Raw genomic sequence first — 60,948 nt, forward strand, 5'->3', positions numbered from 1 at the left:
GCTTGACCGCCATGGCGTTTTGCACAAGAACGTTGTTGTCCTTTTTTCGAGCGTCGCTCTCTTCAATTATTTTAATTCGTAGTGCTTCCGGTGCAGGTAATTCATCGCGCGACTCGATGGCACATCGGAAGTTTTCATATTGCGATGGTAGGCTGTATAATAACAAAATCGCGAGCAGATCGGGATTTATGATCACTTCCATTTCGGTCAGTTTATCCACTGCGTCGAAGAATGTACGAATGTGTTCGCGCACGTCTTCCCCGTCCGCCATTTTTTGTAATGCGAGGCGCTTCAGCAGCGTTGCCTTTCGGGCGGGACCTTTGGATTGATATATCCCTTCCAATCTCAACCAAATTTCTCGAGATGATGTGCAGCCTTTGATCTGCTTCAATTCGCTCGGGTGAATTGAAAGGATGAGATCCGACGTCGCCTTGCTATCGTGGTCGTCCCATTCCGCACGAGCTTGGGCAGATATCCCGTCGTCGTCGGCAACTAGTTCCGTTTTCGTTCCATTCACATATTTCCATGCGTTGTTTTTCACCAATATTGCTTGCATCTGCATTTTCCAGGTGTCGTAGTTGTTTTTATTGAGCGTTTCAATGCGGCTCATAGCGGACACGTTCATCGTGTCGTTTTCTTTTATGCACTCGATCACCGAGAACCTCTCTCGCTTTGTCACTTTAACACGAACACTTATCGCGAATCTTTGTCTGGGCCCATAACCTGTTGAGGAGGGATCGCGACGCAGGGAATGCTTGAACTGTTCCTTGTTGAATCAAGCACGCGGAAGATGAACGTGCTGTTGGTAGAAGCGCCATCTGTGATCGGCGATAGCGTATCGTTAAAGCAATTTCCCAATAATACTTTTCAAAAACTATCAATGACAGTTTCAAAATTAAACATTATAAATTAACATTATATCACAATTATTCTTATATTTATTAATTATAATAAATATTTTAATTAATTATACTTTAATATTTTATTATATATATTAATTGTTTAATTATTAGTTATAACAATATAATTGGTATATATTTTAATATTATACGTAATTATATTAAAATATTTTGTAGTGATTTTTTATTTATTTTAATTTTTCTTTTATCCGAATGATTTTATTTGTTTTATTAATTTATATATTTAATGAATTGTTAATTTTAATTTTTTAAATTAATTTTTTATTTATTTATATTAATTAATAATATTTTTATTAATTTTATCTTTTTTTATATATTATTTTTTTATTAAAATAATTATTTTAATAATTTTATTTTATTTTGTTATGTTATAATAATATAATAAATACAATTAATTTAAGTTTTACTTATTAATATATTTATAAATAGTTACTATTTATTACTAATTTAAATTTTTTATTTATTTTATTTTATTATAATTTCTTTTCATCGTAAAAGAATTATTTTTTTTAAACTAAAATTTTAATCATTAAATTAATTAAATTAAACTTATAAAAATAAAAATATAAAATTTTAATTTTTTTTATAATATAATAAGATAATATAAATAATATAAAGTAATATAAAGTAATATAAAATAATATAAAATAATATAAGATGATATAATAAAAATAATATGAAAATAATATAAAAATAATATAAGAATAATATAGAAATAAATAATAAAATTTAATAAAAAAGTAAGCTAAAATTAAACTTTTAGACACTTAATCTAAATATAAAAAATTAACATTTTTCTCATTCATATTAAGTTTTAAATATTATTATAAATTTATTTAGTAAATAAGATTAATGAAATGATATGCCTGATAAAAGGATTATTTTGATGAAATAAGTTATGTATATATTTTTTATTATACTTTTATTATTTATTTTATTTAATTAAATTATTTTTTTTTAAATTTTTTATCTAATGGAATTAAACAATTTCTAAAAATTTCAATAATGTTTATGCTTCTTTTTTTACATTAAAATATAATAAATATTTTTATAATATTATTATTTATTTTATATTATTCATTAAATACAAATTTAATTGTTAATTATTTCTTTTATAAAAATTTTTATTGACTTTGGCGATGAAAACGACATAAATTTCCTAGATGTTAAATTAATGAGACAAGAAGGAAATATCATCTTTGATATTTATAAAAAACTTACCAATTCTGAGAGATATTCAAACATATTTTTCGAATCATCCGTTAGCACATAAAAGGGGAGTAATTATTGGGCAATTTGATAGAATTCTATTTTTATCCCATCCTAAATTTCATGAAAAAAACATCTCTGAATTAATTCACACGCTTTTAAGTAATGGTTATCCTTTAAAGTTCATATTTTCAACAATAAAAAATAGAATAAAAACATTGGAAAATAGAACTAATTTAGATCAAAATCGCGAAGAAATCAATAATGAATGTGACTCTAATGTTACTTCAAAAAAATTTTTCACGATACCATATTTGGGTAAAGTTTCTGAAAAATTTAAAAAACTTTCACATGTGTACGGTTTTAATATAACTTATAAACCTATGAATAAAATGAATACATTTATTAAGATAGGAAAGGATTCTTTGCCTAAGGATGACTAATGCGGAGTAGTTTATAAAATTAATTGCTTAAACTGTGAATTGTCTTATGTTGGCCAAACTAAAAGGAAATTAAAAACTCGGATTAAAGAACATAAGGCCGATTTAAAAAAACCTTCTTCCGAAATTTCTGTAGTTTCACGTCACCGTATGAATGAGATGCATGAATTAGATTGGGATAATATAAGAATTTTAGATATAGAACAATCTTTAGTGAAAAGAAGAATTTCGGAAATGATACATATAAAAAGACAAACAAGTGGTATCAATAAGCAAAGTGACACGGAAGGTTTGCCTGATGTTTATCTTCCTCTTCTTAAGAAGGAGCCTCTCTTTCTTTTAATAAATAATTCTAGAACTTTCTAAACTGTTGACTCAGATATATAAATAATGATAAAATACATGATATGACAAATAACAACACATAATGTCACAAAATTCTAATTGTGCAAAAGAGGTACTTGAGATTCATCGTTTAATTTTTTTGCTGTAAAACAGGTAACGATTCTATTTCTTTATATTCCGACTAGAAGATATTAATGATATACAATTTTATTTAAATTAGAATCTGGAAATTCTTGTTCTACACTTTTCTTGATATGACAACTGGCGTTGTAACATTATTGTATGAAGCATCTTCACATAGAAAAGAACATGTTTATTTAATTACAACACCCGACTGTTGAATTTAATGTCAACTAGATGTAACTCTGCGTTTTAAGAATATTATCGAATTACTGAAGATGGCCAGATTGTGGCCGAAACGATTAATGTTTTAATTAATGTAATAATAATTAAATATCACAAACTTGTGCTGTGGTTTTTTATGCTCTTCTTTTTATATGTTTTAAAATTATAACCACGTTAGTTTTCAAGATATATTTTTATTTATATTTCTCTATTTATTCAAGGTTTAATGATTATTTGATTTTTCTTTTAAATTTCTAATTTTTTATTTAACTTTATACTTAATACATTTATAAATAATAAAAAAATTATTTTTTTTTCATTTTATTATTCAAATTATTTCATTATGTGTACTAATTTTTCCTATTATTGTTAACAATATTATCATATTTAATAATCATATTTATTACATTTTATTTCTGTCTTTAATAATTAAACTCAATGTTCCTCCTTTATTTTCGACTTCCCTTAATAACAAAATTTTTTCCATTAAACATATTAGTAACAGTAATATTAATTACTGTTTATAAAATTATTCCTGTTTACATAACATATTTAATTAAATTCAATAATTTTTTTATTCTTCATAATTTTAATTTTATGTTCTAACCTCCCTCCTTTTATATACTTATTAATTTTAAAATAATTATAGCTTATTCTTCAATCAAGATGAATAATTTATACAAAAACCTTTTCTTGATTAATACATTTTATTTTTTATTCAATTACTCTTTTATCATTAATTTTTATTTTATTATTATTTAAAATATTTAAAAATTCTTCTATTACATCCAATAATATTAATTTTAATCTAATATTTTTATTAATATAGCTGGTTTATCACCTCTTCTATAATATATTTTTTATAAAATGATTTATGATGATGATTCAATTATTTTATCTATAAAATTAAATAATTTATTAATTAATAAATAATTTAGTAATAGTTATTAATTATTTAATTAGTTAAGATAATTTATTAATTATCTTAATTTTAATAATACTTATATCTTTATTTATATTATTTATTTATAATAATATATTATTTTATTCATTACTTTTATCTAAACTAGAATCAAAACTAATTAAAATAATTCATGAAAGATTTATTATTACCTCTATTTTTATCATCTCTTACTGTTTTAATTTATTATATTATTAATTTAAAGATTTTATGGATAAATTATACATTTTAAACCTTGAAAGTTGTAACAAAAATTAATCCTGTATAAATCTTATTCTCTTGTACTTTTTTACCAATAATTATTAGGTGTTGGAAGTATTAGTAGCGTTTTACAAGTGATGGGAAGTACTTTCAAATGTATTTTTACTGCTCATGTGAATAAATAACATCTTTCATTAAAACGCTACGAATAATTCCAAAAACCTAATATATGATTAATATTTATTATTTAATAATACTATAGAGTTTATATTATTTAAATTATCTTTAAAATTTTCAAATCTGCAATTTTAATATTTTCTTTTAAATTATAATATATTTATACAATATATTATTTTATTTATTATTTACTTACTAAATTTGAGTATAATTTTTTTTTATTTTTAATGTTATAAATTTTAAAAATAAATTTCTTTAATAAATTAGCAATTTATTACTTAAATCAGACATAACATTTTTATCTACTTCAATTTACTTCATTTATTTACTATTTATTTCATTTTTTTTATCTGTAAAGATTATACTTTTTATTTTATTTTTATCTTAATTTCTCTCTGTTTAATATTAAATACATTTATATATATATATATATATATATATATATATATATTGTATATATATATATATATATACACATATGAATAAATGATTATTTTCTACAAATCATAAAGATATTGGAATTCTTTATTTTATATTAGCTATTTGATCTGGTAAAATTGGATCAGCATTAAATGTTTTCATCCGATCAGAATTACGATCTTGTAGATGTTTAATTAATAATTATCAAATTTACAATTCTTTAATTACAAATCATGCATTTATTATAATTTTTTTTTTATTTGTACCTTTTATAATTGGAGGATTTGTTTAATATTTTTTAGTTCCTTTTATATTCGGTTCTTCTGATATAGCTTATCCTCGAATAAATAATATAAGATTTTGACTTTTATTGCCGTATCTAACCCTTCTTATTCTAAGAAATGTTTTTGTACTTACTAACTGTTGCAGTATTATCCCCCCCCCCTTACATCTAATATGTTTCACAGTGGCCCATGAATTGATTTAACTATTTTCTCTCTTCATATTGCGGAAATATCTCCAATCTTATTCTCTCATTAGATAAAATCTTCCTTCTAGTTTGATCAATTCTTATTATTATTTCTTTCCCTTCCCGTTCTTGTCGGAGCCATTACTATATTCTTAACAGATCAAAATTTAAACATCTCTTTATTCGACCCATCCAGCGGCGGTGACCCTATCTTATTTTAATCCTCCCAATATTGATTTCTCATATTATTCTAAACGAAAAAGGCAAAAAAAACTTTTGTCTCATTAGATATAATTTATGCTATAATTACTATTGTATTCCTAGGATTTATTGTTTGAGCTGATCACATATTTATTATTGGACTCGACGTAGCGTACGATTTCACTTCCGCTACCATAATTATTGCAATTCCAATAGGCATTAAAATTTTTAGATGAATCTCTACTCTCTGGCATAAAAATCAACTATAATCCCACTTTATAATGATCTATACGATTTTTCTTCCTATTTTCTATAGAAGGATTTACTGGAATTATACTCTCAAATTCTTCTATCGACGATTATTCTCCACGATATTTATTACGTAGAATAGCTCATTTTCATTATCTTCTATCCATATTCTCCCTAATCTCTGGATCCATGATTCCTCCTAATCTCTGGATTTAGACTAAATAATTTTTATTTAAATATTCAATTTATCTCTATATTTATTGGAGCTAACTTAACCTTCTTCCCTCAATTTCTTGGACTTAGAAGGTATGCCACGTCGTTATTCAGATTACCCCGACTTATTTTTATCTTGCAATATTATTTCATTTTTCGGATCTTTAATTTCTATCCTATGACTATCAATTCTCTTATTTATTATTTGAGAAGCCTTAAAAAACTATTTATTATTAATACATTCTTTCTTAACTCTTCTTTAGAATGATTAAATAAATTCTTCTCATTAAATCACAGTTCCTTAGAAATCCTCTCAAAAATTATTTATAATTTTACTTCTAACATTTTATATTAATTAAAAAAAATAATTATATACCTATAAATTTTTTATTTAATATGACAGATCTAAATGCACTAGATTTAAACTCCAGCTATAAAGATTTTCAATATCTTTTATTAAAAATTAATACTTGATCTATTTCCCTTCAAAATTCTAATTCTCCTACCTATGACATAATAATTTTATTTCGATTTTATTATAATTATCTTAACTTTTATCACAACAATTGATTTTATTCATCATACTTAAATCACTATTCAATAAATTTATTAATCGTTTTTTTTAGAACATCAAATAATTAAAATTATTTAAACTAATACTTCCATATTTAATTTTTATTTTTATTGCTGTTCCTTTAATTAAAATTCTCTTACTGACGAAATTTTTAATAATAATTTATCTATTAAAGCTGTAGATCATCAATGATATTGAAGATTCAAATACTCAGATTTCTTTTTAAATATTGACTTTGACTCATTTATAATTCCCACTAATCAATTTATAATAAATGAATTCCGTCTTCTTGATGTTAACAATCGATGTATCCTACCATTCAAATACCCAATTCAAATTTTAACCACTTCCATAGATTCGTGCGTAAACAGTCTCATCATTAGAAATTAAAATAGATTCAACCCCAGGTCATCTTTCATCAAATCTTTCATCAAACTTTATTATTAATTAGACGACCTGAAATATTTGTTGGCCAATGTTCAGAAATTTAATCATAGCTTCAATAACATTATATACTTATTGTTATTGAAGCCACAAATTTAATTAATTTTAAAATTGACTTTCTCAATTCTGCCTCTAAATAACCTTTTTTATCTTATATATAATATTTTGAGAATCCTAAGCGTAAAAGATCATGGGTAACTCCAGACGAACCATCGACATTGACTGCAAGGCTAAATCGCTATGGACGGAAGACAATGCTGTGTGTTTGGTGGAATCAGAAAGGTGATCTGTTATGAGCTGCTAAAACCTGGCGAAACCGTTAATACTGAACAACAAATGATCAATTTGAATCAAGCTTTGTGTGAAAAACGATCGGAATATCAAAAAAGGCAACACAAAGTGATTTTGCTTCATGATAATGCACCATCACACACAGCAAAACTGGTCAAGGAAACGATTGAGGCGTTTGGTTGGGAAATACTTTCGCATGGCTTACTCACCAGACTTGGCTCCGTCCGATTACTATATTTGCATCGATGGGACACGCACTTACTCAACAGCGCTTCTTACGAAGATGTACGAAAATGGCTAGATGACTGGTTTGGCTCAAAAGAGCAACAATTTTTTTGACATGGCATCCACCAATTGTCAGACAGGTGGGAAAAATGTATAGCTAGCGATGGACAATACTTTGAATAAAATATTTTTTATCATTTTCATGCACGTGTATTTTCTATTAAAAAATTCCGGTTTCATATTTACATATCTGGTATAACTATACTTTTTCTTTCTTTTATTCTAAATATTAAAACTTTTTATTATTTAATTAAATTTTAATCAATTTTTTAATCATTTTTATTATTTTTTTATTTTATTATATAAACAAATAAATTTACAAAATATTATATATAAATAACATCAATTTTGTAAATACAAAATTTTATATTTATTTTTAAATTTTTATATATATATTTTTTATTTTATTTTATACTTATATTCACTATTTAACTTACTTATTATTTAAATCCATTAAATGACTGAAAAAAGTATTGATCTTTTAAATCAAATTATAATAGAATATCTAAATAAATCTATTTTTGACGAAAAGAATTAGTTGTAAATAAAACATTAAATTGTTATTTTAAAAATATTAATTAAATAATATTCTTTTATTCCATAAATAATACTTATAATATGAAAATATAAGAGGGCAAATCAATAAGTACCCGTGTTAGTAATGAAGATGCAAGCTTTTCACAAAAATTTTTTTTATTTTTCAACATAATCCCCTTTTAGGAGGATACACTTTTCTCAACGTTTCTGCCATTTTTTCTTCTCAGAAAAATACAATTTGTCGAACTCTGCAAAATAGGCCTCTGTTTCGGCGATGATCTCCTCATTCGACGTGAATTTCTTTCCACCGAGCCATTTTTTCAAGTTTGGAAACAAGAAGAAGTCACAGGAGGCTAAATCCGGAGAGTATGGTGGATGCGGCAACAATTCGCAATTCGATCAATTTGGCTGTACCGACTGCGGAAGAGTGAACTGGTGCATTGTGAGCAATCGCACACGCCTACAGCCTTTGCTACTTCATGCACTTTCATTCGGCGATCAACGAAAATCATGTCATGGACTTTTTCAACGATTTCCTCAGTAACCACGTCTGCTCCTCATCATCCAAAATAGACGAACAACCACGTTTGAATTCGTTGAACCAAAATCTGACGGTTGTCATAGATGGTTGTCATAGAAGAGTTTCCATAGACGGCATCCAACTTCGTTTTTATTTCTTCATGTTTTTCCACCCAAAAATAAGAAATGAATCACGGATCGATATTGCTCTTTTTCCATTGTATCGGAAAACATCAAACACGCTCACTATGACTTGCTGTCAAATCAAGATTATTACATGAATCATTCTGAAATTTTGTATGGCGTCGTTTGAAAGATAGTAGTGCACGATGGTAATTCCAACTTGTATCAGCAACGTCGCCTGTCTTGAAACACGGGTACTTATTGATTTGCCCTCGTATATTAATTTTTTCAACTTTAATAATATTAATTTTAACTTCCTTCTTATATTTTTTCTTCGTACTTTTATCTAATTTACACCGTCGAAATAAAATTCCAACTTGATGACAAACTATTAGGTGTTGGAATTAATTCGTAGCGTTTTTTAATGAAAGAATGTTATTTATTTCACATGAGCATTAAAAAATACATTAATGAAAGTACTTCCCATCACTTGTAAAACGCTACGAATTAATTCCAACACCTAATAATAAAAAAATTCTTTGAAATTGAACATGATAATAAATTTTTTTCTATTTTTGATCCATCTTCTTCCTTCTCTTTATTCTTAAATTAATTAAGTATGTTTTCTTATTTATTTTTCCTTATCAATTTTGATTCTTCCCATCTCATATTATTTAATTCTGAAACTTATTTATTAATTTTATATTTAACGAATTAAAAATTTTAATTAGCTACTCTTTTTCAAATATTATTATTTTTCTAAGATTTATTTTATTTATTTTTTTCAATAATTTTCTAGGACTTTTTCCATATATTTTTACAGCCTCTAGTCACATAAAATTCTGTTTTTCCCTATCTTTTAGGCTCTGATTTTATTTAGAATTATTAATTATTTAAATAATTTATTAGCTCATTTAACTCCCTTAAGTACCCTCTTTATATTAATACCATTTATAGTTATTATTGAATCAATTAGTTTAATTATCTGATCTTTCACTCTAGCCATTCGTTTAATAGCTAATATAATTGCTGGACACCTACTAAAGGGTGTTTTTTTAAGCCCGATAGAACTTGAAATTGTAAAAAATAAAACAAAAAGTTAAATTAAACAGCCGCGGTGGCCATATGCCCGAAATCATTTTCAAATGTTAATGCCATGCATTGATCTTTCGACTAAAAAAAATTTTTTGATTATAATTTAATTTTTGTGTTAGTTTTTACAATTTTAAGTTCTATCGGGCTTAAAAAAATCTATCGGGCTTAAAAAAACACCCTTTACTTACCCCTCTTCAGGAACCAATATTTTCAATCCAGCTATCCTCTTAATTCTTATTTCAACCCAAATTTTACTTTATACTTTATACTTTGAAATCGCTGTATCTTTAATTCAAGATTATGTATTCTCTTTTATCTACTTTATATAGAAGAGAAGCATAAATCTTAAATTTTATTATGATAATCACAACTATCCCTTCTACTTAATTACATTTAGTGATCACTTATTATTTCCCTAAGAATTTTTAACATTTTAATTTGTTCAGATGATTTCATAATTTTGGTAGGCCCCTTCTTATTCTATCTATCCCAAACACTTTAATTTGTATACTCCTATGATGACGAGATGTTCTACGAGAGGCTATCTTTCTGTCATTCAATTTGTGTATTCAAAGGCATAAAGATAGGCATAATCTTATTTATTATTTCAGAAATTTTGTTTTTATTTCCTTTTTCTGAATATATTTTCATTTTTAGCCTCTAGGATTGAAATTGGATAATTATAACCTTCTAAAAGTATCATTCCATTTAACCCATTTGATATTCTTCTCATAAACACTATTATTCTAGTTTCCTCTGACTGTTATTTGAGCCCATCATTTCTTAATTAATAAAGATATAAAAGAAAGAAAAAAAAATCTTTTAATAACAATTATTTTAGAAATTTACTTTTCAATTCTTCAGTTAATTGAATACATTAGCTTTCCTTTAACTATAGCCGATTCTATTTATGGATCAAATTTTTATTGCAACAGGTTTCCATGGAATTCATGTTATCATCGGAATCCTATTTTTATTGGTATGCTTAATCTGACTTTATAATCTTCACTTTTCATTTTATCATCACTTTGGATTTGAGGCAGCATCATGATATTGACATTTTGTAGATGTTGTTTGATTATTTTTATTTATCTTTATTTACTGGTGAAGATTTTAAATATTATAATAATTAATATCCCCTTAACTTAATAATAATTTTTTTTATTTTTTTTTATTTAAATTATTTTAAATAAATCCAATCCTTACTTTATTATAATAAATATTAATAAATATGAAAGATTATAGATTTATTATACTCACTCTTTTCCTTCTATCCTTTACTTACTATACAAAAAATTTTTCCTTTCATATTTATGTTTTATTTATTTATTTTTATAATATAACATTAATATAATTAATAAAATCTTATTTATATTTTATTTATTTTTTATAATATAACAGTAATATTAAATAATAATAAAATTAATTTTTTATATTAATAATATTATTTATTTTAACTATTTATTAACGCCAATAATTATTAATTAAAATTATTTTTAAAATTATTACAGTTTCATTAATTCCACAAATTAAAATTTTTCCTTTTAAACTACTTAAATTTTTATTCCATATTCTTTAATAATTAAACCTAAATTGTTTAATTTCTTACTATTCTATTATATAAATATAATTATAATAAATTTAACAAATATATTAACAAAGGAAAAAAATGCATAATTAAAATTATATATTCTTTAAATTAGAATTATAAATTTTATTTTCATGATAAATATTCTTCCCATGATACATATGAATACAACGAATAAGCTGCTCTAAAAAAACAAATTAATATTAAATATATTAATATCCCAATTTAAAATTCTTATCAATATTATTATTTCTCCTATAAAATTTAATGACAAAGGAAAAGAAAAATTTATAATACAAAATAAAAACCACCATATTATAGCTGTAGGTAAATTACCAAACTCTTATTTAAGAACAGTAATCATCTCCCTGATCGTTCATAATACAAATTTAATATATAAAATATCCCAGATGAAGATAAACTATGAGAAATTATCATTATGTGCCTTCCCAATTACATCAACTTTAATAAAGTCAATAATCTACACAACATTAAATTCATATGAACTATGGAAAAATAAGCTACTATACTTTTATACCAATTTGTACCAAACATAAAATTCTTACTATAATCCTTACTATAATTCTTACAATAATCCCAATTCTAAAAATCAAATAATTATATTTTATCTTAACCTTATAATATAATAATCGAATTCTAATAATCGAATTAATCCGTATCCCCCCATCTTTAATAATACCCCTGTTAAAACTATAAACCCATAAACAGGAGCCTCAACATGAGCCTTATATAATCTATATATATAAAAATCAGTATAAGACTAAATAAATAACATAAATAATAATAAAATATAACTATATTATTTCTAAATATAACTATAAAATTTATAAATATAATTATTACAATAAATTTTATTATAAATTTAATTAACATTTTTATCTAAAAAAATTAATAAATATTAATTTATTTTTATTTTTATTAATATATTAATATTGTAACACTTTATTTTGATATTATACATAATAAATAAAATACAATAATAAATAAATTTTTTGTATTATTATGTTAGGTATAGTAAAAAGAAATCCATTATTTTTACTACACCTAATATATTAACTTTCAATTATATCTATATACTACATATTAATAATATTAACTTTTAATATCTCTCTTTATATAATTATATTAAATATAAACATATTTACTTTTATATTATTTATTATATTATTTTAAATTTTATATAATGAATAATATTTTAGGTAAAAATGTAGATAGCAGGGAAGCCACCTGCAATGACCTTGACCTTGACCATATGTTGTCAAGGTCATGACCGAGTGACCTTGAGGAAGTTTTAATTGTAGGACGTTACTCGTTAAGAAGTTATAAACGAAAAAAGTTTAAGAAATAACTTCTTTTTACTATATGAATTTATTGCTTTAAAGTACATTCCCTCTCCTCCTGCTTCAAGGGCGCACGACTCTCACCTTCGACTCTCACCCCCCCTCCCTCTACTTCAGGGGTGCCCGACTCTCACCTTCGACTCTCACTCCCCCTCCCCCTATTTCAGGGGTGCACGACTCTTACCTTCGCGTGAAAAGTTGTTGCCTTCCTAAGTAGAGAGGGAGAGGAGGTAAATCTCGCTTCGCGAGATCAATACATTGATCTTGAATTACAATATATTGATATATCTTTGTTTTAATTTCTTCAATCACTTTGAATAGTATCGATCGATATATTTCAGTTAGTCTCAGTTAGTCAAATTATTTCGACACAAGTAAGACGCTTTACAAACTTTGAAAATGTATTTACATGAATTTCATATATTTTCATTAATATGACTTACAAGAAGGTAAGAGTCGGGCGCCCCTGAAGCAGGGGGAGGAGGGGGGGTGAGAGTCGAACGTGAGAATCGGGCGCCCCTGAAACAGGGGGGAATGTACTTTAAAGCATATAGTAAAAAGAAGAAGTTATTTCTTAAACTTTTTTGGTTTATAACTTCTTAACGAGTAACGTCCTGCAATTAAAATTTCCTCAAGGTCACTCGGGGTCATGACCTTGACAACATATATCAAGGTCATTGGAGGTGGCTCCTCTGATCTATATTTTTACCATATTTTATAATAATTAATATATTTTTTTATTAATGACATAAATTTTATTTAACTTAAACTTCTCCCTTAATTATTATGCCCACCCTCTCTCTCCCTCTCTCCTGGCCTCTTCACTATTAAAATTTTTTAAAATTAAATGTGTAATACAAATCATTTCCACTAAATCGAACAATCGTTACTAATAAACGTAATCCCAATACCCTCTCACAAACTCTAAAAATCAAATAATAAATGAAATAAAATTCTATCTCTACTTGAACTATAACAATATACATAATTATAGACATATTTACTATAGGTCAATAACTCAATTATTATCAATATAATTAACATGCTTATATATTAATATACATACTAATAATAATAAAGAAATTAAAAAAACTTGTATATAAACTATAATATCTAAAAATATTATTAATTATTAATATTCAATATATTTTATAATTATTCAATATATTTTATAGCTTTTATTCTAAATAAAATATTAATTTTGTAAATTAAAGATATAAAATAACTAATTTATTAAAATTAAAAAAATCAAAAAAATATTTTCCAATATATATCTTTAATCTCCTTTAATCTCCTCAAAATTAACATTCTGTTCTATAAACTATTTTTTGATTATTATTCCTTTTTTATTCATTACAAACAAAACAACTTAACACATAATATTAATATTATTCTGTGTTCTAAATATTAATCATTAATCTACAAGTTAACTTAAATAAAAATTTTAACTCTCTTCACTTCTTAATGTTTCTTCTTATCTTACTTCATCCACAATACTAACCAAATTTAATTAAAATTATTCTAAATTAGACTAAATTCTCTAATGTTATCTTCCTTATTTTTTTTTATTAATTTTTCATTATGTTTATCTTTTCACTCCTTCAATTCCTTTAATATCATAATCATTCTACTAATCCATAATCATTCTACTAATCTTTTACTCCTTATTAATCTTTTTTATAATATCATTCTGATCAAAAAATTATTTATATTCGATCATAATATTCCTTACTCTAATTAGCGGGCTACTTATCATTTTTCTATATTTTACAAGATTAATTTCCAATATAAAAAATAATTATTTAATTAATTTTATCATAATTTTAACTTTCATAATATTCATACTCACAATAATAAAAATTCCAATTAATAAATCTTCTTATTTTTTCTCTCCTTCCAATTTTCATTTAACTTTTATAAACTCTAATATTTTTAATATAAATTTTTCTATTAATATTAACAAAAGGATATTTGATAACATTTTTTATATGTACTTTTACCCTACAATAATATTACCTTACTCTGTATATTCTTTTTACTTATATCTATATTTATAATCATTAAAATATGTTCTATTAAATCTTCTTCCTTACGAAAAATTAATTAATCAATAACTATATAAAAAAATGTTTAATCAATAATAAATAAGTATATAAAAAAAATTAATGAAATAATTAAACATTACATCTCCCCTATCCTATTAATATTTCCTATTGATGAAACTTCGGCTCTCTATTAGATCTTTTCCTAATAATTCAAATTATCAGAAGATATTCGTATCTATTTATTATTGCCCCAATATCTCTATCGCTTTTAATAGAATTATCCATATTATTCAAAATGTCCCAAACGGATGAATTATACGCAATATATTCATATAAAGGAAGCCTCACTTTTTTTTATTTGCATGTATTTACATATTAGATGTAATATTTACATATTATGTATTTACATATTAGATGTAATATTTACTACAATTCCTTTAATTTAACACATACTAATTTCTTAATCCTTCTATTATCTATAACTGCAGCCTTTTTAGAATATATTCTCTCTTGAGGTCCGATATTTTTCTGAGGAGCAATCGTAATTAGGGGAGACCGGGGACAAAAGTAACATTTTGACTTTGAAGTGTTATAACAGTTAAAATATAATATTTACATTTAAAAAAGTATATACCGTTAGATGTAGAATTTATTTAGTTACAAAATTTTCTTTGATTCAATTTTTTAATATAACTAGAAAAAAAGTTATGTTTGTTTAAAGATTATGAGGAATTTTGTTACAACCGTCCTAACCCCTGGAACGATTATAACAGTAGAGGGGGACAATTGTACCACACTATTTATAAATAAAATAATGATTATTTTATTAATTTTATTAATAAAACTCTTTGTATAATTATGAACATTTATTATATATTATTATTATTACAATATATGTACCTATTTACTATATACAGTATCCATTATAAAAGTAATGCGCATTTTCTGGGAAAAATAGATTTATTGATCGTAGCGGTACAAATGCTCAAAATTCTTCAAAATACTCTCCCCCTGAATCAATACACTTGCGGAGACGTGTCTGCCACGCCTGGAAAGCACGCTGAAACTCCTCGACGGGAATGTCTCTTAGGAACGTTGTAACATGCTTTTGGATGTTTTCCACGGACTCCCAATGCTTTCCTTTCAGCTCTCTCTTCAGACGGGGAAACAAAAAAAAGTCGCACGGAGCCAAGTCGGGACTGTAAGGGGGCTGGGGGACCACCGGGGTGTTGCTCCGGGCCAGGTAGTTGGCAACGATGAAGGCCGTGTGGCTGGGGGCATTGTCATGGTAGAGCTTAATCGCGTCTTTGATGTCAGCCCTCACGCGCGCAACCCGGCGTTTCAATCTCTTGAGCACCTCCAGGTAGAAGGCTGAGTTGACAGTTTCTCCCTGCGGTACAAACTCAAAATGGACGATTCCTCGGACGTCAAAAAAGACAATGAGCATCGTTTTGATGCGAGACTTGCTCATTCGCGCTTTCTTGGGGCGGGGGGATGATTTTGAGTGCCACTCGCTGCTCTGCCTTTTCGATTTTGGATCGTACTCGAACATCCAAGATTCGTCTCCGGTTGCGACAGAGTTAAGAAAGTCCGGCTCATTTTGAATCAAATCCAACAATTCTTGACAGCGCGAAACTCGAAGTTCTTTCTGGTCTTCCGTCAACACTTTCGGCACAAGCTTCGCGCAGACCTTGCGCATTTGCAGATTCTCTTGGGCGTCATTCTGTTGGGCGTCCAGAATGGGGTTCGTCGGCGACCTCCTCCCGGCCCTCCTTGAACGCCTTGTGCCACCTCCCGGACTGTGACCTTGAATGCAGTCGTCCTTGAAGGCCTCTTGAAGTATCTGGAATGTTTCGGTTGCATTCTTTCCAAGTCGCACGCAAAACTTGATGGCGTATCGCTGTTCAAGCGAACGCTTCATTGCGCCGTGTTACAAAGTCGAAAAACACACTTCACGCGGAGACACGTCTTTCCACTCAGACTGCTCGGAGCAAACTGGCGACCGGCTGTCTTGGAAGGGCAGACCCCCCACCACATTTCCCGACCCATTTTACCCCGCTACGATGGATATTCGCGTCACAATAAAATCATGCGCATTACTTTCATAATGGACCCTGTATGTAGATATTGCATATACTTAATGATAATAAAATTTATGAAAAGGACAAAACGAAAAAAATATATTCCCTCTAACAAATATAAAATTAAAATATAAAGGAATAACATATAAAAATTTAAAACTTTTTTTGTTTTTCAATAGTATTAGACTTCTTTGGTTTACATTGTAAATTTTTTTTATTCTTTTCTTTTGTTTTTCGTCATACTCAATCCATTTTTTTTCTGGCGTATCTATGTAGATGGCTGATTTTCTTTTTTTCCTTTGTCGTGTTGATTTTCTAGGAGGAGCTTTAGGAAATGGTCTAATATTTTCTGGGGAAAATACAGTAACGCTGTCTGATTCTTGTTGGAATTCTGTATTGGTCTTGGCTGTTTCAAGAATAGGCGGAACAACAAAATTAGATGTGATCGGCAATCTTTGGCTTTCATTATCAGTGTTTGTGGATATCTGATATTCAAGAGAAACTTTATTTCCGATGAATGATGTTTGAGATTCAGTATCATTATTTGTAGATTATTTGTGAACTTACAGAAGAATGTAGAATATTTGATTCAGACATTCTATCAGTAACATATGATGGCGCAAAATCTAACTCACTAAAGATATCTCTATTAAATGAAAAAATCCTAGTACAAGTAAATCCTGCTTGAATATTACTTTGAGTAAGCGCTAGAGGCAAAGCTGTTTTTACAATTCCTGGAATATTGTATATGGTCATTGTTTTTCCCGGATTATTTCTCATTCAATTATCACAGGCAGAATTGACAGCTTTTTTGAAAGGACTATACATATATTGAACGATCTAACGGTTGCAATTTATGTGAACAATGTGGTGGAAACGACAAAACAATATCATTTTCTTTGCAGAAATCTAAGGATTGTATAGAAATGTGTGAAGAGTGATTATCAAATAAGAGTAAAACTTTATAATTCACTGATGAATTAGTATAACTTTGAAACTGTTTCAAAAATATGAGGAATTCTTCTTCCTGCATCCATCCACTGGCACTACCAGCTCCAATACATCCTACAGGACCATGTCTGTCACAAAATGTTCTCGATACCAAATTCGCAGAAAAATGAGTATAGGAGGAATAGAATTTCCTATAGCATTAACTGCTACAGTAACCGTAACTAGTATTCCACGTTTCGCCGATGTCAGAGCTCCAATTTGTCTTGTCTTTCTCTTTGCTACAATTCTATTAGGTCGTTGGACAGTAGTCACACCAGTTTCATCAATATTATATATGTCTTTAGCTTCAAAATGATATCTATCTAACACTTTTGCCAAATTGTCGAAAAATAAATTAACATTTGTAGAATTAAAACTTTGTAGCTCTAGAAAGACTAGTAGGTTGTAAACATCTTATTGATAATTTAGAATTTCTCTTCATGAAAGAAGAAAATCAATCTTGACCGGCTAGACAGTTTTCGTCCCATGGAGGAGGTCTTCAAATTATATTTTTTGACTCATAAGCCAATTGTCGAATTTCTTTAGGCGAAAAACCGTAGCATATTTCGGCAGCTCTTACAATATAATTTATCATAATCTTTTCCTGTTCTGTAGTAAAAATTTTATTACAGCTTTTATATCCACAGTAACAGAAAATTCTGTCATCTTTCTCATTCGCAAAATCTTTCTTCTTTTTATTAGGTGTTGGAATTAATTCGTAGCGTTTTACAAGTGATGGGAAGTACTTTCATTAATGTATTTTTTAATGCTCATGTGAAATAAATAACATTCTTTCATTAAAAACGCTACGAATTAATTCCAACACCTAATATATCTCATCAGAGATATATGGCACAAGTTATACTTTTTTGCAGCCGCAAAAATAGATAAATTGTTCTTTGTAATCTCTTCAAGTGCCTGTTTATATAAACACATTTCTTTTGTGCCTCGTTCCGTTTTGCGTTTCCTTGTTTAAGGCATTCTGTGAAAAAAAAATATAAATATTATAGAAAACATTAATATTGTCAACAAAGAGTCCTGGTAAAAAAGTTGATAGATAACGATAGAAAAATCCTATCATTTTGAATATGGAATCTAGTTCGTGAATTCACCAATTTGAAGCAGATCTTATAGGAATTTTGTACAAATCTTATAGAATCCGATAAAATACGATAGGATTCATATCCAATCAATCATGATGCTCGCGAGGTCAACGATAGAATATGATATAAACTTATAGAATACAATACGATACAAATTTATAGAAATTCTATCATTCTCAATCGTTCTCTATCAACTTTTTTTACCAGAGAGATATATAACACATAGCTTACCTACTTTTTTTGTAATCTCACGAATAAATAATAGGTCCTTCCTCTTCAATGCCTTTATATGTTTATAAAGATACTTCTTTTATCTTTTTCTTTTATTTCCTCTTGCGTTTTTTTGTTAGCGGCATTCTATAAAAATGCATAATATTAGAAATTGTATTATAGAAAACACTATTGCCAGAAATAAGTCATACGTACTCTTTTTTGCAGCTACACGAATGGATGACAGATCCTTGATAACCTCTTCAAATGTCTGTATAAAAACACTTCTTTTGTATAATTTTTTTTTAATCTTGCATTTTTTTTGTTAGCGATATTCTGTAAAGAAAAGTACAAATAATATTAAAAAACGCAACAAATAATATTGTACAAAACAATACTAAAATGAATTAGTAAGTTCGGGGATAATTATAACGTTACAACTGACTCCAGGCATCGATGTTACTATTGTCCCCTAATGGTATTTTACGATTCATAGTAAATTTTTAAAATAAAAGCCTAGATAAAAACCAACAAAAATATGAAAAACAACACAGATAATCATTAAAACATATTAAGATAATACATTATACCTTTGTTATAAAGAAAAAAAAATATTTTGAATTTTGTGCATCCAATGAAAGTTACTTGATGCATGAAAAAAATAATTTCTGCTTCTGCACTCGAGCACGTTCCGCGAAAATCAGTATGTAACGAATGATTCAATGTCTATCTGTTTATAGAATTTTATCACATACAATATCTGTTATAGTTTAATAAATATTGACGATGTTACTATTGTCCCGTGTTATTTGTCTCCGATCTCCCCTGCCAACCTTTTATCAACCATTCCATATAGAAAATATATTAGTTAATCTGGGGGGGATTTTCAATCAATAACTCAACTTTAAATCATTTCTTTTCTTTTCATTTTATCTTCCCATTTATTATCATCTTATTTATTTTTATTCACCTGTTTTTCTTACAATCAACCGAATCCTCAAATTTCATGGGAATAAACAGTGATTTTTACAAAATTCCCTTTCACCCATATTTTACCTTTAAAGACCTTTTAGGTTTCTTTTTTATCCTCTCAATTTTTCTTATTATTATCTTTCAATCCTTATATCTTAAGTGATCCAGATAACTTTACTCCCACAAATCCCATGGTTACCCCCACCCATATTCAACCAGAATGATATTTTTTATTCGCCTATGCCATTCTTCGTTCCATCCCCAACAAACTAGAAGGAGTTATTGCACTTACTTATATCAATTTTAATTCTTTATACCCTGTCTCTTATTAAATCTAAATACTTTACTTCCTCAGTCATTATTTCTAATCAATTAATCTATTAAATATTTATTAATATCTTTATTTTATTAACATGGGCTGGGGCTCAATTAATTGATACCTTATATATTATAATAATTAGTCAAATTCTTACTTTAATTTACTTTTCATTCTTTATTATTTTATCTCTGAGACATAAAATATGAAAAATTATTATATTATTTATAATTATTAATATACTCTTATATTATATTATAATTTAAAATTATTTATTTTTCCCACATTTAATACAATTCTTCTTCTCTCCTTCCTATCTTCCTACCTATCTACTATTTATTTTTCTTAATCTTCTTTTTTCCCATTCTCCTCTTACCACCAATGTCCTATTCCCTCCACAAAACTATTTAAAATAATAATAATAATAATAATAATAATAATAATAATCTAAATTAAATATAATAACTTAAAATATTATATAATAAATATTTCAAACTAATCCCCTAATTCTCATCATTCTCTATCTACAATATTTATTCTACTTTACTGTATAATTCACTATACTATTATAATATTTACTAAAAAAATAATATTAATTTAATAATTAATAATTTTATTTCTTATAATTAATTTATAATAATATTATACATTTAACATACATATAAATACTTAATAAAAAATATTTTATCTATTATATAAATAATTAATGATCTTGAATAAGTCTATATTTTGAAAACATATCAAAGAAATAATTAAATTTTCTATTAATTTTTATCATAATTTTTTTAATTCTTTCGTCTCCCTATTAATAAAACATTAAACAAACTACATTCTCAACTCTTCAATCTTCAATAACACATATCTTCCACACATCCGCCCTCACCACTCTAAATAAATCTTTTTAAATTCTAATTTTATTTCCTCTTACCTCAAACTCTAAACTAAATAATTAAATAAGTACAAATAAACTAAATTAAATAATTAAATAAATACAAATATAAACTTAAATAGCAAAATAAAAATTAAATAATTTAAAATAAATAATAAAATAATTTTTCAATATAAATACATTAATTCATCATATCATATTCGTGATAAAATCCCAAGTATTAAAATAATTAAAAATACTACTAAATTAATATATAATCATATTCACATTGAAATAATTAAATTAGTATAATAAATGTACCCATCACTAAAAAAAAAAAATAATCATACCATATTTCGCCATAAAAATTAATGCAAATCTGCCACTAAAATACTCTACATTAAACCCTGAAACTAACCCTAAAACTACATTAAACTAACTCAGACTCACCCTCTACAAAATCTATAAGCCGATTCAGCTCAGCTATTATTCTCAATAAAAACTAAAAACAAAGGCATAACTGGCATAACAAAGGCATGACTCCATATCACCTATCACTTTAAAAAATCTATAAAAGAAAACCTCTTCCTCAAAATCATTAATACTAAAAAAATTATAATTAAATTAACTTCATACGATAAAGTCTGAGAAATCCTTCAAACCGCCCCCATTAATAAATATAAAGAATTAGAAAATCACCCCATAAATATAAATATATAACTTATAATAGTTAAAATAATAATCAAAAATAATAACGAATAATTTAAATAATAAATATTAGTAATATACCCATATATTAATCAATTTATTATCATTATCATAAATAAAATAATAGGATAAATATAATATATAAAATAATTTGATTTATAAACAATAAAAACTTCTTTACTAAACAACTTAATAGCATCTCTAAAAGACTGTAATAACCCTCCCAATCCTACCTTATTGGTTCCTTATGTTCTTGAATATACCCCAAAACTTTACGCTCTAAAAGAGTCAAAAAAGCAACTCTCGCTAATACATAAATTTCTAAAATAATTAATCTAACCAAATTCATTAACATATAATTCATATATCTTAAAATTATTATATATCATATTTGATATTAAATTCTAAATTTAATGCACTATTCTGCCAAAGTAATAACAAATAAAAATCTTAATCTAATTATTATTAATATTATTTTTCTTTTCTCTTCTTTATTACTAATTATCTATTCAATTAAAATTTATTATTAATCTTATTTATTTTCTAATAATGATTATTATAATATACTATATACTAAATATTTTTTTTTAAATTTAAAATTCATAAATATAGTCTTTTCGTACAAATATTTATAATCTAATTATAGATAGGAACCAATCTGGCTCACCGATTCAAACTCAAATTATGTAAGATTTTAAAAGTCGAACAGACTTAAATATTAAACTTCTAATTTAATTTTTATCTTAATTCAATATCGATGTTGCAATCAATTTTATTTTATCAATATGATCTTTCTAAAAATATTACGCTGTTATTCCTAAAGTAATTATTTCTTACTTAATTTTAAATAAAAATCCTTCCTTAATTAAATTAATTACTTCTACTAATTTATATTTTAATTTCAAACTAAAGTTAATTAAATTTAATAATTTTCCCAACTATATAAACTCCCCTAAACTTCCCTAAATATATAAACTCATTTCAAATAACAATAAAATATATAAATTCATATATAAAATTCTATAGGATCTTCTCGTCCCATAATTTCATCTAAAAATTTTGACTTAACTACTAAATTCAATAATTTAATCTAAGACAGTTTAAATTTCATTCTTACATTCATTTTAATTTCAATTAAAAAACAATTTATTATGCTACCTTTATACAGTCAATATACTGCAGCTATTTAATTTTTTAAATCATTGAACAATAAATATCTTTATTATAATCAAAAAATAATATTTTTATTAAGGGGGGAAACCACAGTAGAGCACGAAAAAGTAAGTATATTTTCGGGAATTTTTTTTGGCTCAATGAAATGATCAATCAAAAATTTGTAAAATAAGCATTATAATATTATGAATGAAGTACAAATAAGAATTTTTTCATACATTTTTGGTACAAAATGGCGGCTGTGCCGCACTTGTCCGATGGCGCCTATTTTTGAAGGAGGGACCATGGGCGGACATCTAGAGTCCTTAATTTTTGACCTGGAACAAAAAATGACAGTTTTTTAGGTTCTATATATCAATAGCTATGGAAGTACGTAGGATTTTTTCGATATATTAATTTTTCGCAAAATGGTGCACGTTTTAAACTTGCAAATTTAACAAAAAAAAACGCCATAAAATTGTTGATAAAAAAAAACCATGTAATATAAAAAAAAACCCTACGCACTTCCATAGAGAAAGGTATTCTGAATATACTGTCAAAATTTGAAACCGGATCGGTAAAGATTTATTCGAGTTATGTGTCCGCCCAGTTTAAAAAAAGTGGTTTCGAGAAAAACGCGTTTAAAGTTTTAAGTACTGTAAAATCATATAATATTTTTATATACCTCTAATCTTCAATACCTGCGCCATACAATTGGCCTTTTTCATCTATCTCCTGCTCTTGTTTGGCCTTTCGAATTGTTTTCAGATCGATGCGGGCCTGTTTTGCGCCCTCACTCAAAGATCATTCTGCTTTCTGTATGCGTTTCTCATCTAAGTCCATGCATAGTTCGTGACTTTTTGGGCCAATTTTCATGCCCATGATCTGGATTATATGTAAAATTGATATTAATCCGTCATTAAAAACACACGAAGCGATGTTCGTAGCAATGTCGATGATTATTTTGCCGGAATTCATAGTTCGGAGCCATCGCCCACACTGTCGAGTTGAAGCTTTCATTGCTGTTTTGAGTGAAACTGATGCAGCGAGTGAGAAGATCATCCGTAGTGAGTTGTTCGTAAACTGGCTTAATTGCTTCATAAACTATATCAGACATTAGTGATTTGTGCGTATAGGTAGCCAAAGTGTTAGATTTCGCCCTTTGCCACGAGCACCATGAATTTTCTCCAGTCGGGCAATCGTCGTGTTGGGGATGGTTATCCGTAGATATTTTGTGAAGTAATGTGGCCCATATAGCTGTCTTCATTTTTTCGACTGATTCGCAATTTCTACGAATAGCTAACCCGAAATATATAGTTTTCAATAATCACTGCTTATTATCACTATTATTCGAATTATGGAACGTATACACGAGGCGAAGCGAAGCGAAAAAGCGTCCGTTTCAACAATTGACATTCGGTTTACTAACGTTACACACGTGTTCTTTGAATGTATATTACATATGGTGATACCTATAGGCATTCTTAAGTACTATAGACTTTTCGGAGGGAAGTTCCTTCTCCATCGACTGCCATTATACCTGCTCCCGTACTCATAAATTACAGTGCGCGCCGGAATCACAAAAGGCGCTCAGAGCATACCTGAGAGGCGTTGCCGCAGAATGGAAAATTTGGGTATTCCGAAATTTTTGCGGCACTCCATCTTTTGGTATGTTATTCTTAAGACCCTAAAGCACCTTATAAGCGAAAAAAAATTTTTTCGATTTTTTCAAACTTTTATTGTGGTTTCCCCCCTTAAACAGTTGAACTTAACTTATTTTGCCTAATTCCTAAAATTAATATATCTAAATTAATATTTTTATTAATTATATTTTAATTTTTTATTATTTTTATTTATTTTATCATTATTTCTTACTCCTATTAATTCAAAGTAATATTTCTATATTTAATTAAATTTTTTAATTTCAATAAATCATTATATTATTAATTTAGAATATTATATTAGTTGTTGGAATTAATTCGTAGCGTTTTACAAGAGATGGGAAGTGATGGGAAGTACTTTCATTAATGTATTTTTTAATGCTCATGTGAAATAAATAACATTCTTTCATTAAAAAAACGCTACGAATTAATTCCAACACCTAATACATATTCTTTAATATTATAAATTTTTAATACAGTATTATATATATATATATATATATATATATATATATATATAATTTTTATATTTTTATATTAACTAATAATTAATAATAAATTAATAAAATTTTTCTATAAAATTAAAATTTTATTAATATTAATTTAAACAAAAATTTATTCTCTTTCATATTATTATTTTAATCTAAATTACAGATTATCCCGTAACTTCTTTCCCTAAAAAATAATTATTATATTTTAAATAAAAAATATAATTATTATACTTTTATTAAATAAATTAATTATTTAACTAAAATTAGGGATAAATTAAATTTAATTATAAAAAAACTAGATATCTTTAAAATTGACTAGAATATCTTCACTAATAATTTATTTTTAATAATTATTACACATTAATTAACATAAAATTAAATTTTTATTATACTATTATTATTAGCTCTTTTAAATTCGAGAAATTTAATAAATTTATAAATTATATTTTAATAAGCTCTGATACAAAAGGTACACTCAATTAAATTAAGAGACTCTTAGTGTAATACTGTATATATTGTGTATTTGTGTGCATTTTTGAAATACTATACAATATTACATTATACATTAAAATGCATTTAAAATACACCTCATTAAAATTGCATCCTTTAAAAAGTATTTAAATTTAATCTTTCCAAAATTAAAAAAAAATTGCATCGCAGCGAACAAGCATAAATCCACATTTCTCCAAAAACGCATTTAAAATGCATAGCATTAAAATTGCATAAAAATTGTATCTCTACAAAAATGCACTCTAAGTGAAACTCCCTAAAATTTTGAAAAAATTTCATAGCAGCGCTAGTGTAATATTGTGTAGCTTATTAATGCATTTAAAATATATAAAAATTAAAATTGTATAAAAATTGCATCATTCAAAAATGCATTTAAATTTAATCTTTTCAAAATTGTAAAAAAATTGCATCGTAAAGAACAAGCATAAAACTGCATTTCTCCAAAAATGCATTAAAAGTGCACCGTACTAAAATTGCATAAAAATTGTAGAAAAATGCAATAAAAATGAAGCATCAAAATAGTATAATAATTGCATTGCAGCTAATGTGCATAATTGTATCGCATCTAAAGTGCAAACAACTTGCTCTAAAAATGCATTGGAATGCATTTCAACAAATGTGCACATTAATTGCATCATGGCGAACATTAATAAAATATCATATAAATTCAATTTCCAAAATGCAATTTTAAAATTTTGCATTGTACAAAACATCCATAAAAAAACATCACCTCAAAAATGCATGAAATTTAGACGATAATAAAATGCATTAGAATTCAAGAAATTGCATAACTTCGAAATCAAACTTGCGTAAAAATTGTGTTGTAGACAAATTCGCAAAAATTCATTGCAGCAAAGTTGTATAAAAATTGCATCTCAGCGAAAAAGTGTAAAATTACTTTGCTCCAAAAATGCATTTAAATGTATCGTACTAAAATTTCCTCAAAATTACATCGCTCTATAAATACAATTAGAGTGATTCGCAACAATATTGTACAAAAATTACATCGCAACAAATATGCATAACTGCATCGTAGCGAAAATGCATAAAACTGCATTTTCTTTCCAAAAATAAATTAAAATGTATTTCATCAAAGTTGCTCATAAATTGCATCGTCTCGATCATTCATATTATTCATTAACATACGTTATACCAAAAATGCATTTGAAATGCATCCAAATTTGTGTTTCAAATTTGTGTGAAATTGCAACAAATATTTGTAAAAAGCCATCTCTTCAAAAATGTATGTAATTTGAACGATTCAAAAATGCATTTAAATGAAAAAAAATTACATAGCCTGGAAAGTATATAAAATTTGAATGCACTAAAAATCCATATATTGCATATTACTGAAATTTCTTATAACTGCATCACAATGAAAGTGGCGAATACTGAATCGCTCCAAGATTCATAAAATCCAAAAATGCACTTAAATTGTATGGAAGCAATTTGCATAACAATTACATTGTAATAAATTTACGTAAAAATAAATAGCAATTAAGATGTATAAAAATTGCATCGGAGCGAAAGATCATAAATCTGCATTAATCCTAAAATGGATTTAAAATAATCGCATCGCAGCAAAAGTGTACAACAGCATCGCAACAAAATAACATAAATAGGAATCGCTTCAAGAATGCATTGAAATGCAATACTTTAAAACAGCAATAACATTAATTTGCCATTTCCTTTGCCATTAGCGTTATCGTTGCCGTTACAGTTGCCGTTGCCGTTAACGTTGTCATTGCCTTTAACGTTTCCGTTAACATTACGTTGATGTTGCCGATATTGATGCCATTAACGTTGTCATTGCCGTTAATATTACCGTTTCCGTTAACATTGCCATTGCAGTTACCGTTGCTCTTAACGTTGCCATTGCCGTTAACGTTGCCATTGCCGTTAACGTTGCCGTTGCTGTTGCCGTTAACTTTGCAGTTGCTGTTTCCGTTAACTTTGCCGTTGCTGTTGCCATTAATATTGTAGTTAACGTTGCCGATGCTGTTGCCGTTAACATTGCCATTGCCGTTGATTTTAACTTTGCCCTTGCTGTTACCGTTAAACATTGACGTTAACATTACGATGCTATTACCATTGCTGTTGCCATTAACGTTGCTGTTGCTGTTTCCGTTAACATTACCGTTGCACTTGCTGTTAACGTTGCCGTTACTGTATGTCACTTATAATTATTTTATTCTAATTAATGAAACTAAATAAACTTTATATATCTTTAATTACTATTTAAAAATTTTTTCTTCCATACTATATATTATTTATATTATAATTAATAACTATTAATATTATCTAATTTAAAATTAATTCTAATTTCCTTTAATTTATCATTTTTCTCCAATATTCTCATCATCTAAATACACATTCATGTACATTTATTTTGTTATAACTTTTTTCAACTATTTATTTATGAAAATGACTGTCGATTTGTACATGTTTTATTTAAATTTCAATTTATTAAATTTAATACATTTACTATTAAATCCTTCTTCGTTTAAATATTTAAAATTTAAAATTTGTAATAATTTATTTAAATGTAATTCATTTTTTCCTAATAATTCTACATTTTAATTTGAATTCAAATTAAAAATTTAATTTATTAATTATATTTTCTAATAAAATAATTTTTAAACAACAGCAAAAATAAAATTTGTATTAGGACTATCCTATCGCGGGTTATCATTTATAAAACAAATTCTAACTATTTAAAATATCAATTTATTTAAATTTAATGTTTCCAACATTTAATTTTTTGTTACTCTAAATTTCTTTCATAATAATAGGGTATCTAATCCTAATCCTCGTAATTAATTTAATTATTTATAAAATTTATTACTTTTTTTATTTAAATTAAATCTTTACATTAAGATAGGAAACAAGACTGTTTATATTAAATAACATTACAATCCGAAGCGCCATTACGGTCTAAGTATTAAGATGTTGAACTAATATATATATTATTCAAACGAATGAATTAATTTCAGAAATAATAATTACGTGTCGATATAGTTGTCGACATTAACGCAATTAATCTGAAATGAAATAATCCCCCCAAAATTCCCCAAATTAATCTTAAAAAACTGTAATAAACTTATTGCGAAAAAATATTGCCTCGGCCGGGAGTCGAACCCGGATCTCTTGCATTCCGTACGAGCGTCTTGAACCTTTAGACTACCGAGATCTTAGCAATAATTTTTCGCAATAACCGATATGTATCGAGAGTAACGCATTATTTCAGCGCGCGTTTATAAACAATAAGATAGGAAACAAGACCGTTTATATTAAATAACATTACAATCCGAAGCGCCACTACGGTCTAAGTATTAAAATGTTGAACTAATATATATATTATTCAAAATTAAATCTTTACATATTTCACTATATAAAAATTCATTTTAATAAATTTAATTTAAAATTCCCTATATTCGTTCTTATATACTGATTAATAAAAATTTATTTATAATTTATAGTCTAATCGCCATTGCTGGCACAAAAATTTATAATTATTTTTATATAAATTACTGAATTTAATATATATATATATATATATATATATATCACATAAATTTAATTATTATAAATATTATTTTTTACAATAATAAAAAAATTATTTAAATTTTTCTTAAATATCTTACAAAAAATTTATTTATATTTATAATTATGAAATAAATTTTAAAATAAGAATTAAATTTTTTATACATTATTTTTTCATACATTTATTAAAATTTATTTTTTCATACATTTTTTATACATTTATTAAAAATTTTATTATAATATTTATTATTAAATTTAATATTACCATATATTATATTACTTAATTATAACTCATTCCAAACTAACTTAATTATTAAATAAAATAAATAATAATTAAATAAAAATAAATAATCTTAGTAATTTATATATAAATAAAATAAAAATATGTTAATATAATTAAATTTAATATTCAAAATATTCAACAATTTATACTCTTCAAAACTGACAGTTATAAAATTAAATATTATATATATAATAATTATTTTTATATTTATTAATTATAATAAATATTGTAATTAATTATACTTTAATATTATATTAAATATATTAATTGTTTAATTATTAGTTATAACAATATATATTGATATGTATTTTAATATTATATGTAATTATATTAAAATATTTTATAATTATTTTTTATTTATTTAATTTTTCTTTTATCCGAATGATTTTATTTGTTTTAATAAATTATATATTTAATAAATCGTATTTAATAAATTTTAATTTTTTAATTAAGGGGGGAAACCACAGTAAAAGTTTGAAAAAATCGAAAAAATTTTTTTTCGCTTATAAGGTGCTTTAGGGTCTTAAGAATAACATACTAAAAGATGGAGTGCCGCAAAAATTTCGAAATACCCAAATTTTCCATTCTGCGGCAACGCCTCTCAGGTATGCTCCGAGTGCCTTTTGTGATTCCGGCGCGCGCTGTAATTTATGAGTACGGGAGCAAGTATAATGACAGTCGATGGAGAAAGAACTTCCCTCCGAAAAGTCTATAGTACTTAAGAATGCCTATAGGTATCACCATATGTAATATACATTCAAGGAACACGTGTGTAACGTTAGTAAACCGAATGTCAATTGTTGAAACGGACGCTTTTTTGTTTCGCTTCGCCTCGTGTATACGTTCCATAATTCGAATAATAGTGATAATAAGCAGTGATTATTGAAAACTATATATTTCGGGTTAGCTATTCGTAGAAATTGCGAATCAGTCGAAAAAATGAAGACAGCTATATGGGCTATATTACTTCACAAAATATCTACGGATAACCATCCCCAACACGATGATTGCCCGACTGGAGAAAATTCATGGTGCTCGTGGCAAAGGGCGAAATCTTCTAACACTTTGGCTACCTATACGCACAAATCACTAATGTCTGATATAGTTTATGAAGCAATTAAGCCAGTTTACGAACAACTCACTACGGATGATCTTCTCACTCGCTGCATCGGGGGTTTCACTCAAAACAGCAATGAGAGCTCCAACTCGACAGTGTGGGCGATGGCTCCGAAAACTATGAATTCCGGCAAAATAATCATCGACATTGCTACGAACATCGCTTCGTGTGTTTTTAATGACGGATTAATATCAATTTTACATATAATCCAGGTCATGGGCATGAAAATTGGCCCAAAAAATCACGAACTATGCATGGACTTGGATGAGAAACGCATATAGAAAGCGGAACGATCTTTGAGTGAGGGCGCAAAACAGGCCCGCATCGATCTGAAAACAATTCGAAGGCCAAACAAGAGCAGGAGATAGATGAAGAAGAGTAGGTATATAAGGCGGGTTCTAAGCCATGGGGCTAGAGGGGAATGCGGGGTGAGGGGAAGTACTTGTAGGCGCGGGGAATACCTAACGCGGGGGAAAGAGGGGGAAAGGTCTAAGCTCCTACACAATAGGGCTCCTTTTTTTGTTATCAAAATTTGATCATGTTTTTCTTTAAAAAATGCATTGATAATAAAGGTTTGAATTTGACCATGACATATTTTTCTTTTCTTTAAAAATGTATCGATAATAAAGGCTTGCATGTTAGAGAAAGATAGAGCGCGCGTTGCTACGAGTGAAGAAAGGATGGAAGAATTAATAGAGTACGAGTTTCTTTTGTATGATACAGTTTTTTCAATTTTTATGGTTTTTCCTGGCGCGTCGAGGCAAAGGATGGGAAGTAAAAGACAATACACATGAAATAAGGCGAACAAAAATGTTTTATTTACATCTTATTACATCGGTTTTCGTACTTATTAAAAACTAAAGCTAATAGTTCGCAACCGATGAAAGGCTTGCATGTTAGAGAAAGATAGAGCGCGCGTGCTATGAGTGAAGAAAGGATGGAAGAATTAATAGAGTACGAGTTTCTTTTGTTTGATACAGTGAAAATATGAGTCTTTATTTGTACACGATCGGTTCAGTAAATACAAAATCTAAATGTGGATCCTATGTAAATAGGATTTTTTCTACATGATTTGTAATCTTTTTCATAAATTTTGTCATAGATCTGACGATTCTGAGGATCTATGTTTTTTGTTTATGTTTCCAATATCGTTGGGAAGATTTTCTAATGGTAAGTTTCTTGAATATTATCACTAACAGATCAGTGATCGTTAAAGTTTGAGTTTTATGTTCATCCTTTGTACTAACGATTGTTTTTTTTCCTTTTTTTGTTGAAATTTTCATGAAACGGAGAAATTTTGGACGGAGTCCATTGGACATAATGAAATATATAATATAAAAGTGCATAAGTGCTCGATGTACCACAGTGGTGTCCTGAAAGACCAAGGAATCAGTCGCTTCAGTTACTGACGCTTCAGTTATTGATAAGCATAATATGGCTAATCATGCGAACATAGCCAACGCAGTCCAGTATGTTCGAAACGCAGATCCGGAACAGTTCGCACATATCAGAGACGAAGTGTTCGAAGTACTCGAAGAAGTGAACTTCGAAGAACTAATGGATCAAGAGATCGATTCCGACGAAGAAACATTATCGGACGACGCTGGCTATACTAGCGATTTGAGCGAGATTGATACAGATTATGTACAAAGGTTTGTGTCATCATCAGAAATCCGTGCACTAAACAGCCGTACAAAACATTGTATAATCCATTGTTATTATACAACGACGGATGGTGCTTTACGTATATGCAGAATGCATGATACGTTTGAATGAGACTGATATCGCAGGATTGTATCTCATAAGGAAGCACGATGTTGGACATATTTACGCGCTAAGTGGTCAGTCTTGCACAAATTGCAGACTACCAACATACCTTATATTTCCATGCAACAAGTGCCCACAGTGCACACATTGAAAAAACTATTGCGAATAGTATTGTGAATGAATCATATGCAAGTGCTCCGTAGAAGAGTGTGATCTAAAGACTGTAAAAAAAAAGACATGGAAAATCACGAGCGAGTACGCGAATTGTTGGAACAGTGCGGCCGGGTCGCTACTCTGGTGGAATATTTCGCGTGGCTGCAACGATGCGACGAGTGCATCGAGCAGCTTGAAGAACTTTGTCGTGCCAAGCGTCCGCGTCTCGCCGTTGGACACAGACAATCCATGGTGGCGAGGATCGCACGACTCGCGAGTGCAAAAGTGCAATTGGAGCAACGTTTCGTGCACATTGGTGGCGACTACGCGAGTGGCGAGTACGCGAATCGCGACGAAAGATCTCTCATCTGGCGAGAGATCGACGCCGCGTTTGAAAACCGTGTATCGACAGGTGCTGTGATAAACTCTAATCACATTGAGCCGCGACGGTTTTTGGAAGACGCGAAGGAAATAGTGTTCGAGCGTGTGCGAGACGCAGTAGAAAGACACGGTAGCGCAAAAGTGAATACTGCGTTCAATGGCGAGTTTGCGACGAAGGATAAACGTGCCAATAAGAGCATAATTACAAAGAACAGCGAGATATATCGTTGCACCGATATGCACGAGTGGTACGAGCGACACGTCGTCGAGCCTATCCTAGCATCGCTCGAAGAATTCCAGGAACGCGACAGCGGGTGGGCATTGTCGCGAATCCTCAATTTGATAGTGAATGTAAATAAACATAATCCAATGCACGCGGGATGTCACGTCGAAGTGCCACGAGAAATAGTGACGAAACGGGCGGTGATCAGTGTTCATTCGGCAGACAATGCATGTTTCGCGTGGTCGGTGGTCGCCGCTCTGTACCCTGCAGAAACATATGTAAATCGGGAATCGTCATATCCGTATTATACAACTAAATCTCGCAAACATTGAGATTTCCAATGACTTTAAAGGATATTTATAAATTCGAACGGTTAAACGCGGTGTCGATCAACGTGTACGGCATCGAGAATAAACAGGTCCTTCCTCTGCGACTCACCAATGAAAAGAAGGAGAAACACGTCAACATGCTGTACGTGCAAGATCCACGCAATGATGGTATTGGACATTTTGCGTGGATAAAAAACTTATCCCGTCTCGTGAGTTCGCAGATTAGTAGAAAAAAGAACAAGAAATTTTTCTGCGATCGGTAAATATATTAGGTGTTGGAATTAATTCGTAGCGTTTTACAAGTGATGGGAAGTACTTTCATTAATGTATTTTTTAATGCTCATGTGAAATAAATAACATTCTTTCATTAAAAACGCTACGAATTAATTCCAACACCTAATACATGAAAAATTATTATAATTTTCCGTCTCATTAATAAAATAATGGTAATAGTTATAATTTTTTTTCTTTTTTCAGATGCTTGCACTACTTCAATACCAACGAAAAATTGCAGTCGCACGTAATGGACTGCGAAAAGATGAATGACTTCGCTATCAAACTGCCGAGCGTGGACGACAAGTGGCTCGAATTTGAGAACCACTGCAATAAGCAGAGCGCCCCATTCATCGTCTACGCTGATTTGAAGTGCGTTCTACGGAAGATGGAACTTGAAAGGGAAAATGCATCGTCGTCGTCGTACACGCATCAACAGCACGAGGTATTTAGTATAGGATACTACGTGCGATGTTCGTACAACGACGCGTTATCATTGTATCGGTTCCGTCGCGATGAAGATTGCATAACGTGGTTCGCGCGACAACTCAACGATTTGGCTCATCAAGTTAAAAATATAGTATCCGCCAACGTACCCATGGAAACGTTGTCGAAAGAACAATTGGAGGCGTATCGTAGCGCGACGCGTTGCCATATTTGCGAGAAACCGTTCGCACCGGACGATACGCGGGTCCGCGATCATTGTCATCTCACAGGTAGATTCCGTGGTCCAGCGCATGCAAATTGTAATTTAAATTATAAAAATTCATTTTATATTCCGATCGTTTTTCACAATTTATCAGGCTACGACGCACATTTTATAATTAAAGAAATTGCTACCGCGTTCGAAGGACATGTAAATATACTACCGATAACTAAAGAAAAATATATTTCATTCACTAAAAATGTCGATAGCACCAAAGATACAAATGAAAAGAATTTTCGGAAAAATTGCATAAAATTACGATTTATCGATTCTTTAAAATTTCTAAATGCAAGCCTCGATAAATTGACGTCGTTTTTAAGCAGAGACAAATTAAAAATTGTACGTTCCGAATTTCCGACATTATCAGATGAAGAATTTGAATTACTCACACGAAAAGGTGTCTTTCCGTACGAGTACATTGATCGCGTCGAAAAATTGCAGGACACGCGCTTACCACCGCGCGAATTATTTTTCAGTTCGTTGACAGGCGATACAGTATCCGAGAGCGATTACGCTCACGCCGCGAACGTCTGGAAGCGATTCTCCATTCAAACGCTCGGCGAGTACAGTGATCTGTACTTGAAAACTGATGTCTTGTTATTGGCCGACATTTTCGAAAATTTCCGCGAAAGTTGTGTCGCGAGTTACGGTCTCGATCCTGCGCATTACTATACATTGCCTGGTTTCACGTGGGATGCGATGCTAAAACATACGCGTATAAGATTCGAGTTACTCACCGACATCGATATGGTCATGTTCATCGAGCGCGGTATACGCGGTGGTCTCAGTCAATGTTCCGGTAGATACGCACAGGCTAATAACAAGTACATGCATTCGTACGACTCATCGAAACCATCGTCGTACTTGATGTACTACGATGTTAACAATTTATACGGATGGGCGATGTGTCAACCATTGCCATACGCCGAATTTCGATGGGTCGAAGACGCTGCGAATTTTGACGTGAGTACGATCGCTCTGGATTCATCCATCGGTTACATTCTCGAAGTCGATCTCGTCGTATCCACAACATCTACACGATCTGCACACTGACCTGCCGTTCTGTCCGACGCGCGATAAGCCGCCCGGCAAGCGCGAGGCTAAACTTTTAGCGACGCTGTACGATAAACAGCGTTACGTCATCCACTACCGCAACCTGCAGCAATGTACTCGTCACGGTCTTCGCGTAACAAAGATTCATCGAGTACTACAATTCGCGCAATCTCCATGGCTTCGCGATTATATTGAACTCAATACAAATTTCAGAATTCGCGCTAAAAATGATTTCGAGAAAAATTTATATAAATTAATGAACAACGCGGTATTCGGTAAAACTATGGAGAATGTGCGCAACCACGTTGACGTAAAATTATTAACAAAATGGGACGGACGGTACGGTGCGGAGGCAATGATTGCGAAACCGAATTTCCACAGCCGTAGCATCTTTGCGGAAAATTTGATCGCCGTCGAACTGCGCAAACTCGAGGTGAAGTTCAACAAGCCGATTTACGTGGGTATGTGTATATTCGACATATCGAAAGTCTGCTTGTACGAATTTCATCACGAGTATATGTTATCACTATTTCGCGACAAATGTAAAATTATGTACACCGACACGGACAGTCTTGTGTACACTGTCGAGTGCGAGAACGTTTACGAGACTATGAAACGTGATATCGCTAGATTCGACACGAGTGATTATCCGATGGACAACGCGTACGGTATGCCTCTCGCGAACAAAAAAGTACCTGGTCTGATGAAAGACGAAAATAACGGTGTGATAATGACCGAATTCGTTGGTCTCAGAGCGAAGATGTACGCGGTAAGGGTGGACGGCAAGAGAGAAACTAAAAAAGCGAAAGGCGTAAAGGGTAACATCATAGCGCGAACGATAACGTTCGACGATTACACACGATGTTTGAATGAAGAGATCGAAATGACTCGTCGTCAATCGTGTATACGATCTAAACTGCACGATGTGTACACGATATCCGAATCGAAAATCGCTCTGAGTCCATATGATGACAAACGATACGTCGTACCAGACTCGACGGAGACGTTACCGTGGGGGCATTGGCGGATACCTTTGTAATATATATATATGTGTGTGTGTGTGTGTGTGTGTGTGTGTGTGTGTATATATCAACATTTATATCACTATTATATTTTTTCTACATTTTCATACAGTGTACATGTTACTATTATCATTATAATTTACACGTAATGCATTTTTTTTTACATTTATATAAGTATTACTATTACGTTTTATGTAGTATCATTTATTATGTATTACTATTATTTTCATTTCATGTATCATACATTTATATATGTATTTTTATATCTGTATATTACAAAACGAAGATGAATAGGAAGTAATAAAAAATATACTTAGTTTATATACTTATATTGATATATTTTTTATATGTAGAAATAAAATATATGAATCAAAATTTTTATCAAATAACATTGTTTTTGTGTATCCATGAATTGTGTGATCCATCGAATCCCAGCCACTTGACGTACACCTTGTCTCCCTTCCTGCGCAGTACTTTCTCCACGAGATACACGTCTGGATGAGTAGCGCGATGCAACTCGTACTCATAGAACGCTCCAGCGACGGATTTTCCGCAATAATCCTCGAGTAAATAGGTTACAGGATTGGTACGCTGCACCTTAACGATCGTAAACACTTCGGTGGTCCAATTTGACGTGTAACCCTTCTCAAATATCGTTTTGTACTTGCTCACGCGTACCGAATCGCCTATTTTGAATTTTGCAGGACCCACGATCTTTATCGCGCTGTATACCGTGTCCAAGAGTCTTTCGGCGATCGCGGGAGTTACTTCGGCGGGTCGCATGCCGATGGTGCGATGCTTGCGCGCGTTGTAATCTGACAGGAAACGCGGCAACTCGTCGACCCACTTATAATTGCCGTTGAGCGTAAACATCTTCCACATGTCGTTCTTGAGCGTGCGATTGAACCGCTCGACTACTGACGCTTTCAACGTCGAATACGTGGAATAGTGATTAACATTGTGCTTTTTCAAGATTTTCTGCACATCGGCGTTGTAAAACTCTTTCCCCATATCTGTTTGTAAATTTTTTGGACATCTTCTACTCTCTCGAACGATCTCAGCGATAGCGTTAGCCGTCTCGCTTCCACCCTTGCTCTTGAGTGGTACGGCCCACGCGTATTTGCTCAACACATCGATGACGGTGAGTATGTAATGGTGGCCTCTGTTGAAACCTGAGTACGGACGCATCTCAACGACATCAGCCTGCCACAGATCGTCGTATCCCCGAACTATGACGCGCCTTCGCGGAAAATTTCTTCTCGCAGGAGCGTGCAATTCCTCAACGAGTTGACGTCTCTCGGAGCTAATTTTCTCTCTTTTTCTCAGATTTCTTTTTCATGATTCGACGTGTAATACACTGAGTACGAGAAAATAATGTATTTTTCTCGTTGATGTTACTCAACTGAATCGTTTCATGGCTATGCGATTTAATTTATAATAAGACCAGCTTCGCGAAGTTCCTCGATGATCGATAGCATCTCGTTGTTGTGAGCGTTATTGCCTGCTCGGTGCGAAGCGTCGAGCAATTGTAGACGATCCACCAGCTCGTTGGGATCATCCCAGTGCTCGTAATCGATCGCGTTGTCATTCAATGTCATCATTGCATGAGGTAATCCCTTTCCAGATTTCTTCTTCTGTTTCTTGGGTGTGATCGACATCAACGGTGCGATTACGTGTTTGTACTTGTATCCCCTGTTGCTCAATAATCGACCCTGCGAATGGTACTTGTGTTTGTGCGCGTTCGTCACCAACAGGCATGCTCTTGTACTTGTGCATATCGTCTTCCGTGTAGAGAGTATCGTCGGGAATTCTCTTGAAAATCAGCTCGTAAAGACCAGGTGTACCGACGTATCGTACGCCATCGATAATTATGTTGTCCGCATCGAAACGTTTATTGCCAAACATCCTTGTGTAGGTAAATGCCGTACACGTGATCTATACTGCTCTCTTTATCTTGCACTCCCCTCAGGGCAGCCTCGACATACTTTTGCCCCAGTGGGCCCAAGCCGGCTCGTAACGCCTCTCGACCTTCCGACGTTTGCAGCTGATTTTGAATCTTCGTCGCTAGCGAGTCTTCCGTCGTTTCGAAAACATACTCCAACGACTCTATCGTCGGTACGATTTTGGCACATGGTGTGGAGGTTATCGGCTGTGCGCGATCGTGCGATCGATCATTGGATTTATGCAGAGTCGTGGAACGCTCAAACGTCTCATTCGCTTCTTCTGCCTCCTCCTTCTCTTGTTCCTCTTCCTCCTTCCTCTCACGTTTAGAGGCAGACGTTGCATCTTCGTCGCGCGACTCTCTTTTTGTAGCGCGCATGCTGGGGTTGTCGACGAAAAGTCGCAGCGGTTCGATAAGAGGTTTAAAATGTCTGTCCAACGCGATGCCCTCCTCGATTCTACCGGTTTTCAGAGCGCGATGTTTCTTGCGGATCGACTCGCTCGTCTTCTCGATCTCCCTCGCAATTTTTTCACGCTCGCGCACATTCGCCATGTTCGTCTCTGGCTAAGTATCGGTAACGACTGGTCACGTTACGGTATCGCGAACTCGTTAAATCCTTTTCTATATCGTCCGTTTGTGAGCCCACTGTCTTTGTCTATCACTAGAAATCCATATTTTTGCTGCCAACAGTCGCGGCACAACGTGCAAAATTCATCGTACGACATGTCGGTATTCACATGATCGTTGTAAACGTGTTTCAAGTTGGTACCGTCCTGTTTGAACAGGATCAGCAGGTTCGCGTTATCACGTATCAGATGTTTAGGTATCCTCGCGTATGTCTGACAGAGATAGAAGCAGTCGACGTTCGCGTGGCGACCCATCGAAAAGTATTCTCTCACCGCATCCTGCTTGTCACATGCCACGTTATCAAAGATAAAGATAAAATTTGGACGCGCCTCGCTCGGTGGAACGATGTCGTTGTTGTTGGAGAACGTAAAGCCGATTTCGTCAATAGACGCAAACAAATTTTCGAGATATCGATACTTTGGCTGTTGCAACGATTTCGAGTAGACGTACACGTTTTCGAAACGCACGCCATTCGGGCTCTCGAGTAAGCTTATGAGAACGTTGGTTTTACCATAATTCGATGGGCCGCAAATGATCGCACGTATAGTACTCGGCAGCATTTCGCCGTGCTTGCGCTTCTCCACGCTGCCTCCCCATCATTTGCGATTTCGCGTCACAGTTCGTGACGCGTATCGACAACGGTTGCGGCACGAATTTCATGCTCACACTAAGGCTACGCGCTCTCGAACGACTATTTAAAGGCGCGCGAATTTACGAGTCGCGCAGTAGCAAAATGTATCTCGTGCTGTGTCATCCTTTCGACATTCAGGACTTGAACGCTGAGCAGCTGCAGTATATACCGAAGGTTGTACTCTTACGCGTGTACGGTGACTATATCGACTACGTGTGGGACAAGCTTCCGGAACACGTGAAGGCGGATTCGGAGGTTCAAACGTATCGTCGCTGCGACGAGCACTACAATCAGCCGTGGCAGAGGACGCACATCGACGGTCCCGCACCTAAGATAAAGGACTGTAACGAATGTCAGCGTCGGGCGGCAGTCTGTTGAATCGAACGATAAACGCGCTTCCTTTCGAGTTACATATTCTGGGCTACCAGTTTTGCGGCCCGGGCACTCGGCTTACGAAGCGATTAGCCAGAGGTGACGTGGGCATAAATCCGCTGGACGCGGCGTGCCGAGAACACGACATTGCATATTCTCGGAGCAACGATCTCACCGATAGACACGCGGCAGACAAAGTACTCGCCAAGGAGGCGCGGAAACGTGTCACCGCGAGAGATTCGGCTCTGAGCGAGAGAGCTGCCGCTGCTGCCGTTTGGGCAGCGATGAAAGCCAAGACCAAGATCGGCATGGGCATGAAATCAAAAAAGAAGACGACAACGAGGAAGAAGACAACGAAAAAGCGGATACTTCCAACGGCAAAACGAGGTGGTGCGTTACCTTTTCTACCAATGTTGGGCGCGCTCGGGTCCTTGATTGGTGGAGCGGCCAGCGTGGCGAAAGCGGTAAACGATAGCAAAACCGCGCGACGTCAGCTCGAGGAGCTGCAACGTCACGACCGCGCGATGGAACAGGGTCGCGGTCTGTATCTCGCTCCGTACAAATATGGACGCGGACTATATCTCGGCCCCTATAAACGCGGACAGGGTGTAGCAGCGAAGAAAAAAAAACGCCAAAAAGACGATAAAAATGCCCTCGGGTGCAACTACCAACGTGCAATTGGACGTGCTCGCGAGACGTATGTGCGTACCGTACTTTAGAGGTGTCTTCATGCGTAACGCTTTACCGACAAGCGGGGTGCACCGAAACGAAAGCGACATCGTGAATCTGGACGATGCGACCGGGCCGGATACTCACTGGGTAGCATACGCCAAGAGGAACAACCGCGTCATATACTTTGACAGTTTCGGTAATCTTCGACCGCCCAAGGAACTAGTGCGATATTTCGAGAACGGTGCTACGACGATAGAGTACAATCGTACGTCCTATCAGACGTACAATCAGAGCTTCTGCGGTCAAATGTGTCTGCAGTTTCTACAAACGGTAGACGCGCGTGAATTTAAAAAGCTCGACGAGGTGCTGTAAAATCTCAGTATTAGTCGAACGCTTTTTCCGTCATGTCGCTGACACTTACGCTGAGCGGGAAGAGCACCGTCCTCGCGGCGAACTACTTTCCCTCCATAGATTTGAGTGACGGCGATTACGAGCTCGGTCTGGTGATTTTTGAGACTTATCACACGATACCGAATGTAAACGAATCGAACAATAAATTTTATTTTGGCAAAGACGATGCAGAAATTACAATTCCCGAAGGTTCGTACGAAGTGCGAGACATAAATGAATTTTTGAACGTATGATTTTACGGAGACGTTTGCACCGCAACGCACTTGAAACCGTTGACGTAGTGCATGGTGACAACAACAACAACAATAACAACAACAATAACAACAATAGCAACAACAGCAACAACATCAACAACAATGACACTGATGATGATAATTGTGAGGGTGGAGAATACCCGATTACGCTCCGGGCAAACTACAACACGATGAGATGCGAGATTAAATGTGCATACAGAATAAACTTTGGCAAGCCCAACAGCATTGGATCGCTGCTGGAATTCTCGTCGAAGCGTATGCTGCGACCGCGAAAATGGCACGAATCGAACAGGTCGATCAACATAATGAACGTAAACGTTATCCGCGTAGAGTGACTGTAACGTGACCGCGGGCGCGTACAGCAACGGCAAATGCGCGCACACGATACACGAATTTTCGCCGAGCGTGCCACCAGGATATAAGATATCGGAGAGGCCGACGCAGATCATTTCCTGCCGATCACGGTATGGAACATTACGGATCTAACGATACGCGTCGTCGACCAGAACGGACGATTGCTCGATTTTCGCGGAGAGGAGATCACCGTCAGATTGCACGTGCGACAGCGACAGCGAGCGTGAGATGCTCGTATTGAACGGAGTGGAGCGCACGCAGAGAGATAACGCATTCTTTACAAAGCTGGTAACATCACCGCTCGATAACGCTCGCTCATCCAACTGCGTCAGCAAGAAGAAGCTCAGTGCGTCGAACGTTAAATTTTTACAATCTTTGGGATTCGTGGTGCGCAACTTTTAAGATGACTGATATCTTAAACATTAAAGATGAGCCGATCTTTGACGATCGCATCGTCAAGATTGAGACTCACACGTACAATCCATTCGCTAATACAACATTCGGGTACAGTGACGAAATAAGAATACCTATACAGCAACAGGATCTGTACACACTGCCGTACGAAAGCTTTCTATATGTCGAGGGAAAACTGACGAAGAACAAAGCTGTCCAGGATGCTCATGTGGCATTGGCAAATAATTGTGTCGCGTTCATATTCGATGAGATTCGATATGAACTCAATGGTGTGGAGATTGATCGTAATAGAAATGTGGGTATAACTAGCACGTTCAAAAACTATGTAACAGTGTCATCCGACAGAAGCGTGATTCTACGGAATGCCGGCTGGGATGCGCAGACTACTGCAGCCGGATATTTTAATTTCTGTGTACCGCTCTACGTACTGCTGGGATTTTGCGAAGATTACAAACGCGTGGTGATTAACGCTCGTCACGAGTTGATTTTAATACCAGCGCGCAACGACAACAATTGTCTGACGGGAGATCCGGCGGTAGAGCCAACACTCGAATTATTCAAAGTACAGTGGCGAATGCCGCATGTGTTATTGAGCGAGATAAATAAGCTGTCGATGCTGCGTGGAGAGCGGACGATATCTGAGCATGGCTTTTCGCTCGTGGGATTTGTACGAATTTCCATTCTTGCAGAGCACAACCAAGCATTCGTGGGCTATCAAGACGGCTACTCAGCTCGAGAAGCCGCGCTACGTTATTTTCGCTATGCAAACAGGTCGAAAAAACATCATGTCCGAGGATGTAAGTCGATTCGACGACTGCAAATTAACCAATGCGAAACTTTACCTGAATTCGGAATGTTATCCGTACGATGACTTGAATCTGGATTTTGACAAAAACAGATGTGCGATTCTGTACGAATTGTACGCGCGTTTCTGCAAGGGCTACTACGGATACGAGTATCTCGAGCCGAGTCTCACCTTTACAACTTTTTTACGTTATGGTCCATTCGTGATCATCGATTGCTCTCGACAGAACGAATCAATCAAGAGTGGCACCGTGGACGTGCGATTAGACTTTGAATGTAAAGAGGATGTACCTGCAAATACAACAGCCTATTGTCTCATCATACACGATCGCGTGATTCAGTATAATCCATTGATCAACGTTGTGCGCAAAATCACCTAAGTGCACCTCTAACACGATAAGATCTACGATACGACCACAATCGACTGCAGGCTTCTCGACAACATGCTCATGCCAACGTTCGTGGATCTGCAAGGATTCATCGTTAATAAGAAATTTATCATGAAGGAAGTGGCGGTGCTGAAACAGGGGACCGTTCTCACGCATTACATTTTTACGAGTCCTGTGCCATGGAAACTTTTGACAAGATCCGACAGGTTTTGCGCCTCCTGGTTGATTGCTTATCACCATGGATTGCAATGGGAAGACGGGACGATCCCGTACAAAGAGGCGAAACGTCTGATCACAGCAGCTGTATTTGAAGATGATGCTATCGTGTACCTTAAGGGACGCGAAAAACGAACGTGACTGTGGAACTTGCTTTTGGACGATGAGCGAGAACGCATTTACATTGAGACCCTGGATGCAGTTTACGAAGACATGGAATCTTTATCTAATCTAGATGTTACTAATATTATACGATGTGGACAACATGTTAAGAATTGCGCGTTACAAAATGTTTTGAAAATATATAACTGGTGGTTGCAAAAGAATTTTTTAAATAAAAATACATTAACATATTTATTATGTATTTCTTTTCCCTTCCTTTGTAATGTATAAACGTATGTATAAACGTACGTATGTGTGTATAAACATATGTACGTATGTATAAACGTATGTACGTATGTATAAACGTATGTATGTATGTATGTATAAACGTATGTATAAACGTATGTATAAACGTATGTATAAACGTATGTATAAACATATGTATAAACGTATGTATGTATGTACGTGTGTATAAACGTATGTATAAATTCGTGACAAAGAAAATACGTAGAAAGACTTGATAAAACGTGTCGCAACATGTTCGAAATTTTTGGAAAAGAGGGGGGAGAACCTATCTTCTCTCATCGATTCCAGAAGTATTACCATTTACACGGATGCAATCAGTCTTACGATACCCCGCTTGTACGAGCGGTCGAAAAAAAATGTACGCTAAAGAGAATAGTGCATCGTACGATGTGAAGAAGGAATATAACATGTAAGTTCCAACGTTCTATACATAAAAGAAACGTTTTTTAACATTATGTATGTACACAATACGGAGCATCGTGCAGTGCGTTTACTGTGCAGACGTTACGATCTGACGAATATGGGTTACAAATTTTTGGAAATTGGAATCAACGTTGGCCCACCGAGTTACGTGGAGATCGTCCTTGGAGATCATCGCGGACACGAACTATCGCTGTCTCTCGAAACGTGGAAGAGCCTCTACGAGCAGCGAGGAAATATTTACAAGTTGTTTCGAAATGAATACAAGGATAATTTTATAAGCGTTGGACCGCCAATCGTCAGTGTTTTCATGCTGAACTATGCTACAATCGTACGTCTCGATTCTTCATCGGTATGATGACCGAATTATGATGACCGAAACGACGCTACGCCGTATGTTTGACTTTAACGGGTGTGTCGATGTAACGTTCGAACGATTAGCTCGACTCGTCGATACGGTAGATACCAAGTATACGCGATTCTCCAACATCGCATCTGAGAACATTATATGTGATAGCGACATCTTCAATGGACAGCAGCTCATTGATTGTGAATTATTAACTTTAGTTTTTAATAAGTACGAAAACCGATGTAATAAGGTGTAAATAAAACATTTTTTGTTCGCCTTATTTCATGTGTATTGTCTTTTACTTCCCATCCTTTGCCTCGACGCGCCAGGAAAAACCATAAAAATTGAAAAAACTGTATCATACAAAAGAAACTCGTACTCTATTATTTCTATTAATTCTTCCATCCTTTCTTCACTCGTAGCACGCGCGCTCTATCTTTCTCTAACATGCAAGCCTTTATTATCGATACATTTTTAAAGAAAAGAAAAATATGTCATGGTCAAATTCAAACCTTTATTATCAATACATTTTTTAAAGAAAAACATGGTCAAATTTTGATAACAAAAAAAGGAGCCCTATTGTGTAGGAGCCCTATTGTGTAGGAGCTTAGACCTTTCCCCCTCTTTCCCCCGCGTTAGGTATTCCCCGCGCCTACAAGTACTTCTCCGCACCCCGCATTCCCCTCTAGCCCCATGGCTTAGAACCCGCCTTATATGTTATATCCTCTCTCCCTTTATATGCTTACTAATTTTAAAATAATTATAGCTTCAATTTATTCTTCAATCAAGATGAATAATGTATACAAAAATTTTTTCTTGATTAATATATTTTATTTTTTATTCAATTACTATTTTATCATTAATTTTTATTTTATTATTATTTAAAATATTTAAAATTTCTTCTATTACATCCAATATTAATTTTAATCTAATATTTTTATTTATATTATTTAATATTGCTGGTTTACCACCTCTTCTATATTTTTCATAAAATGATTTATGATAATGATTCAATTATTTTATCTATAAAATTAAATAATTTATTTATTAATTAATAATTTAGTAATAGTTATTAATTAATTAATTGATTAAGATAATTTATTAATTATCTTAATTTTAATAATACTTAGATCCTTATTTATATTATTTATTTATATTATAATAATATATTATTTTATTCAATATTTTTATTTAAATTAAAATAAATATTAAAGTAAATCATGAAAATAATAATATTTATTTATTATTACCTCTTTTTATTTATTATTACTCATTTTTATCATCTATTATTGTTCACACAAAGAAGAACATTTTTATTTTATTTTAATCATCCGACTGTTGTATTTAACTCAACTAAATGTAAATTTGCTTCTTAAGAAGATTTTTAATTACTGAAGATGGCCAGATTGTGGCCGAAACGTTTAATTGTTTATTGATTGATACACGTATTAATTACACGAGCATTGACATGTGTGAATTATTGTAATTTTTCGATTTCATTAAATTTAACTTTGGAGTAAATGCAAGTTTGCTTTTGAAGAAATGCGTGCGAACTTACAGAGCGAATTTATATACTAGATTACAAATATAATTCCTTAAATCGTGCATAAAAGAACAATTAATTCTAATTCATATGTATAAGCTTATATGTAAAGATAACAACAAATTATTTCGGTCTTCGAGGGAAAGAATTGACAGAATTAAACACATATTTATATTTAAATATTCACGTGTAGAACTACAAGACGCCTACAAACATCTAGGCCAAACTAAATTTGAATTACTCAGTATGTGCAGAAAAATTGAAAATAATTTACCTCATAACATAGCATTTTCATTCTTTCGAAGACAGGAAATTAATTTCAACATCATGTGGAAAAAAGAACAGATTAGAATTGCCAAAAAAATCTCAAATTTGCGGGCTGAACATACTCGACAAGAAATTTTAAAAATTAATAACATTAGTTACAACATTTCACGAAAGGTTGAGTCTGAAGTGGGTGTTGTTGCTTCCGTTCCGCCTTCAAAATTTAATACAGTTTTGACTAAGGTTACGAATTCAAATAAAATTTACTCAGGTTACAATATTAACATCACTCCGGACATATTTAACGAGTCGTTTGACATACGTAACATTAACGAACATTGGCTAATAAATTTAAGCAATATTAACATCTCTGATAAAGCCATAATGGTATTACAGCTAGCTTTGCTAGGTCAGCATTTTAATTTACCTAACAATTTGGTGAATAAGGAGGTTATTACATGTGAGTTTATCAAACATGTGGAAGGTAACCTTTTCAAATCTGACACAAGCAAAAATATTAGAAATGAAACGGTTCAGATTTTAAAATCTATTAATAAATGTAATATCAAATCGTTTGAAAACACTGTCTTGAGTGAAGATGTAGCGGAAGTGAAGAGACTGATCTCAGAAAATACAGATATCTTAATCACTAGAGCTGATAAAGGAAATACCACTGTAGTTTTGAACCGTGATAGTTACAAGGAAAAAATATATGACATTCTCAATGATCATTCCACATACATTTTAATTAAAAAAGATCCTACTAATAAAATTACCTCAGAAATCGGAAATTTATTAAAATATTGGAAAAGCAAAGGTTATATTGATTCAAATGTATATAAAAAATTGTATGTTTCTGACGATGAACCAGGATATATGGGCTGCCAAAAATTCATAAGGAGGGTCACCCTCTAAGAATTATTGTTAGTTGTATTAATAGCGCTTTTTATCCTTTAGCGACCTTTCTAAAAACCATATTGGAGAAGAATATAGTCAATAATTTTGGTTATGTAAAAAACAGCTTAGACTTAGTCTAAAAACTTAATGGCAAAACTATGGATATGGATTTTAGTATTGTATCCTTTGATGTTGTTTCCATGTACACGAATATTCCGACTGAATTAGTTATAAGAAGTATTGAACGTAGGTGGAATGACATTGGTAATGTGACTTCAATTCCTCTGCATGAATTTATCAAAGCGGTTACGACCATAATTGATTCCACTTTTTTCGTGTTTGACAATAAAATATTTAAACAGATTTTCGGCTTGCCAATGGGTTCTCCTTTGTCTCCGATACTCGCTAATATGGTTTTACAAGATTTGGAAGAAGAAATCATTGCCAAGAATAATATTGGTTTATCTTTTTATTTTCGTTATGTGGATGACATCTTATTAGCCGTGCATAAAGAGAGAGTTGATGATTTTTTGGAATTGTTCAACACATATCACGAAAAACTAAAATTTACTGTTGATTATGGTGACGAAAATAGTATAAATTTCTTAGACGTTAAATTAATGAAACAAGAAGGAAAGATAATCTTTGATATCTATAAAAAACCCACTAATTCGGGAAGATATTTAAACTTTTTTTCAAATCCATTAATACATAAAAGAGGTGTTATCATCGGTCAACTTGATAGAATTATATTTTTGTCTCATCCTAAATTCCAGGAAAAAAACATTGTTGAATTAATTAATGTATTCTTGTGTAATGGTTATCCGTTGAAATTTGTTTTCTCCACTATAAACAACAGAATTAAAACATTAGCGAATAGACTTAACTTGGAGGAGAACCGTTTAGATAACAATTCGAACTTTATTTCTAAAAAATTTTTCACGATATCATATCTTGGTGGTGTATCTGAAAAGTTCAAAAAACTTTTACATATTCATGGGTTTAATACAGCCTATAAACCTATGAATACAATGAACAAGTTTATTAAGACGGGTAAAGATTCTCTTTCCAAGTTTGAAAAAAGCGGATTAGTCTACAAAATAAACTGTCAAAACTGCGAATCATCATACGTAGGCCAAACTAAACGAAAATTAAAAACTCGGATAAAGGAACATAAAGCGGATGTAAGGAAACCGTCTTCTGAGATCTCTGTTGTTTTGCATCATCGTCTTAGCGGGATGCATGACTTGGATTGGGAGAATATAGAAATTTTAGACACAGAACAATCCTTGATTAAAAGAAGAATTTCAGATATGATACATATAAAAAAAAAACAAACAAGAGATATCAATAAGCAAAGTGACACAAGCAAAGGAAGGTTTGCCTGATATTTATCTTCCTTTTCTTAGGTAGGTTCTCCTTTTCTTTCAATAATTGTTCTGGAATTTTCGAGAATGTCGTCTCGGTATATAAATAGTGGTAAAATACATAGTAACAACACACAATGTCACGACTAAACTTTAAGTGTGCAAAATTGATATTTGAGATCCACCGCTTAGTTTTTTGGCTGTAAAACAGGTAACGCGTCTATGCTTTATATTTCGAGTATGAGAGATTAACGTTATACAATTTTATTCTGATTAGAACTTGGAAATTCTTGTTCTACATTGTCCGGATATAGAAACTGGCGTTGTAAGATGCATTACCGTACGATGCATCTTCACACAAAGAAGAACATTTTTATTTTATTTTAATCATCCGACTGTTGTATTTAACTCAACTAAATGTAAATTTGCGTCTTAAGAAGATTTTTAATTACTAAAGATGGCCAGATTATGGCCGAAACATTTAATTGTTTATTGATTGATATGTTGTATTGATAAACGCTTAAAAAATTTTTTATTGATGAAAGTTTGATTATCACAACCGACAACTTGTGCTGTTTTTTATGTTCTTTGTTTTCTATTATTGTTTTAATTTAAATTTATTTAAATTTAAGTTATAATTTACACTTTAAACCTTCAAAGTTTAAAAAATAATTTGTTTATAAGTCTTATTATATTTTATCTACTTATTAATTATATTTATTAATTATTTAATTATTTATTATATTTATAATATACATAATTATATATTATTTAAATTATCTATAAAATTTTCAAATTTGCAATTTAATATTTTCTTTCAAATTATAATATATTTATATATTATTTTATTTATTATTTACTTATTAAATTTAAGTATAATTTCTTTTTAATTTAACTTTTAATGTTAGAAATTTTTAAAATAAATTTCTTAAATAAATTTGCAATTTATTATTAGGTGTACAAATAAGTTTCCGCCGTTTGACAAAAGATGGAGCCACTAGCAAGCTATGGTTAAAATTGTCTAATGTAAAACATTGTATCGTAAGGTTGGACATCAGTCAATAACATAATCTTAAAATATTAGTGATTTTGTATCAGCATTATATATTTTTTTTTGTGCGAAAATGCCGAGTTTTGAGCCGAATAAGCGTCATTTGCGGGAACTTTTGATTTACTTCTTTAATTTGAAGAAATCTGCAGCTGAGACATCGATTGCTTGTAGAAGCATATGGTGAGGCTGCCTTAAGTGAGAGAAGTTGTCGTGAATGGTTTCAAAAATTTAAGAACGGTGAATTTGACGTCGAAGACAAAGAACGTAGCGGGAGGCCGAAAATGTACGAAGACGCGGAATTGGAAGCATTATTGAATGAAGATTCGTGCCAAACGCAAAAAGAACTTGCACTTACATTTTGACTTACATCAATAAAATATCGTTCTTTCACAATAAATGCTTAATTTTTGATAAAAAACGGCGGAAACTTATTTGTATACCTAAATCAGACATAAGATTTTTATCTACTATACTTCAACTTATTTCATTTATATACTATTTATTTCATTTCTTTTGTCTATAAAGATTTTACTTTTTATTTTATTTCTATCTTAATTTCTCTCTCTATTATACATAATATTAAATACATATATGTATATATGTATATGATATATATGTGTATATATATGTATATATATATATATATATATATATATATATATATATATATGTATATATACGTATATATATTTTCACATATGAGTAAATGATTATTTTCTACAAATTATAAAGATATTGGAATTCTTTATTTTATATTAGCTATTTGATCTGGTAAAATTGGATCAGCAATAAGTGTGATCATCCGATCACACTTATTGCTGATCCAATTTTAGGTTATCCAGAATTAGGATCTTGTAGAAGTTCAATTAATAATTATCAAATTTACAATTCTTTAATTACAAATCATGCTTTTATTATAAATTTTTTTATTGTTGTACCTTTTATAATTGGAGGATTTCGAAATTTGTTAGTTCCCCTTAAACTAGGCTCTCCTGATTAGCTTACCCCCGAATAAGTAATATAAAATTTTGACTTTTACCGTCATCTCTTACTCTTCTTATTTTAAGAAATTTTTTATACTTAGGAACCGGCGTATGATGAACCCTTTATCCCCCCCCCCCTTATATCTAATATATTTCATAGAGGACCATCAATTGATTTAACTATTTTTTCTCTCCATATTGCAGGAATATCTTCAATTTTAGGGGCAATTAATTTTATTTTTACAATTTTAAATATACATCAATAATTCTCTCATTATATAAAATTCTTCTCCTAGTTTGATCAATTCTTATCGCTGTAGTATTATTACTTCTTTCTCTTTTCGTTCTTGTTGGAGCCATTACCATACTTTTAACAGATCGAAACTTAAATACCTCCTTTTTTGACCCATCTGGAGGTGGAGACCCTATATCAATATTTATTTTGATTTTTCAGACTTCCTGTTTATATTTTAATCCTTCCAGGATTTAGATTAATTTCTATTATTATTATAAACAAAAGAGGTAAAAAAAAAACTTTTGGATCATTAGGAATAACATTACAATCCGAAGCGCCACTACGGTCTAAGTATTAAGATGTTGAACTAATATATATATTATTCAAACGAATGAATTAATTTCAGAAATAATAATTACGTGTCGATATGGTTGTCGACATTAACGCAATTAATCTGAAATGTAATAATCCCCCCAAAATTCCCCAAATTAATCTTAAAAAACTGTAATAAAAACTGTAATTTTGGGGAATTTTGGGGGGATTATTACATTTCAGATTAATTGCGTTAATGTCGACAACCATATCGACACGTAATTATTATTTCTGAAATTAATTCATTCGTTTGAATAATATATATATTAGTTCAACATCTTAATACTTAGACCGTAGTGGCGCTTCGGATTGTAATGTTATTTAATATAAACGGTCTTGTTTCCTATCTTATTCATTAGGAATAATTTACGCTAAAATTGTTATTGGATTCTTAGAATTCATTGTATGAGTCCATCATATATTTACTATTGATCTTGATATAGATACATTTCCGCTACTATAATTATTGCAATTCTCATAGATATTAAAATTTTTAGATGAATTTCTACTCTCCATGGCATAAAAATTAACTATAACCCTCCTCCCACCCTACTATGATCAATAGAATTTATTTTTCTATAATATTTTCAAGAGAGGATTTACAGGAATTATTTTTTCAAATTCTTCTATTGATATTATTCTCTATGATACTTACTACGTATAAGTTCATTTCCATTATGTATTATCAATAGCAGTATTCTCTATTATTCATTCACTGATTCCCTCTAATCTCCGGATTTAGATTAAATAATTTCTATTTAAATATTCAATTTATCTCTTTATTTATTGGAGTTAACTTAACCTTCTTCTCTCAACATTTTCTTGGACTTAGAGGTATGCCACGTCGTGTTATTCAGATTTTCCTGATTCATTTTTATCTTAAAATATTATTTCATCTATTGGATCTTTAATCTCTATTTTAAGATTATCATTTCTATTATTTATTATTTGAGAAGTTTATCTAAAAAACGATTTATTATTAACATATTCATTCTTAATTCTTTAATAGAATGATTAAACAAATTCCCTTCTCTAAATCATATTTTTTCAGAAATTCTCTCAATTAAAAAAAAATTATCTTAGTTTTACTCTAATATTTATATTATTATATATTATACATAATACATAAAATTTTTATTTAATATGGCAAACTTAAAGTGCATTGGATTTAAACTCCAACTATAAAGATTTTTAATTAAAAATTCTTTTATTAAAAATTAATACTTATTTTAATATAAAAAAATAATTATTATTTATACATATATATATATATATATATATATATAATCAAAAACATATTTAATTTAATTAAATAACTTTATATTTAAAAAATTTTTATTATTTTTATATTATATTTTATAACATTATATACAAATTATATAATTTTTAAAAAATTTTATTTAATTATTAAATTAAATGTATTTTTAACATTATATTTTATTTAATCGTTTAATATTATATATACTTAATTTATTATTTTATTAGGTGTTGGAATTAATTCGTAGCGTTTTACAAGTGATGGGAAGTACTTTCATTAATGTATTTTTTAATGCTCATGTGAAATAAATAACATTCTTTCATTAAAAAACGCTACGAATTAATTCCAACACCTAATATATATATATTTTTTATTATTATATTTTTTATTATTTTATATATATTCTTTATTATTATTTTATATATACTTAATTTTTATTTTTAAATCATTTAAATCATTAAATGACTGAATAAAAAGTATTGATCTTTTAAATCAAATTATAATAGATTAAATTGAACCTATTTTTAATGAAAAGAATTAGTTAAAATATAAAACATTAAATTATCATTTTAAAAATATTAAATAAATAATATTCTTTTATTCCTCAAATAATATTAGGAGTACAAATTAATTCGGTCCGTTTTTTTGTGTCCAAAAATGCATTTATTTCAAAACAAAATGAATGAACAGATTAATTAAAGTATTGTCCATCGCTGGCTACTACTTTTTGCTATCTCTAGGCAATTTTTCATCTCGAAAAAATGACTCGTCTTTGGAGGCGATCCAATTTTGGAGCCAATTTTCGATTTCTGCGAAAGAAGTGACTTGCTGCATCCTTCCAACAACCAGTAATCAGAAGGAGCAATGTCCGGAGAATACGGCGGTAAAACATCTCATTTGAGCGTTTCCAAATATTTTTTTTACGACTTTTGCGACATGAGGCTGAGCGTTGTCATGAAGAAAAATAACTTTATCATGTCTTTGCTCGTATTCCGGCCGTTCTTCTCGCACGGCTCAAATGAATCAATTATAGCCAATACCGACCCATATTTCGCCCATAATCGCCAGGTTTCAGCAGCTCATAGTAAAACACCCTTTTGGTCTCACCAGATACAGAGCATGATCTTCGAACCATGAATGTTCGGCTTTGGTGTTGATGTCGATGGCAACGATTGACTGAGCTTAACGTAGTATTTTTTCTTCTTGGGGTTATCATAGAATATCCACTTCTCATCTCCAGTCACAATCCGATGCAAAAAACCTTTTTTTTTGTTGCCTTTGAATCAGCTGTTCGCAAGTGAAAAATCGTCTTTCAACATCTCTCGGTTTCAGTTCATAAGGCACCCAATTTCCTTGTGTTTGAATTATTCCCATGGCTCTTAAAGGTGCAGAAACGGCTTGTTGAGTTACTCCCAATGATTCTGCAAACTCCTCTTGCGTTTGACTCTGATCTTCTTTGAGTAATGTCTCTAATTCTTTGTCTTCGAATTTTTTTGGCTGTCCAGAGCGAGTCTCTTCAACGCTGAAATCTCCATCCTTGAAACGTCGAAACCATTCCCTACATGATTTATTAGTTGGAGCAATGTCACCATAAACTTCGACAAGCATTCGATGGGCTTCAGCTGCACTTTTCTTTCAATTAAAGCAGAAAATTAGAACCTCTCGCAAATGCTGCTTGGTTAACACAAAATTCGACATTTCAAACACAGTAAAAATCAAGGTTTTTGTATGAAACTCAAAGCGATATAAACTGAATATTATTAGCAGATGTCTAACCTCTCTGAAAACGCCAAAATCAGCTGTCACTATAAACCATTCACAACAGTCGGAGCCATCTTTTGGAAAACGGACCGAACTAATTTGTACTCCCAATACCTTTAATATGAACATATATATTAATTTTTTTAACTATAATAATGCTAATTTTAACTTCCTTTTTATATTTTTTCTTTGTATCCTCCCCTAATTTCCACTATAATAAAACTCATCCATTAAATCTTAAACAACGAATTGATAAAAAAATTTTTTGAAATTTAATATGATAATCAATTTTGTTTTCTATTTTTGACCCAACTTCATCCCTCTCTTTATCTATAAATTGACTAAGTATATTAATTTTCCTATTTATACTTCCTTATCAATTTTGATTCTCCCCATCTCGTATCGTTTATTTTTGAAACTTATTTATTAACTTCATATTTAAAGAATTTAAAATTTTAATTAACCATCTTTTTCAAACATTAATATTTTTCTAAGACTTATTCTATTTATTTTCTTTAATAACTTTTTAAGACTTTTTCCATTTTTGCAGCCTCTAGTCACATAAGATTATGCTTTTCCCTTTCCCTGAGATTCTGAGTAAGATTAATTTTGTTTAGAATCACTAATTATTTAAATAATTTATTAGTTCATTTAACTCCTTTAGGTATTCCCTTCATATAAATATCATTTAGTTATTATTATAGTTATTATTGAATCAATTAGCTTAATTATCCGATCTTTTACCCTAGCTATTCGTTTAACAGCAAATATAATTGCTGGACATTTTCCTTTCTTAGCTCTTCAGGAATTCTTAATCCCTTTATCCTCTTAATTCTTATTTCAATTCAAATCTTACTTTATATACTTGAAATTGCCGTATCTTTAATTTAAGTTTATGTATTCTCAATTTTATCTACTTTATATAGAAGAGAAATTTAAATTTCATTATGATAAATCATAATCACCTTTTAGTTATATTTAGTCCTTGACCCCTTATTTCCATCAGAATTTTTACCAATTTAATTTGTTCTATCAGATGATTTCATAATTTTTATAGACCACACCTTATCCTATCAATCCCAAACACTAATCTGTATATACCTACGAGATGTGCTTCGAGAAGCTACTAAGGATGCCATTCAACTTATATATTTAGAGGCATGAAAATAAGCATAATCTTATTTATTATGTCAGAAATTTTTTTTAATTCCTTTTTCTGACCATATTTTTATTCATCTTTAGCTCCTAGAATTGAAATTGAGCAATTACCATACGATTCCCCAAGGGCATTATTCCATTTAATCCATTTGATATCTTCTTATGAATACTATTATTCTAATTTCTTCGGGTCTAACAGTTACTTGAATCCACCACTATTTAATTAATAAAAATCTAAAAGAAAGAAAAAAAAGCCTTTTAATAACAATTACTTTAGGAATTTACTTTTCTATCCTCCAATTAATTGAATACATCAATTCTCCTTTTAGTTGATTCTATCTATGGATCAACCTTTTTTATTGCAACAGGCTTCCATGGAATCCATGTTATCATTGGAACCTTATTCCTATCAGTATGCCTAATCCGACTTTATAATATACACTTTTCATCTTATCACCACTTTGGATTTGAGGCAGCATCATGATACTGACGTTTTGTAGATGTTGTTTGATTATTCTTATTTATCTCTATTTAGTAATGAAGATTTTAATAATATAATTTTTTACAATTTATTATTTTATTATTTAAACTTATAAATATTTTTTAATAAAAATAAATTTCCATACATACAATTATATCATTAAAAAATTCTTATCTTACTATAAAATTTTTTTTCGTTTATTATTATAATATAATAAATAAATTATTATTTATCATATTAATAATAATAATTAAACTATCTTAAATTTTATTTATATAGTATAAAATTATTATTATATTTAACTTCCAATTAAAAAATTTAAAAATAAATTAATATAAATAATTATAAATATTATCTTATTTGATATTTTATTAACTATCCTATCTTCTATTTTATTTTTAATTAATTATATCATCTCTAAAAAAAACTATCTTAAGTAAAGAAAAAATATCTCCATTAGAATGTGGATTCAACCCATTATCCAATGTCCGGCTACCTTTCAGAACTCAATTCTTTATTATTAGACTAATTTTTCTAATTTTTGATATTGAAATTGCTCTCCTTTTTCTTTTAATTTATACATCCATAAATTTTAATCCATTTATTATATTCTACTTATTCCTATTTTTATTTATCCTAATCATTGGTCTTTATACAAAATATAACGAACATTCCCTTGATTGAAAGATAATATAAACAAAAAAACATTCATCCTCACACAAAAATTAATTTTAAATATTAATTACCTAATTCACATGCTAAATTAAATTTATCTAACGAAAATAATAATCTAACTAACTAATAAAATAATAATATAACTATCATCTATTTAAACTCAAACAATCTCCCTCTTCTCTTCTTCAATTAATAAAATTAATAAAAAAAGGATATTAGTTAATTTAATTTATAACATTTTAATTGCATTAAAAAATAATATTTTCTTATAATAATATATCATATTTTTATTTAAGTAATTATTCACTTTGTCAATGATATTATAAATAAATACTATAAATTTTCCACCTCATCTTACTCACACTTTCTAAAATAAGTCAATTACTAATTAAATCTTAATTCTTAAAGTAATATTTACATTTTAACTTCGAATTAAAATATTGATTTTATCCATAAAATCTAAGAATTAATTCTATCATATATATAATAATAACAATAAAAACTTAAGATCTCATTTACTTCTATCCACACTCTTTCTTTATTTATCTATTTATATCCTAATTATTTCTAATTATATAAATATAATATTTTTACACACATTTTAGACATAAAATTTTAATTTTTCTCCATTCCCCACTTAAACTATAAACTAATCATCACTTAATCATCATTTATATAATCTATAATTAATATTATAAATTTTCAATTCATAATCTAATTATTATATTTATTAACTAAAACCAAACAAGAGGTATATTATTGTTAATAATATCATTGAATAATTAAATTTAATTTTCTAGTTGCAATAATTTAAAATGAACTTTTAATTCATTATTTATGGTAATTTATCCATATTATTTCATATTTCTTTTTAAATATAGTTTATAAAAAACATTATATTTTCAATATAAAAACAATATATTAATTTTATATATTTATTTAAAAATTTTTTAAATAACTTTCCTTAATATCTTCAATATTATGCTTTATATTATAAGCTATCTAAATAATAACTAAATTATAAAAACTATACAAATACAAATATCATAATGTTTATTACTAAAATATGTTGAGACAGACGTTCCAACAGATAGTGAGTGGCGCGCACACTCCAACGCTGCAGCCCATCAGCGGTCGCTTCGCTTGCAATGATTTTACGAACGCTTGATATATGTGCGCTATTAATCCCCCGCGCTCACGCACATCAAGTCAAGTTTTATACAAGATAATCGATATACACATGATTCATTTATACGAGACGCCGCTTGTTTTATGTAGTACTGTGTTGATAATAAATGTTAAATTAGAAGTCTATGAGTAGAAATTATAGCTAACGAAAAAAAAATGAGACAGATTCTTAGAAATATAATAACGGAGAAAATGTTTATTGTTGATATTTTTTACAATTTAATTAAAACAATGAAAAGTGAAATTTTTAAAGAGAGCAGCATTCACAACGTTATTAATGAACAAATTAGACTATATTAGAAAAAAAAATTATAAGAAATCAAAACAACAAATTCGGCTACAAGCTGCGATTCTCTAATTCAGAATATATTAGAACGGATTTCTAGCCATTTATGAAACTATTATAAAATGGACTGCTAGCCGTTTATACTACAATAACAGAACGGACTGTTAGTCGTCTGTGTAATTTTATGTACAAATTTCATCTTAATAGAAGCTCGAAACTATTGATTAAATTTGATTGAACTGATCATACTTATCTTCTTTGATATTCAAAACAGGTTCAAGAAATTTTGATGTTAGGCTAGCAACCTCAATCGGGCTATCAGCTCCTCAACCTGCTTCTAAAGTTACGGTTTTGAAAGAGATTTTTCTTAAAGTTTGACGACGTTTCTTGCTTTTGCTACGGATTTTAGACACACATTTTAAACACATTTGAACGAAAGGAAAAAACAATCACAATGGCCGATTCAGAGAGCGCGCCTAGGCATTGGAGAGAAACAAAAGGAAGCGGAAGGCGCACAGCGCTTCACGCGGTCATCTTCGTGATTATTTGAATCGGGACCGACACACAAGCATATAATTATCATAGAATGGCAATTTCTTCCCTCTCTCTCTCTCTCTCTCTCTCTCTCTCTCTCTCTCTCTCTCTCTTTTTTAACATACTGTGAAATATACAGTTGTATACTACTAAGCCGCTCGTGTGTGTTTATTTCCTCGATTCATTAACCATAACAAAGTAAACAAAAATAAATATAAATATATACAATTTATAATAAATATCAAAATTATGAAAAAAAGAGCATAAAAAACCACTGCACAAGTTATAGTTTGTGATATTTAATTATTCTTGCATTACAAATTGATTAATTATAATAAAAACATTAAACGTTTCGGCCATAATCTGGCCATCTTCAGTAAATTAATAATATTCTTAAGACGCAGAGTTACATCAAGTTGAAATAAAATTAAACCGTCGTGTGTTATAATTATAAAAAACGTGTTTATATCTATGCGACGCTGTTTCGTATAATAATGTTAGAACATCAGAAATCATATCATGAAAAGTGTAGAATGAGAATTTCCAGAATCTAATTTAAAATAATTTATTCTATCATTAATATTATTTAAACGGAGTATAAAATCGAATCAATAGAATCGTTACCTATTTTACAGCAAAAATATATCGATGAATCTCAAGTATAACCATTGCACAGATAGAAATTTGTCATGACATTATGTGTTGTTATTGGTCCTAACATATATTTTACCGCTATTTATATCCATAAATATCCAAACAGTTTGGAAAGTTCTAGAATTATTTATTAAGTGCGAGAGAGATCTTTCTTTAGAAGAGGAAGATAAACATCAGGCAAACCTTCAATATCACTTTGTTTATTAATCCCACTTATTTGATCTTTTATATGTATCATTTCTGAAATTCTTCGTTTCATCAATGATTGATGATTCTGTATCTAAAATTTTTATGTTATCCCAATCAAATTCATGCATCTCATTCACATGGTGACGAGAAACGACTGATATCTCAGAAGTAGATTTCTTTATATCAGTCTTTCTTTATATCAGTGTTCTTTTATTGTTTTTAATTTCCGAGTTTTTTTTGTTTTTCGAGTTTTTAATTTCCTCTTAGTTTGGCCAACATACGACGATTCGCAATATTTAAACAATTAATTTTATAAACCACTCCACAATGGTCATCCTTAAGCAAGGGATCTTTTCCTGTTTTTATAATTGTATTCAATTTATTCATCGGTTTATAAGCTATATCAAAATCATGAATATTTGCAAGTTTTTTCAATTTTTCAGAAACCTTGCTCAAATATGGTATAGTGAAAAATTTTTTCTTTTTGGAATCATATTCATTATTGTTTTCTTCGTGATTTTGATCTGGATTAGTTCTATTTTCCAAAGTTTTTATTCTATTGTTAATTGTTGAAAATACGAACTTAACAGGATAGCTATTATTTAGAAGAGTGTGAATTAATTCCGAAATGTTTTTTTCATGAAATGTGGGATGGGACAACAGTAAAATTCTATCAAGCTGCCCAATGATTACTCCTCTTTTATGTGCTAATGGATGATTCGAAAAATAATTTAAATATCTCCCCGAATTGATAGGTTTTTTGTACATATCGAAGATGATGCTTCCTTCTTGAATCATTAATTTGACGTCTAGAAAATTAATACCGTTTTCATCGCCAAAGTCAACTGTAAATCTAAGTCTATCA

At 30.5% G+C, this 60,948-nt stretch overlaps 3 protein-coding genes and 2 pseudogenes across 3 annotated transcripts; 4 read left to right on the plus strand and 1 right to left on the minus strand.

The window, feature by feature from the left end:
• Positions 1–15,953: 15,953 nt before the first annotated feature.
• LOC147910856 (uncharacterized) lies at positions 15,954–18,243 on the minus strand (annotated as a pseudogene).
• A 14,778-nt stretch (positions 18,244–33,021) lies between these two features.
• Positions 33,022–34,262, plus strand: LOC147910857 (uncharacterized; annotated as a pseudogene).
• Positions 34,263–34,274: 12 nt separating this feature from the next.
• Positions 34,275–36,120, plus strand: LOC147910858 (uncharacterized). Its single transcript, XM_087405540.1, has one exon. It carries the CDS (start codon positions 34,394–34,396, stop codon positions 35,900–35,902), a length of 1,509 nt encoding a protein of 502 aa, XP_087261666.1. The 5' UTR covers positions 34,275–34,393; the 3' UTR covers positions 35,903–36,120.
• A 38-nt stretch (positions 36,121–36,158) lies between these two features.
• LOC147910859 (uncharacterized) lies at positions 36,159–36,946 on the plus strand. Its single transcript, XM_087405560.1, has one exon. The coding sequence runs from the start codon at positions 36,159–36,161 to the stop codon at positions 36,939–36,941; it is 783 nt and encodes a 260-aa protein (XP_087261686.1). The 3' UTR covers positions 36,942–36,946.
• A 3,528-nt stretch (positions 36,947–40,474) lies between these two features.
• Positions 40,475–41,272, plus strand: LOC147910860 (uncharacterized). The gene has a single exon (XM_087405567.1). It carries the CDS (start codon positions 40,475–40,477, stop codon positions 41,213–41,215), a length of 741 nt encoding a protein of 246 aa, XP_087261693.1. The 3' UTR covers positions 41,216–41,272.
• The last annotated feature ends 19,676 nt before the right edge of the window (positions 41,273–60,948 follow it).

This window comes from Acromyrmex echinatior, chromosome 1 (assembly GCF_024713525.1).
Source record: "Acromyrmex echinatior isolate Ae372 chromosome 1, ASM2471352v2, whole genome shotgun sequence".
NCBI classification, from domain to species: Eukaryota; Metazoa; Arthropoda; class Insecta; order Hymenoptera; family Formicidae; genus Acromyrmex; species Acromyrmex echinatior.

Excerpts from the sequence above, each read along its gene's own strand:
- LOC147910858 (XM_087405540.1), top strand. The coding sequence starts at position 34,394 with ATGGACTGCGAAAAGATGAATGACTTCGCTATCAAACTGCCGAGCGTG.
- LOC147910859 (XM_087405560.1), top strand. The coding sequence starts at position 36,159 with ATGAACAACGCGGTATTCGGTAAAACTATGGAGAATGTGCGCAACCAC.
- LOC147910860 (XM_087405567.1), top strand. The coding sequence starts at position 40,475 with ATGTCAGCGTCGGGCGGCAGTCTGTTGAATCGAACGATAAACGCGCTT.